At 38.4% G+C, this 72,089-nt stretch overlaps 1 protein-coding gene and 1 pseudogene across 1 annotated transcript; one reads left to right on the top strand and one right to left on the bottom strand.

Annotated features, from left to right (window-relative positions):
* Positions 1-11,722: 11,722 nt before the first annotated feature.
* Positions 11,723-58,832, bottom strand: EMB (embigin). Its single transcript, XM_045787399.2, has 10 exons — positions 58,541-58,832; positions 46,656-46,745; positions 45,175-45,270; positions 32,012-32,195; positions 31,693-31,781; positions 23,443-23,570; positions 20,994-21,273; positions 20,198-20,231; positions 16,940-16,994; positions 11,723-16,361 (listed from the first exon to the last, which is right to left on the bottom strand). Exons 1-10 carry the CDS (start codon positions 58,656-58,658, stop codon positions 16,344-16,346), a joined length of 1,092 nt encoding a protein of 363 aa, XP_045643355.1. The 5' UTR covers positions 58,659-58,832; the 3' UTR covers positions 11,723-16,343.
* A 10,330-nt stretch (positions 58,833-69,162) lies between these two features.
* Positions 69,163-70,336, top strand: LOC123785421 (rhomboid domain-containing protein 3 pseudogene; annotated as a pseudogene).
* The last annotated feature ends 1,753 nt before the right edge of the window (positions 70,337-72,089 follow it).

The raw sequence follows: 72,089 nt of genomic DNA, 5'->3' as shown, positions 1-72,089 counted from the left end.
ATCACAAATGTAGACTTAGGGAACTCAGCAACTCCATAAAGCACAATAATACCCATACCATAGGAGTCCCAGAAGAAGAAGAATGGGAAAGGGGGGAGAAGGTTTATTTGAATAAATTACAGCTAAAAACTTCCCTAATCTGGGGAAAGAAACAGGTATTCAAGTCCAAGAGGCACAGAGAACTCCCCTCAAAATCAACAAAAACAGGTCAACACCAAGATATATCACATTGAAACTTGCAAAATACAAAGAGAATTCTAAAAGCAACTAGGGAGAAAACATCCTTAACCTACAAGGGTAGACTCACAAGGTCAGCAGCAGATCTGTCCACAGAAACTTGTCAGTCAAGAAGCAAGTGTCATGATATAGTCAACATGGTAAATGGGAAAAATATGCAGCCAAGAATATTATATCCAGCAAGGCTATCAATCAGAATAGAAGGAGAGATAAGGAGTTTCTAAGACACTTTTGTGACCACTAAACCAGCTTTGTAAGAACTATTGAAGGGAACCCTTTGAGCGGGAAGGAGAATCCAAAAGCAACAAAGACTAGAAAGGAACAGAGACAACCTACAGGAACAGTGACTTTACAGGTTGTACAATGGCACTAAATTCATATCTATCAGTAATTACTCTGTAAATAAGACTACATGCTCCAAGCAAAAGACACAAGGTATCAGAATGGGTGTTAAAAAAAAAAAAAAAAAAAAGGCCTATTGATATGCTGCTTACAAGAGACTCATTTTAGACCCAAAGACACCTCCAGATTGAACATAAGGGGATGGATAACCAACTGTCATGCTAATGAACATCAAAAGAAAGCTGGATTGACATACTTATATCAGACAAACTAGATTTTAAACCAAAGACTTAATAAGAGATGAAGAAGGGCACTATATTATAAGAAAGGGGTGTGTCCAATGATCAAAGCAGAAGATCAAAAAGGAAATAATGGCTTTGTATGACATACTGGACCAGATGAACTTCATAGATATATTCAGAACATTTCGTCTAAAGCAGCAGAATACACCTTCTTTTTGAGTGCACATGGAACATTCTCCAGAATAGATCACATACTGGGTCAAAAATCAGGCCTCTACGAATACAAAAAGATTGAGATCATACCATACATATTTTCAGACCACAACAGTATAAAACTTGAAGTCAATCACAAGAAAAAATTTGAAAAGACCACAAATACATTGAGGTTAAAGAACATCCTACTAAAGAATGAATGGGCTAACCAGAAAATTAGAGAAGAAATAAAAAAATACATGGAAAAAGATGAAAATACGACAATCAAAAGCTTTAGGATGCAGCAGAGACAGTCATAAGAGGACAGAATAGCAATACAGGCCTTCCTCAAGAAGCAAGAAAGTCTCAAATACACAACCTAAGCTTACACCTAAAGAAATTATAATCTGTAAATAGAAATGTTTTTATTTCTTCCTTTCTACCTATAAGCATTTATATTATTTTTCTTACCTTTTGCTCTGGCCGTAGTGTTTTTTATCATCATTTTTATTTTTTTTTAAGTTTTATTTCATATTTCCCCTTTCACCAATATATAAATCATGTCTTTTTTATTCTGTATTTTTGATGCTTTCACATTTTGGTCCTGGTGACGCTGGAGAGATTGCCCCTCCTAAATCTAGCTAATGCCTAGAGATAACAAACAGCTCACTGAGACTATGTCTTTTGTATGCAAATCAACCAATCCAGAGCCCATGCTTCCAACTCTTGGCCACTATTTGCCTCCTCTGCTTCCTTCCACACAGGGAAGCACCAATAACGTTTTCTGTGTTTTTTTTTTTTTCATGGAGTAGTTTATATTCTTCAGAAGTCTGAGTATATGACATTTGAATTTGTTTTTGTTTTTTAGTCTAAATCATGTATCTAAAGTGTCTTCACTGGATTCTTCTTGTATATGTAGATAACCCATCATTCTGGCTGATGCACTTGACCATACAGTCTGATTGCTAGAATTAGTATTAGAATAGCAGATAGCAGAAACTGAAGCCTGTTTATCAACCAAATGTGAATGAATAATTAACTATAAAAGTAGAAACTACAATGACTCCACAAGGTGTTTCTAAGAAAGCAATGAAAGCCAACCCGTGTGCTTCCCTATGTGGTCCCCATTATAAAGCATGACTCTTCTTCTTGGGATCTGTGAGCATAACAGATTATCTTTTCAATGACAGTTGTCTTCTGATCTGTAGGCCTTACCATAGCTAAATAATAAAACCTATATTTTGAATAAAGAGGTGTTTAATAGAAAGTTTTTATTCCTGGTAGAAAGACCCTTTGGTTTATATCTGATAACTAATTTCTTGTTTTATTGCATTGTTATAAAAAGTTATCAGTGTCTTCTCTTTTATCATGGTGTAAAAGATCAGTATATAATTGTAAGGTCTTCCTAGTTGATTCTGTTATTCAGATTTTCTATATACTCACCTATTTGTCCTTTGAATCTTAAAGAAGTGTATAAAAGTCTCTTATTTTTAAAAGTTTTCTTCTCAGTGTTTTCTTTCATTATCTGTGGTGTCTGCTATATAAAGTTAGTTATTTGGTGAATAGATAGTCATAAGTTATCTCAATTTTCATTCTTTTTGATGTTTTCCTACTTTTATTTCTCAGGCATCTTGTAATTTCATCTTCACTTATATGATTTTCTCTTTTTTCTTCTATTTCTTTCCTAAGAGAGATCCACTACCTTTTTTTTCCTTTTTTATGATTTTGGTAGTTTCTTTCCTCTTTTAAATTTCTAATTTAAGGTTATTGGGGTATTCTTTTATCATCAAATGTTTGAGAATTTTATTTATTTCAGAATATTAGATTCCTTCTGCTGTGTGCATTTGTGTCTGCGCGCGCGCGCGTGCGCGCGTGCGTGTGTTGGGAGCTTGCATTAGCTAAAATAGTTTTATTCTCATTTATGGTTTTCTTCTTACAATGGATTTCTGGAAATCAAAACATCTTTTGCCTTGCGTTTCAGGAACAAGTCTACTAGTATATGGTTGTTTAGAATATTCTTAATTAAAACGTGACTCCTTTCCCCTCAGTATCAGAAAATGCAGTTTTAATATCAGGGGCACTTGGAAGATAGTTTTTGAGTTTTGAGTTCTAGAATTTTTTTTCTTTTTTCTTTCAAAATTTCTCCCTACTAGCTCCTTGTTCTCATCACTGCACAATTTCCAGAGAACATTTCTCTCTTCCTTTTTACCCTATTCTCTCCAGAAGTAATAACTTTCCAAACTGCATACTTTTAATTCCTTTACCCATAACCAGTGCTCTGGTAGATAAGGTCTCTTTTTCAGTATTTTAGCACTTAGATAGACTTTCTTCTTTTTTCTTGGTGATTTAGTGCAATCTTAAGCCCTCTTTGTTTTTCTTCCTGTCTTCCAGACAGCTTTTCAAGATGTCTACCCTCTACTTTCTGCAAAGGTTTGGTTCAAATTCAAGAAATAGCTCCACAAGAACATGATGTTTGTCTATTTAACAAGTAATTTGAAGTTATAGTGTCCTCTGTTTTCTACTTATAGTGAAAGCTTGAGGTTTGTGTGGTTTTCTTTGTTGCTCTTGTTGATATGTATAGTTTTGAAGGACATGCTGGAAGATTTAAATTTAGGTGGCCACCATTACTTTGGCTATCCAGAATCAATGTATGTCATGTAGAGAATGGTTGTTGTTCATTGATTTCATCTATAAACTCTCAATTATGTATAGAAGAAAATAAAACTTTTCAAGATTTAATTCAAAATTTTTAACAGTATAGATCCAATTTACTTTTGCAGATTCATCAACCCACTTAACCCCTAGCTTCCCATATCTATCCTCCATTTCAATAATTGGTGACACACTTTTCAGCATTTTAGAATTTAGCAAATTCATTGGTTTTGCCTTGTTATTTCCCATCTTTATGCTTTTGCATGTACTCTCCTTAACTTGAAAAATTCTCTCCATTAATTATCCTCTAGTTGAAAACATTATTTGTCCATTGGGTTTCTACCTTTCTCTTCAGCTGTAATTAAATGCCTACTCTATGATTATAAGGAAAGAAGTCAAATCAGGAGTCCTTTCTCACGCTTGGGACTGGAACCACTTAGTAGGATGACTAGAAGCAAACATAGAAGCAAGAGAATACTTTTCTATTTCAAAGATAATTATTATGGGAGGAAAAAATTCAACTAAATCAATCATTTATGATTCATTAAAATTGAACTCCCACTTAGCGTTTTAATAACATATGGTGAACTTTTCCTTGATAAACATTATGATTATCAAGTTTCAGTTTCTGTAATATTTCATATTCTTCCAAAGAGACATTTTAAAGATATAAGAAGTTTTAAATTAGTAAAGACCTGATTTTCTTTATTTCACAGCTTGAATATTTTCTATTCTTGATTAACTATTACATGAGACATGAATCAGGACTTTGCATGCCCATTTTGAATTTTTTTTAAAAAGCCAAGCATTTTAAAAAAGAAGACACTTTGATATTTTCCAGTTCATAACCGTAAAGATTAACCTTCACCTTCATTTGGACCAATTGTGATCTCGGAGTTACATCCAAAAATTTACCGCAGAATAAGAAGTCAATAAAACTCTGGGGAAGACTTATTGACTAACAATCTACAATGACTCTATTGAAAACTTCTGAAACAATGACTGCATTTTAGTTCATATCCATTCTTAGATTGTGGGGATTGTTCTGGTCCAGTTAAACTAAATTTACATGGCCTGTATAAATCCAACTTGATAGTGAAATTTTGTTGCTGACTTGGCACATATGTTTATTGAGGAACTTCTTGAAATAATTCTGTTAAACTCCAAAGCATACTAAAATGAAGCATAAAAATATTGAAACATTATTTTCCCTATTCTGTATATTAGCAGACACTGCACTGTCCACCATACTGCCCCTTAGAAAATCGACTTTCGGTGTCCCCCTCTTTATGCGCCCTTGCTTTTTGAAGTAGTGCTTTCCCAAATGAATGATTTCACTGAAAGACTGGAGGAAATATTTGTGGAATTTTCCTACTACTACTCAAATCAGACCACAGCACAGAGAGCTAGCCTTGACAGCAAGATAACAAACACGTCATTTAGGAAATCAAATTTAATGCTCTTTAGCTGATGAAAAAATAATGACTTGTTTCCTGGCTTTTCCTTTTTATATTTTTCTCTTTCTACCTTGTTCTCAAGCATACACAACACAACCTGCATTTCCGTAGCCAAGTTGGAAGATATGTTTGTTCAGAAACAAAGCATGGTTTTTCTCTCCTTGGTGAAAATAATCATACATTATTAAAAATATTTGGTAGGAATGGTTAATATTAAAAATTACAGAAAAACAGTAAAAACTATAAGTACTTTACCAGATTATCTTTCTTGCTGTCTTTCAGGCAGGACCCTCCATAAAAATGGCTATTACTTCTTTTTCTTTCTCTCCTTCGTTTTGTTCTTTCGACTTTAGTTTAGCTTCTCATTGGAAGGGGATTTATACTAAGTAGAAATTATATTTCAAAATCTGGTTCATCTGGACTGTCAAGAAAATGATGGCAAAATGCTTTGTCCTGAGATTATGCTCTGCAGTGAATAACATTAATTTCAGTTATTTTTCTAAACATAGGTTTCACCCAACATACATTAATTTGTTTTGTCATAATTTTTGCACAAATTTATATATTTAATATAAAGATAGCATTTCCTATCAGTGAGATTTGATGTGCCCCTCATTGTAATAGGGTTACAGAAAAAGGCCTCTATATTGTCAACTGACTCATATTTTTTGAGACAAATATTAAATGAATAATCAAGGAAAGATAAACTTGGGGAAGTAACACCAACAACTGGTGCTTGGCTTGTTCCAAAGTAAACCCTACCACTACAAATCTAATAAGCCATTACTAAGGTGACTTAATAAAGTTTAGATTACTACTGTAGACTTTAAGCTGGTCTCCTTGTTTCAATTCTTACATCTTCCATTCTCCACACAGCAAAGTAATTTTTTAATAATGTAAATCAGATTCTGTCATGCTTCTGCTCAACACCATCGAATAGTTTCTTATGTCAGAACCAACTCATTTTCCACCAATACCTATTTACCATTCTTCTTTGAGAATTTAACCCCCAATATATTTGCAAATGTCTTGAATGAAAACTACATTTTCTATTTTCTTGCAGAGTGAGGTGTGGCCATAAGATACACTTTCCAGGATATAACCTTATAAACAGAAGCATTTGCTTTGCTCCTATGTACTTTCTGATGATTGAAATGTAGAGCTGATGTCTGGAGCTCATTCAGCCATCTCAGCCCCTGAGGCTAAAGCCATATTCTGAGAATGATTGAACAGTAAGAATAGAAGGAGCTATGTCCATGAAAATTTTTTGAAGCTGAACAGGATGCCTATATCTTAATGTCTTTATGTGAAAAAGAAGTAATCATCTATCTTTCTTAAGCTGTTCTAAATATAAATTTTTCATCACTTGCAGCTGTACCTAATTCTAACTTTTCACATGACTGAGAATAAAATTAAAATCCTTTCCATGGCCTACATGTTCCTTGGCTAATTTTATCCTTCATTTCCTACCCTGCATCCTCATTCAGCTATACTGGACATCTGGCTGCTCCTTTGACACATCAAGCACATTATTATCTTATGGTCTGTGTACTTTCTGTCCCCCAGCCTGTCATGATTTCCCCAGATATATATGTAACTTTAGTCTGGTCTCTGCTTGGACCTCCTCCAGAAAAGCCTTCTAACTACTGTACTTAAATAAAAGCACAAGTTAATCTTTGCATTTTTTCTTCATAGCATTCTTTATTCCCAGTTAATACATATTTTATTTGCCTTTTTGTTTCCGTCTTCTCCACCAGAAGGTAGGTTCCATGAGGTAAGCACATCACTTTGTTCGCCACTCCATCTCCCAGATGAAGAACCATTATAGGCACACTTGTACAATATATATCTATATCTTGAATGTATAAATGCATGAATAACTGATTATACATCTATGTGCTCATCTGTTATTCTTACACTATCATGAAGTATATATCCTATCTATTATACCGAGATAGTTAGGCTCATAAGCTGATATGACACTGGTCATTTTTTTTAATGGTGAGTTTGTTAAAGGTCTCCTGAAGAGCCTGCGAAGTTGCACATAAATTACGTTGTTGGTTTCATTTGACACACAGGGAATAGGAAGAAGTTTGGTGAGATTAGACCTTAAGATTAGTTGGTTTTGTTTTTGGGGTTTTTTTGTGTTTTTTTTTTTTTTTAAGATTTTATTTATTTATTTGATAGAGACAGCCAGCGAGAGAGGGAACACAAGCAGGGGGAGTGGGAGAGAAAGAAGTAGGCTCCTAGTGGAGGAGCCTGATGTGGGGCTCGATCTCAGAATACTGGGATCACACCCTGAGCTTAAGGCAGACACTTAACGACTGTGCCACCCAGGCGCCCCGTTTGTTTTGTTTTGTTTTGTTTTGTTTTGTTTTGGGGTTGTTTTTGTTTTTGTTTTTGTTTTTGTTTATTTGATGGGAAGAAACCAAAAAAGGAAATGGTTTCAGCTCAGGTCATGATCTCAGGGTCATGATATCGAGTCTCCTGTTAGGCTTCACGCTCTGCAGGGAGTCTACTTGAGATTCCACTCTCCCTCCCGCCCCCCACCCCCCACTCATGCACACACTCTCTCTCAAACAAATAAATCTTTTAAAAAATAAAAGGTCCTATCCTCTCAGCCCAACTGTGACCTAATTCTGAGAAAGTAAACTAGCTTCAAATTATAATCTCCCTAAATACCTCAGCTTCCTTCCTAAATGTAACTTCTTGGATTTCTGAGGCTAAAGCAAAGGGGAAGTGCTGGCTGGTACCCAGTTTTATCCCTCATTTAGCATCAGTTTTGCCAGATAAAACTTAGTAAACTCCACCACATTCTATTATGTGTGGTGTGAAGGGAAAATTGACAAAAATGAACATGTAAGTTCTTATTTATGATATCAGTGGTTCAAAGCTCATGAATGTAAAACATTTTGCCACAGCTCCCAGGATTTTGCAAAAAATCAACTGTCCTAGTTCATTCCTTTGGCAGCATTCTTTCTCAGGTCAGCCCAATGCAAGGCATGAATTTCAGCTTCTGTCTTTTAATAGCTCTCTTTTGGGCTGAGAAGCTTCCAGTCTAAGCTCAATCCTATGGATACTGATTGTTTTTCTGAAACATATTATTACAGTAATTGGAGCCCATTTAGTCTGTGTGCACAATGGTAGGGACAAAGATACAAAGGAATTAGTACTTTGGCAAATTCCTATGATTAGAACAGAAAAGTAAGAATGACAGATAAATTTCACATAGTTTAAAGTCAGACCAAGAACCGAAAATGAGATCATGTTAGTTGCCATTTCACAAGGGAACATCACCATTTCTCTCTACAACTGACTTTATTGGACAAGTTTTTGAATCATGAACTCAAAGTGTACTTTCACCATGAATTGTTAAGCTCTAAATAATACCATAGAAAATAGCAAGACACTACTTAATAGGTGTGAGATGAGAAGACTAATTTTCATGACCAAGGATTCGTTTTCTTGTGTTTTCCCCCATATAAATAGATCTATATCATTTCTATCATCTCTTCATGAACTTTCATGTTTAAAAAATGCAAAACTTTGGTTTCTGTTTAGATGAGACATATTTGTTATAATGCTTTACACTCATTTATTTTGTATTTAACTACAGGTTTTGTTTGCGCTGACTCAGGAAACTTCAGGGCTTCACTAGGAGCAAAATTAAAATGTAATTTATGAGTTTCAGAATGTCAGGAGAAGTTTTGAAGACATTGTTTCTGAAAGCATAGAATTTTACTGCTTCCTGAGCAAGCTAACATAGAAGAGCAAACAGGCTGGCTCCTGGTGTCATGAGAGGCAGGTGCCTGCCTCACTACTAAGCATGCGCAACCTAATGCTAGCTCTAGACACAAACTGTCTCCTGCCACTGCAAATCACTGTGACCCCTGATTGATCACCCTTATCTCCTGCTCTACACAGTAGCAACAAGAATGGCTCCACAACCCTATTCGAAGAAACAAATATGAGTAAATATAGTTATGATAGGGAGATGACATGAATATGAATATTTATTCTGGCATTTGGCATGTGCAAATATATTTTATAAATGTGAAAGGTTTTGATTCTACCTTGATTATGGGTTTTTTAAAATATATATTTTTAAAGATTTTATTTGTTTATTTGTTGGGGGGGGTGGCACAAGCAGGAGTGGCAGAGGAAGAGGGAGAAGCAGACTCCCTGCCGAGCAAGGAGCCCGATGATGGACTCAATCCCAGGACTCTGGGATCATGACCTGAGCCAAAAGCAGATGCTTAACCAACTGAGCCACCCAGGTGTCCCAATTATGGATTTATTTCCAAAATAAAGCAACCTTTTTTTTGGTCAGCACTCACATAGGTATGGTTAGCTACTATGAAAGATTTAATATCCATCTCTTACATAGATACAAATAGTTCAGAATAAAGATTCTTATGCTCAGATGATCTTTCTTAAGTTTGTACATAAACACCATCAACCAATCAATGATGGGAAGAAAATTATAAACATGTATTGTCATTTAAATAAAATAAGAAACAGGTTTCTTTTTTCCTGGCCAGGACTATCTGATAAGACATCATAATCTGAGCTCATGGGCTTATAACCATTCCTATTCTTTACTTTTTCACTGGTTTTTAGCTGAACTTTTAGGTTGATTTTCTAACCTAATTATAGGTTAACCTATAATTAAAAAGTAAAAGTTTCTACCATATTCCTTTCTGATTCTAATCATTTAATGCCTGGACTACTCAGTCAATTCAAACATTTTTAAAACATTTTATTTTGAAAAAAATATGGATTCATAGGAAATTGCAAAGATGGTACAGAGAACTCCCATTTACCCTTAATCCCATTTTCCCCAGTGGTTACATTTTAGGTAATTGTAGTACACTATCAAAAAAAGAAATTGGCATTGGTATGATGTGTATATATAGTTCAATGTCTCTTTCACATATGTAGATTCATGGAACCACCAAAATAACAAAATTAATCTATAAAACTTACGTATCATCACAAAGTTTTCCCAAATGCTAATTACATTCGCACCCTCTTCCAGCATTGCTAACCCTTAAGAAACACTAATTTGTTCTCCATCTCTATGATTTTATTTTGAGAATGTCATATAAATGGAATCATACCTTCTAAGATGGGCTTTTTTCACTCAGCATAATGTCCTTGAAATTTGTCTAAGTGTTTGCATGTATCAATAGTTTGTTCCTTTTTATTGCTGAATAATATTCCATGGTTTGAATGTAGTGTTGTTTAAATGGTCACCTATTGTAAGACATTTTGGTTGCTTGGAGTTTGAGGCTATTATGATTAAAGCTGCTATGTACAGTCACGTACAGTTTCCTGTGTAGACATAAGTTTTCATTTCTCAAAGATAAATGCCTAGGAATGTGATTGCTGGGTCAGATGGGAAGCATATATTATTTTGAGAAACTGCTGCACTACTTTTCAGAATGTCTGTACATCTCCACAAGCAATGTATGTGAGATCTCATTTCTATGCGTCCTTGCTAGCATTTGGTATTGTCCGTATTCTTTATTTTAGCTATTCTCATATATGTATAGTAATAGCTCATTGTGGTCTTAATTTGCGTTTCCTTAATGACTAGTGATGTTGAACATCTTTGTATGTGCTTATTTGTCCTCTGAGTATCCTCTTTGCTGAAACATCTTTGTGTCTTTTGCTCATTTTCTAATTGGATTATTTTTGTTTATTCTATTGAATTTTGAGAGTTCTTTATATATTCTAAATATGAAACCTTTGACAGATATGTAATTTGCAAATATTTTCTCCCAGTGTGTAGTTTGTTTTTTTATCCTCTTAAGAGGATCTTTCGCAGAGTAAAACTTTTAAATTTTGATGAAGTATAAATTTTTCTTTTATGGATTGTTTTGATGCCTATGCATTCTTTTACCAAGCCCTAGGTCCCAAAGATTTTATTTTACTTTTCTGCTAAAGGATTTATAGGTTGTTTTTTTTTTAAATCCTATCACTTTTTTTAAAAAATTGTAACAAAAATTACCATAAATACATAAAGAATACTTACCATCTTAATCATTTTTAAGTGTACAGTTCAGTAGCATTAAGTATATTCACATTGATGTAAAACAGATCTCCAACTTTTCATCTTGCAGGATTGAAACTATACCCACTAAAGACCTCCCCTCCACCCATCCATTCCCACCCCTCACCCCCAGCCAGAGATAACTACAGGCACACATTTTTGTTGGGCTCTCTTGAGAAGGATGAATCGTTTTACAAAACTTGAATTTTTCTGTGAGTATAATCAAAGGAAAACATTTTTTTCTTTTATCTAGTGCCTTTAAATTCACTTTAAGCCATTATTAAAAGTTTAAAATGCAAAATATATTTTCTAATACTCACTTAAATCTTTAATTTCAAGGACATTTTATTGAATTTAATTGCGTATTAGATACAGTCTTTGAATTATATGCAACAAAAGTTTTTTTGAAACATTCCAATACAGATATTTTCTGTGCTATTTACATAATACAGAAAGGCATTAAGTAGAATTTAGACACATATGCTAAAAAAAAGAAAATATTAAAATTATTAGGAAATATGTCATAATAAATCCATGGTTCTTGGTTTGTTTGTTTTTTTTAAGATTTTATTTATTTATTCGACAGAGATAGAGACAGCCAGCGAGAGAGGGAACACAAGCAGGGGGAGTGGGAGAGGAAGAAGCAGGCTCATAGCAGAGGAGCCTGATGTGGGGCTCGATCCCATAACGCCGGGATCACGCCCTGAGCCAAAGGCAGATGCTTAACCGCTGTGCCACCCAGGCGCCCCCCATGGTTCTTGTTTTTTAAAAAAGTAAAGTTTATGGTCAAATTTTTATCTTAAGACATACAAAAGCAGTTAATATAATCATATTTTGTGACATTTTTGTAGTATTAAATAACATAATTACATGTGATAAGTCTAATATTTTCATTTATCAAATAAAACTTAGAAAAATAAGAATTTGTGCTATTCTTGAAGTTAATTACAAAATTAAATAGCAAAATCAATTTTATAAACAAATTTCTTAAACATAATAGATAACACACCAAAATAATATATAGATCTTAACCAATTCCCTAAACAAGTTGCCCTAGCATTTTCTCATTTGGAAAATGAGAGAGTAAGAAATATAGATGTTATAAAAGTTAATCGTGTGACTATAAGTAATTTTGACAATGTTATTCATGAGTGATTCTCTCTGATTTTTAAGTAAATTTTATTGTAAAAGCGTAATCAGGCATTCCTGATTCATTGAGAATCACATGGGTATTACTCTGACACATTAATCATGAACATAAGCAAGTGCAAAGAACTGTCCAGTTCATTTCACAGGTTATCAAAAACATGACTTTCTTTCCAACTTCTCTTATGACTGGGAATCATACTTTTGAGTGATAATAAATTTTAATCATATTACTTTTGGAAAGTAATAAATCTCTAAGCTTACTGAATTGTCTCATTCTAGACATTTCTCTCTAGTGAGCCTCACCTGGCATTTTCTAAAGATAGTTCTTTCCCTGACAGTGAATTTCTGTTTATCATTCAAACTTGCTACAGATGTTATTGCTGGGCCCAGGCTAGAACATCCACAGAGTACTTAGCTCCTCCCTGCCGACTGAAAATGTGACCATAAGGTCCGTTTTCTGTCTGTTGTCCTGGTGAAACGATACATACATAGCACCTTCTTTCGTTCTCAGTGTTTGGATGATAAAGTTAATAGTCACACTAGCTATTGAGAAGTAAAATGGTGGTGGTGGGGGTACCGGAAGAAAGAAAGCCTCTCCAAATGAACAAAGGTATCATGATTCTCCACACCACTGCGGGGACACAGTACGCCCTAGCACAGGTCATACAAGACGTAAGGATAAGATTGTGGATCTTATCTAACTGACCATCTAAAAGAGTAAAAGTTTTTTTAAAAGATGCTTGATAGAGATAATAGCCTCATTTTCTAAGACGCAAGTAAGTAGAGGCTTAAGCTGTTCAACATGGTTGTTAAACCTAGACTCCTGAGAAGGACTCCTTGGATTTCAATCCCAGCTCCAAATACCTCATCTCTCTAAGCTTCAGTTTTCTCTTCTCTAATACAGCAGATAATAATAGTTGCTGTAACATAGATGATGCGATGTGGGAATTCAATGAGGTAACATGTCAAAGCATTTAGTACAGTGCCTGTCACTGCTAAGCACTTGACAAATGTCAGTTATTATTATTTAATATTATATATTCTCAATGAAGAACTCAATTCGGCATGTAACTGACCTTCTAGATTCAGTGCAAATACATTCCTAAATATCACAGAATTGAAGATAGGCAGTTCCAGTTTTCTTTTTCTCTAGATAGGATATATTCACAGTTAATGTGAATTAAAGTAGCTATCATGTAAATATGTATAATTTAAGATTCCAAAATAATTGAGTCACTCATCTATTTTTCATTCATCCAATAAATATTAATTCAGAGCATGCTACAAGTAGGTCACTGTGCCTTTAATTAATACCAGAACACATACTTGAACTTACTCCCACGTGAAGATGAATGATGGCAATAGGGAGTAAGTCCCTAATTCACTGCATAGCCTTTTTCAATTAGAAAAATTCATTTTCTGTAAGGTAGTATAGTAGATATTCAGTAAACCAAAAATCAAAAAAAAAAAAATGGATTAAGAGATGATGAGACAGAGGTAAGAAAATCAAGACCGTTGCTGTTGCAGTTGTGAGTGCGGTGGGGAGGCAATGGGTGCAATGAGCAATGAGAAGGTCAAAGAAACAAAGATTCATAACTAATGAGTCTTAGTTAATAGAGAAGAAGAAAACATGAGTTCTGGGTTTTGACCTGAGTAACCAGAGGCTGAGGAAAAAGAGAAAGATAAAATGGGAGAAGATTTACATTAAAATATAAACTGAATATGAAAGTATCTGGGAGTTTTAAAACATTAAATCTACTTATTCTGCAAAACCCTGTTAGCTGGAAAGATTAAAAGAATTTCCCAGGGTGTCTAATACATAAACATGGAGCAGTTTTCCTACTTCAGCTTTTCTGCTTACTTAGTATTTTCAATCAATTTACAATTGGCTATTATGAGTTAATCCATTTATCTTCCACATGAGGTTAGTTAATGAAAGCACTCCATTTTTAATCTAAGAGTCTGAAGTAATTTTCCAGAAGTTCCTCCAGAGAGAATCTAAAAAGCCAAAACTCAACTTTAATTTTCTGAGTACTTTTTCTGCTTAAGGTTACTGAAAAGAATTGCCTTTGCTAGGAAAAACAGCAAGCATTGACACTTAAAAATTCAATTTACTATACAAATATTTCAGATTATTTTACCATGGGGCAGCAATTTCTCTTGCTTGAAAAAATATCTTAGCCTAAACAGTGCGGCAAAATGGAAGGGTACATACCGCGTATGAGCTACAGATTATTTTTGGTTTTATACATACCCAATCATAAATACACCATTTTGAATTGGATTTAGTCAAATAACAGGTCTAATTTTTCACTGAATTCAAATTGTTTATATTAATTAAATGAACTGACTGGTTGTCTGCCATCGTATAGATACCATCCAAGAGAATGTTATCAAATAATGATTTAAACCAATACAATGCATGGCTTATGGCTCTGAGACTAAGAATAAAATGAAATCTGCCATTACTTAAGGGATATATTCTAGTTCAATAAAATGTGCAGGTATAGTTAACACGCTTTTCACAAAAGAGTGCTGCAACAAAATCATGGGCAGCTTCCAAGTCACCACTTTATGTGTATTATTCCTATTAGTAATATTTTTTAACATTAGTTAAGATGTCATATAGATTACAACTTTCATTACCACAATTTTATTATTTTCTCAGCCAGTACATAGTGTACATTTCTATAGGGTATTTTTTACCCAAATCATTGAACTCCTCTTCTCCAAATGTTGAACTCCTAGTCACCAAAAATTGTGGGCTCCTTGCCACCATCCCAAACTCTTCCCCTTTGGCTTCTGATTATTCTGAACTCTGCTATACTGGACCCACCAGCACTAAGGACACCCAGCAGGCTTCACATCATTGTCTTCAACCCAATCTAGTATACTGTAGTATGATTTTAATAGTCTACTCAGAGCCACTGACAATGTTTTGTGCCTATTCGTATTTCATTTGTGTTGGTTACAGTGATTTTATAAAATGTTTCAGTTATACATGCAATAGAAATTATCCTAGTTTTGAAGAAAATTCTAAGGCATCTGCAACAACACAGAAGTACTTTAGTACTTCTGGATTTCAAACAAAGGAATCATGACTATAAAGCACTAATAATGCATTTTTAGATATTTAGCCACCCATGGGTATCAGGACACCAGATATCAAGTCAAAGATACCAGGAAACCATGAACCACAGAAGCATCCCTGTAGCAGGGCTATCTTATGACTACATGGACCTGTACCCACAGCATCAACACCAGGTGCAACTTACGAAATCTGAAACCCACAGCATTTAAAAAATGCTCTACATAAAGACTAAAAGTCATTTTTGCCTGGTGTGTGAAAGCAGTGGAGATGAGGAGAACAAAGGGTGGGAAACACGCTTTTGTGGCGATGGGAGATTTGGGGCAAGTATGTGGTTATAGTTCCTTTCCTTAAACCAGTATTTGTGGAGGAAAAGTATGTTCTTCTTGTGGAGATTGTAAATCATTAGCAAAGGCAGAAAGTATTCATTTCCTACTGAAGATGTTTTTATCCAATATGACAGAGGGTGAACATTACATGAAAATTATTACAAATATCTCTAAACATAGTAAGCATGATTGGAGGAAAAAAAAACTTTTTAAGGCAAATGGCAAAAGTTTTCTCTTTAATGAATTCTTTGGTTATAAACAGGTCTTGAACGACATTAGTTCTATGTAGTATTAACTGGTTTTGCTGGTATCTCTTCTGTGCATCCCCTGATGACCAAGATGAAATTAATTATCCTGGGTTATAGCTCATAGAACATATTTAATATAATTTACCTTGCTTTAATGTAAAATAATTACAGAAGGAAAATATATCTTTAGATCTGAGATAGCATATATTATTACAAAGCTACTGCTGAGCATATTGCATAAACTTGTCATCCTTTTAAAAATAAAAACTCAGATGTTCTTAACAGGAAACATAAACAAAGCTGAAGTACAAACTGTACATCTTCCCATGACTCTTGACATGACGTTTCTCATTCACTGGCTCACAGATTCCTGAGTTAAATAAAGCATAATGAAACATAATTAGTATGTCCTGATTGTTCTATAACTTTTATCACTTTAGCAGAGCTAAAGGAAGGAGTGATCTAAATCACTGCCCAAACTAACAGTATCTATTTTCTAAATGCTTTGGAAAAAAATGTTGATCAACTATGAAAATTTTGATTCTAATCAGTAAAGAAAATAAGCTACTATGGATTTGTTCATCATGCCAAATAAATGGGAGTATAGGAGAATAAAAAAAGGAGAATCCAGAAAACCTAAGAGAGGGGGAAAAAAAAACTACATGAAAAGTAGGAAAAGGAACTAGCCCATGGTGACAAATATATACACATATATATCGGTAGTGCAAGATTTATTTTTAGATTGGTTGCTACATGTTCTCTGATAGAAAAAAGATGTCATTTATTTTTGTATAACTATATATTTTCTCCTATAATATTCTCAACAACTATATTCAAACACATGTGAATGATTAGGTCTCATGTGAAACTAAAAAACGTAGCTGGAATAATAGTCTATGTATAGTGGATTTTACCTTTTATTTGGAATATCATTTGGAAGTAACTTACATTTTTTCTGTTCCTGGGGGCATTATTTTCTATGCCGTTGCTATCGTCTGATTTCCTGTACAGAAAACAAAAAGGAAAATCACTAGATATTTATATTACATTAAATCAAGTCAGTACATTTTCTCTATTGTGGCCATCAGGTTAAAATGTAAAAGGTCAATAAAGACAATTCATTTCTCCTAAAAATGTTTTACTCATAATGTTGATTTTGTTTTTCTACCATTGCTTAGAGAACTGTTGCCACAGAGGACAGTGACCAGTCCTGTTTATTTTACACAGAGGGAGAAGTGCTTCTCCCCCAGCATGAGTGAGGACTTGGGTATATGACCATAACTTGTGAGCAGTTTTGAGGCCTGCAAGATAATAGCCAATCAGAAATTCAGCCAACATGTGAGATACTGGTGCTGTAATCTGACATGTTTATTACAATGAATTAGAGGTTAAACATGTGTCTCAGGGCAAGGCTACAAATGCGGCCTTCAGATTCTTAAGACAAGAATGACTAAACTAGGTAATAAGAGTGCACAATGAATACCCTTCCAGGTGTTATGGGGAGGCCTGAGCTCATTAAGCTATCACCACCAGATAATAAATTCAACCACCTAATCCAAATTGGCAGGGGGGGGGGTGCTGGCAGATGAGATTATATGGATTAAATATATGAGTGGTCAGATAAACAAATGAGCTCCTCATTGAAATAGTTGAAGTGACAGGCTTGTTTTGATGTTACACATTTAGTACTATTTTTAAGATTTATTTTCATCAAGAAACTCTATGACTCTTCCTGGCATCTAAACATATAAGCGTTATATGTAAAACGTAATGATTATATATATATAATATTTTATACACACACACACACACACACACTGTCAAGAAAAATTTATCTCCTAACTAAAAATTCTAGAGCCCCACGTTGGGCGTAGAGATTACTTTTAAAAAAAAAAAGTGCATTGCTAACTAAAAATTCTAAAAGAACATTGGTAAAAGGTTGCTGCAAATGAGTTCAAGTGCCCTTGATACTTGTATTAAATCTAAAAATATTGAAATAAGAAATAAACAAAAAATAAACACTACCAGCACTCTCTGTGAACAGTACAGGGTAGAGAATATTATGTACACTATCCCAATTATCAATAAAAGAAAGCAAATCATTTATACTATAGATTGAATCAGTCTGACGTTGCTCCTAAAATATTCTAGAAAAAAATATTTTAAAAATATTTTTAAATGAGGGTAAGCTACATAAATGAAAACTAAGTATTGGTACATCTACTCCACACTGTTCTGGTGCCGCCGTTTCAGAGTGTGTCTTTAACAAACCGGAATCCTCGGAGACAGGAGCAGCCTCCAAATGTGACTGCAGGGGAATAAAGGGCCAGAAACACTGGGGAAGCTGAGCTGGGACAACAGCATTTGGGTAAGGCTACAACTGTCTTGTTTTTTATATGACTCCATGTATAAGAATGGGAATCAGTACCTGGGAGCCAGAAAGATAAACATTCACAAAGCACTATAAACAAGATGTCCAAGTTCACCAGAAAGAGGTGCAGTCTCCTTCCAACTGTAAGAGTTTATGCCAAGACAACACTGTTTGGCTTTGTTTTTCCTATCGGAGGTTATGGAACTCCTGATATAATTATTTCATGCCCTTACTTCAGAAGCTCCTATCGTGTTGATTTATTTTACCTGCCATATATGAACTGAGTAAAAATAACTATTTGAATAATGTCTACGAATATCTGAATGACAGCTGTCCACCCCACTCCTGTTCTTTCACAATGGCGAGAGACCACACCTCAGAACTGGTGGTGGCTGATGAAGATAAAGTTAAATGCCATTCTGCGTTGGTTGTATTTGCTCAAACCTTCCATTTCCTACGTTTCTTTCAGCTGCTTTGATCTGATCTTGTTTTCCTGGTCCAGCCCTTGGCTGTGTGACTCAGACTTTCATCCCAATCTTGGGCACCTCCATCACTGGACTCCAAGCTCAGTCCTCTGGCTTAGAGAAACTAGTAACTCCCGTCTTCACCAAACTAAATTATATCCCTGATAATTTTCTTCTCAGCCCTCCTCATGTTCCACTCTGAACAAAGGGGCTGTAAAAGAACCTAGGGCACAATATGTGTTCTTTCAAAAATAGTGACTAATAAAATTCTAGGCCAGCGATTTTCCATATGAGAGAGAATCAGTGATAGACATTTTAAAGAAATACAGGTGCCCAGATACCAATCCCAGAGGTTCTGATCCAGGAGATCCAGTAAAGTCTGAGCAACTGTATTTTTAAGGAACATTCTAAGTGACCAAAACATAGCCAGGGTTAAGAAATACTGCTTTTCTTTACACAAATAATACTTCCTTATGGTTATTGAATACCTCTGTGCATCAAAGCCTATGCTAAGCATTTTTACAAACAGAATATCATTTAATCCAAAAGCCTTATAAGGCAAATACTATCATTAAAGCCATTTTATTGCTGACGAAATTGAAGCACAGAGCGGTAAAAAATGAATGGGGGGGGGACCAAATGTAGACAGGCGAACTCCACATGCCTCTCCGTGACATGCATGTGTACAGAAAATAACACACACATAATACACTCTTGTGTTTTTGCCTAACTGGAAACTATTTTTTAATGTAAATTCAATTAGCCAACATACAGTACATCGTTAGTTTCAGATGTAGACTTCAGTAACTCATCAGTGGCATATAACACCAAGTGCTCATCACATCACGTGCCCTCCTTAATCCCCATCCCCCCACCCACCTCCCCTCCAGCAGCTCTCAGTTTGCTTCCTGTAGTTAAGAGTCTCTCATGGTTTGTCTCCCTCTTTGATTTCTTCCCATTCAGTTTTCCCTCCCTTCCCTTATGATCCTCTGCACTATTCCTTATATTCCACATCTGAGTGAAACCGTATGATAATTATGTTTCTCTGATTGACTTATTTCATTCAGCATACTCTACCCTCCAGTTCCACCCATGGCGGTGTAAATGGTAAGATGTCATCCTTTCTGATGGCTGAGTAATAGTCCATTGAATATATATACCACATCTGCTTTATCTATTCCTCTAAAAAATGGATATCTTGGCTCCTTCCATAGTTTGGCTATTACTGCTACAAACATTGGGGTGCACTTCAGATCACTACCTCTGTATCTTTGGGGTAAATACCTAGTCTAACTGCAAACTTTTTGTTCAATTTCATATTTATCTGTATTTTACTCAAGTGAAAATTAATCTGTAAAAAATAATACTTACAACTGTACAGCTTGTTCAAATTCTTTCCCATCATCTGTGTAACAAAAGAGGGATTTATTAAGATTGGTTTATTATTCTTACAGAGCATGTATATTGAATTCAACTTTCCCCATGTTAAGAACGCATGGTGTGGTTTTCCCTCTTTGGAACGAGAGAGAGACATACTACGTGAGATGCTTGCACATCCATCACATTCTCCTCTTTCCCTGTTCTCCAGACCTTACCTGCAATTTTGATCAAGTATAGTCTAGTGCCTGGGATTTTCAAAATCAGACTGATTGGTTTGTAATTCTTTAAGTTACTAAAAATTTAGTAAAAATCAGAGAAGAATACAGAATGTAAGATAAATTTTCTTAGGGTACCACTGGTTTCTCAACCTGCAATCGATCAAGCACATGCTACAAAAATAGAGAACTGACCAAACAATGTCTCTTTTATAAGAACTCCAGAGCGTTGGACAAAATATGTTTAAGTGAGTTATCTAAGTGAAAGACTGTCTTTGAGATCTTTTATGTTAAGCTATCATGGAATCTTCTAATATTCTAGTACCAAAGCACATATCACCTATTATTTGGTGTTTAGGTACAAGTAACACAGAAGCAAAAGGAGAAAAAGTATATTTTCATACTAAAAATTTTTAGGAAGCAAAGACCATCAATATAAGTTCACAGCACTGTCACCGTTAATATTAAATAAATACCCCTCCAAATAACAAAAGTTTAATATTTCCCCCAAACTCTAAAGCCACTATATCAAGTCATAACATAAGAACATTATCTAAAAAAAGAAACCTTACCTGTGTGCATCTTTTTCTTTTGGGTGTACATTTCACAAAACAGAATAACAGACACTAAAAGAACAACTTCAACAACTATTCCAAGAAATGGCTTGAGCGGCACCAAATAACTCAGCACAACAAGTTCCACGCGTTCTTGGCTCTCGCCCAACTCGAACACTGCATGGCACCAGTAAGATCCCTTATCGGCTTCTGAAAGTTGCATTATCCTGAGCCTTGTTTCATTAGCGTTTGTTCCATTGATCGCATACTTATCATTCATACGAACATCAACAGGAACCTAATATAAGGAAACATTAAAACCCATTCCTATCATATTGCTTAAAAGACACATGTCCTAAATGATCAAGTTTTGAGCAAAAGCTATAAGGCATATTAAAGTTTATGAGAAGTTTACATAACAGAGTCTAAGAGCTTCATCTCCCAAAGGTAGCAAAGGGAAGGGATATTTTAAGTGCTAAGCACTCAGTGTTTGATACTATAGTGTAGGTCATCATGGGTAAATATTAGAATTAAAGATACAGAAAAATTTCAGCCATCTGGATTTCTCGATCTAATCCCCGACTAGCTGTTCAAAGTACTTCCTCCTTCACAAGATCAGGCACAGAACAAATCAACTCCTGAATTAATGAATTAATGAAGCTATTAGATGTGATCATTCCTACAAAGGAAGATCACTGGCTGCTGAAACTGTGAGTTCCTCAGACCGGAAATGAGGATGAAATCTCCAGGCCTTCGAAAATGATGTAGAGGGAATGGTAGAAATCCCCTGTGAGCCCGGTATACGTGGCTGTCTGCACACCTGTCTTCTCATATCTGAATTTCTTTCTTTCTCAGGCAAGCTGGCTTCTGAGATTCACTGGATGTTCCCCAGCCTCTCAACAGCCACACTAAGCTATTTTGGAGCTGATTTATTTAATCCGTTTAAATTAAAACATATTCTCGGGCCATCTGATGCCTTCACTGTGCTATCACTCAACTACACTGCTCAATAACACTAATCCGCATACAAATATTCTGGGAGGTTATCTGATGAAGAACTGTCTGTGAGTTTGTTATTTGCACCACCCCCCCATTATAGCAACCTGGCTCCCTGTGCACAAGTACTGTCTGTGATGCTTGTTCAAACGTACCCTAACTCGAAGCTGATAAATCAAAGTAATGCATGTTTAATGGGCACTCCAGGTGATTCCAATGCAGATGGTCGGTCTACATTTTGAAAAAACACTTGACTTAAAGTTGTGACCTGTACCCACTTCCCTACACTTCCCTCACATCGTAACATGACCCATGCTTAGGGCCAAATTGAGAGAAAATTACTATAGCAAATGGAGAGAAGCACAGACTACATTCTAAGAGTTTAATACAATTAGATTTAGGTTATTTTTTGCCTCGTATCACATATAAATAAGTTAGGCTATTTCAAGTACTACAACTGATATTTATCTTTATAAATTTATATACATGTTTTTTAAATATATATCTACACAAAATGATTGCCTTTCCTAATCATCAATAAGAAGATAAGCAGAAATATTAATGGTTTAAGTCTACTCCTCAGTGATTTGGAGCTTTCTTTGAAAAGTCTAACCAATGTTATCACAGAATCAGTTCCCTTCAACAGTCTATGGTGGTATCAGTTCTGTCTAAGAAGGAACGTAGTATTTCATTGTAAGATCTACACTGTCTCATACTGTCCGTCCCTCCTAGAATTACAGCTTGCCTTTGCAGGACTTTAATTTCAATGCTAATTAGTACCAGAGCAATAGACAGGTGTCCCATGAAGGACAATGTCCTAAATTTCCCTGCTATTAGAGGCTATTTGGGAGGAAGAAAGAGAGTGAGAAGTGATTTTCTGAATTCTCATGTTTTCCTTATTATCAGCTCTTTGAATAGCCATTAATTCTGTAATAGGAATGTAGTCCTTGGCTTCCCTTAGGATTCTGGAAGGCCAAAAGAGGCCAATGACACTTACTGAAAAAACCCAAGACCTAAGTTGAAGTTACCAAATCTTCATTCTTTTCTCAAATGGCACCACCGTATTGCATTCTTTCACAAATGTTTCCAGAGACAGAAGCTGGAAAAGAAAACTACCTTTTTTTCTAGATACTTTCATGGAATAAGAAAAAAGAATCTTTTTGTTAGGGCTATTTCTAAACTCATCAACTAAAAATTAATTATAACTTCCTTTAAAAAAATTTAAATAAGTTGCTAAATCTAAAAAACAAAGTACCAGTTAAAACATTAAAAGTGTCTTCAGATGTATAATGTAATACGCTAAAAACATGAAATGACAACGCCACGGTTCTTTCTTTATGAAGACATATTACATAGTAAGATAACAGAAGTACACATAGTCCTAGGAATTCCGAGTCTGTTAATAATCTTATTATTTATGAAATAAAAGTTTTCATTTTGTTTTCTTCAAATCACAGAAATATGATCTTACCTGTACACTTTCATTACTACTGTACCAGGTCCAATTTAAAGGAGAACAGTGTTGACATTTACATATCAAGACAGTTGAATCCCCCACATATGTGATCAATGGCTTGTTTATTCCTTGAACTTCAGGGACTAACAAAAATTCAGAGAAATATATGTTACTGAAAGAGTTTGAATAGGGAAATGTATTCAAGTTGAAGACAAATTCTCCTTTCATTTTCTCATCAATATGATTTTCTTTACATAATTGTAGTTTCACATAACATGGAACTATTTTTTAAATCGGAATGTAGTTGACACACAGTGTTACATTAGTTTCCAGTGGACAACACAGTGATCAGACAAGTCTACATGTTATGCCATGCTCACATGTGTACCTACCATGAAATCCTATTATAATATCATAGACTATATCCCTTATGCTGTACCTTTCATTCCCCTGACTTATCCACTCCATAACTGGAATCCTATACCTCCCACTCCCCTTTACCCATTTTGTCCATTTCCCCCACCACACCCCACCGCTCTGGCAACCACCAGTTTGTTGTCTCCATTTATGACTCTTCTTCTACTTTTTTTGTTTGTTTACTTGTTTTGGATGATATATTTCCTAAGAAAGTCTGAGGGAGGTGCCATTAGTAACAGAATAAAAATGGCCACTGAATTTAGAAAAATTAAGTTTTAAGGATATGAATAACTTGGTAAAGAAAATTAAAACATAAGAACATAAGCAAAGCAATAAAGACAGCCAACAGCTCCATGGTGGAATCAGTTTCTTCTCATTGACCTCAAAGGATATACTTGTGTGTGCACTTATACTGGAAGTGTAGACTGAAAAACAAAGATTACTTTTTTTCTTTTACTCATTTGAGCAGTTTTTTAGTTTTATGTTTTTTCCTTTTTTGTTTGGCAACAGAAAGTATAAAATTATGTCCAAATTTTTAAGGCTATATTGACAAATTTTATAAATATTGCTTGATATTCACTTGTTATCCTATGTTTATATTTTGTTTTGGGGAGAGCGAGGGCAGAAACAGAAAGATCAGGTTTAAGTACTAAAGTTAGGTTTCTAGATTAAATACATTTTTAAGTGCTCTTGGCTTTGTACTACCCAAAGATAATTGGGCATTTGCTGGATGTATGAATCAGAAAGATGAGTAAGGGGGAAATAATTGGTAATGACTAGAAAAGAAATTCTGACTTTTACCAGAGAAGTGGTAAAAATAGGGTTGGAGAATAGGATTTCTTTATGGGTTCTGTCCTCAGGTGATTAAGGTTACAATGATGGGTGTGGGAAGTCTTTCTTCCTTATTGTTTAAAATGTGCCTAAAGGGGGTGTCTTAGTCTGTTAAGCATCTGCCTTCAGCTCAGGTCAGGGTCTCAGGGGCCCCTGCTCAGCAGGGAGTCTCCTTCTCCCTCTCCCTCTGCCCCTCCTCACCCCCCACCTGTGCTCTCTCTCTCTCTAATAAATAAAATCTTTTAAAAATAAATAAAATGTGCCTAAATACAATCGCACATATCACCCTCTCCTTCATCAAGGCTGCTGCTGTTGAATGAGGCAGTGGTAATAAAAAAAGAGATGCAATTAAGAGGAAGGTATGTCACCCATGACAGCATAAATGCTTCGAGTAATTCATACAAAAGATAATAGAGCAATCTGTAAATCAATTGTTCTCACACTTTTCATAACCAAGGAAACGTGTTTTGATGAAACAGAATGGGCTACAATTTTACATTAACCAAAGCTGTGAACTGCTGATCAGAATTTATAATCACCCACTAATACTTTATGAAGACCTAGTTAGGTACCACTAGGGCACTCCTGAGAGAAGGGAGAGGGAGCACATGTGACTACCTTGATTTAAGACATCCCAGCCAGGAGATATCCTGAGCACTCTTTTTGACTGAGGCCACTAGTGTCCCACACTCCCCATCAGTCACCATCAGGCTGAGGGATATTTAGTTAATATGTGGTTAATATGTGTCCATTTCAAAGGTCACATCATTAAGTGTTTGAAAGAAGTCAGCACAATGTGACAATGATGTGACAAAGAACTGATTTGGGTCCAGGAAAGACATACACTCAAATTACAGTTTCAGTGTTACTAACGTTGAGGACTTAGGTAGGTCATGACCCATCCTGCCATGTTGTAGTAAAGGACCGAGATCATAATAAATAAAGTGTTTGGTGCAAAGTAAACACCACAAAATTTTGATCATGTACCGGTACCCGCTCTTCTTAACTGACCTCTCTTACAACTGGTAATGCCCATGGCCTTATTACATAGAGGTCATGAGCCAGCTTACTGGGATAGGTCATCATCGTGTGCAAGAATGGTTTCCAGGTCAGCCAGTCATGTGGAACAGAGAAGAAATAAGACTTAGAATAAAAAAAGAGAACTGGAAATTCATCTGAATACATCTCAGAACTGCAGAACACATAAAAAACACCCCAAAACATGGGTAAGGCTCCAAACTGAATCCTTTATAGACCACCCTGTCCATGTGAGAAAGGAGATTAAAAGAGTAAAATGATGAAAAATTCAAGGGGATGAATGCCCAGGAGACAAGGCCCAAAAGAAAGAAGAAAAAGGAGCTTTGAGATCCTTCTATTAAAAGATCTATTAAACAACTTAGTGAAGCTGTAAAACAAATTCCACTGCTTGAAACACACATTCAAGTACTTGGCGAAAGCAGCTGAATAAGATTTTTGTGTGAGGATTACAATTTCAGTATAAATTAAAATTTAAGTTAGGGTGCCACATGACTGCTCCTTACCATAACAAGAAATTAAACTGGTTAAAAAGTTAAAAAGAAAATCTTGTTTCCACACCTGTGTAGTATATGGAGCAGAAAAAACACATGGAATAATAGTAACTTAACATATTATATAAAATCTGAGAATAAAAAGAAAAGGGCTCATTCACCACATACTGATTTTAACAAGAAAAAGCAGAATAAAGCAACTGATACTTTGACATACCTATGAGTGAAATTTTTAAATAAGAGAAAAACTGCTATCCACATGCATTTTTTTTAAATAAAAGTAAAGACTGTGTCTCTCATGTAAATCTTCTCCCTATTAAGTCAAGCTACTTTTGTTCAATTTCCGCAGTCTGTGGCTATCCTCTCTGGGCTCATCCGGGGACCCAGATAGCAGTCTACTGCAGGAAAATAACCAATACAAGAAAACTGGAAGCAACTCTAGGATCCAAGAGAACAGGCTGACCATCTGTCCCGATATTAATGTAACTATATTTTAAGTTCTTGAGAAACAAGACAATAAATTTCAGCATCAAAATGTTACAGGCCTAAATTATGCTGAACCACAGAATATTTCATTTTGGTTTTTTTTTTTTTAAGATTTTGTTTTTCATTTATTTATAATGTTTGACAGAGAGAGAGACAGCTCAAGCAGGGGGAGTGGCAGGCCGAGGGAGAGAGAGAAGCGGGCTCCCCGTCAAGCAAGGACCCTGGGATCATGACCTGAGCTGAAGGCAAATGCTTAACCGACTGAGCCACCCAGGCGCCCCCATTCTGGTTTGTTTGTTTGTTTGTTTGTTTGTTTGTTTGTTTTTGCGGTAGATGGTTTCCTCACTAGACACTGGAGCTGGTGGCAATTAAAGGCTGAGCAGTGGCCTGTGCACTGAAGTACCTGGTGACCTCACTAGAAAGTCCCTCCTCTCATTCAGCCCTCCAGTTTTCCAGTCCTAGAGAGGAGGATTATCCTGGATTAGTCATGGTCCAGGGCACTGACTGGGCCCTCTTTTCGAGGGATAGAAATCTGGAGGTATAAATAACTCAGCCTCATGCTCAGCATATTTTTCCTGGCTCAGGAGGGTGTTATCTTCCTGTCTAGAGGAGTAAAGACCTAACTGACCTTGGGCTGGGAAGGAATTCATGGCTCTGCTTTGGCTTAAGGTTAGTACGACCTCATTGAGGAAAAAGAAGCCTTCCATGAGGCAAAGCCTTCCAAGAATTTCAGCAATGTTCGTGGCCAAGGCTGGCCAATAATAAAATGTTACTTTGCCTTAGTGTCCCCTTTTTTTGTGTATATTTCCTTACTTGAGATTTTGTTGGGAAAAGGATTGATTAGACCAAGTGAGAAGGAAGTTATTCGAGGGCCTCCTGACAAAACATTATCAATCTATCAGTTCAAGACCACGTCCTAGTCATACTTCATTCCAGTATGCCCAACACCTGGTGTGGCTTTATTGTTAAACGTTAAATGAAGTATAGAGAACATAGAAGCTCCTGGAAAGGTCAACCCTACTTTTGGGGAGGCCTCAACTAGAGACCTGCAGATTAAGCAGAGATTCAAGCTTGGCTAAAATAAGGATTCTTTTCTGAAGCCACCAAGTTCCTTCCAAACCTCAGATGAAGCAGAGCCACCCTTCTTGAGCTCCACGTGAAAAGGTGCAACAGGTCCATATCTGGCACCATTGTCCAACAGTGCAGGTCTGCTATAGTTACTTCTAGAACCAGGTGAGGCTTGCCTCGAAACAAACACTGCTTTGAAGGCAGAATTTGAAACCGGTTGTGTTGGCCACTAGTCAAGGGCAGTTTCTGCTTTCCCAGCGTGTTGATCTCCAATCCCAGATACCTACCCTAGTTCTCTGTCTCTGCATGACTCTTTCTGGAAATTAATTAGGTCATGCTTTATCAGGAAAATGTGTATTGAAATACGATCAAAATACTAGAATCTACCCATAGGCTAAGAATCAAAAGTAGAAGAAAGGCAACATTTGGGGGGAAAACATAGCAGAAGCTACACAGTTTTTCAGTAAGCCTCTAAGAGGCACCAGACTAAAAAGCATGAGGGGTAGCTGAAAGGGGCTTTTCAAGAAAATGTTGGATATTTCATGGGGTTTGGGTGAGGAACATAGGGCTATGCTATTAAACTATTCCAATGAAATATTAAGATCAGGGGATAGACTACAGACTGTGCTGACTTAGTGATTGATGCCACAGGGAAACAAACCCAAACTTCTATTTTCTTGACTAGCCCTAGATTAATGGTCAAGAGGACATTAGCCACTGCTCTGCTCTGCTTTCCATGGCTGATAACAGCAGTGTGGAGCTAAATTATAAAATGCACCATGGTCGGGAAACACTCGTTTGCTGGAACTTCTCCAGAGGTCCCAGTTGGTTCTGGGCTGCTACTTATGTTTGGAAATATTTATGCAAAGAAGCACAGTGATACAGTATTCTAATGTGTTCTTTTGACCTTTTGAAACTTTGGATAAGGCAGGAGTAGTGAGAGTCTTGGGATTGAGAGAATCCAAGTTTGAAGATGGTGAAATTGCTGATTCACATAGTGTCTAAGATGGGGTCCAGGATCTACCTGGTGACAGTAAAAGCTGTATGGAATTGTAAAGTTAGAGATTTATATCATGAACTAGAAACAAACCAGCCTGGGCCACTTTGGCTCAAGGACATTTAGGTACAATCAAATTAGGGAAAAGATTCTTCCACACAAAGACAACTAACTAGACTTCAACCCCGGGGCTTGAAGCTGAAGTTCCAACTGATTCTACTATAGTACTATTCCGTATTTTGACTCCTTGGATACTTACTAGTGAAGACGGATGGCTAGGCCAAGAGAGGTTTCACAGCACTTGGTACCATCAAAATCTTACCATGACTTCTAAAAAGTTCTATGTGCCATCACTTATCCTTCACCAACTAAATTTCTGCATCTTTCTACTAAGAGATTTTAACATTGATGAATGTTATAGACGTTTTCAGCAACTACATCAGAATAGTTGACCTGCTACTGAGAAGCATTGTAGCCCACCACTCTTCTATCTTGAATGAAAAGTAATCACCGGCATGTTGCAAGCTTCCAGCAAGACTTTTGCTCTCTCTCCTGTACCGCCATCAACAGCCAAACACAAAAAGTCAGCAGTTTTTGCATTGTACTAATCAGTGATGTTGAGGCCCTTTTAAATCTTGTAGTAATAAATCAACCAGCTCCCATAAAGGCAGAAGCCGGGGCTTTGCTGATGAATTGTTCCAAGGACTCAGGCTCATGCAGTAGTTGACTCATAGTCAATGGCAGAATGGGGGTTTTTTTTTGGCTGAATTTAAAATAAAGGATAAAAAAGGCTTTTCAACCACACTCAACTGTAGGATTGCTAAGAAAAATTAGCCTTCTTCTTAGGAAAACCCATAAGCAAGTCATGTGGAGACATAATATAATAGGATATTTATAAAAATAGATGCCATCCTATAAGCCTTATAGATCTAATTAAATAATTAATATGAATTGTTCTGCAGATGCCTTTAAATTGTAATCAAATGAAATTATTTCTCCAAGCAATATTCAATTTAGATGAATTACAGGAAATTATTATTTCACCAAAGAAGATCTGGAAAGGCCCAACTTATTAATTTTATAAATGTCTTTGAGACATAGTACATACTTAAAAGTTATATTAATGTTAAGTGGGCATTACAAACTAATAAACTGAACTAAACTAATTTAAGAAAACTTTGAAAAGAAAAAAAACAGTAAATATTCAGTGGCTTTTTGCATTCCTCAAGCACTTGATTTCAAACCTAAGCCAGTGTTTGTGCTCCCGACACCAGCCAGAATCAGCCTAGTCATTTCAAAATAGATATGGAATCCAGAGGCTTTCTCCAAGACCATAGGGCATTAAATGTATTGGTATATTGAAAAGTAAAATGCTTCTGTCAATCTTCACATTAGAGGCAAGACCGATTATGGCCAAAAAATAATTTAAGTAATTTATTATATGAGAGCTAATAGGAAAAAGCATAATATATTCAATATTTAAACTTGGAACAGGTGTAACTAGTACATATTTCTAGAAAACAGTCCTATTTAGATGGGGAAGAAAGCAATTTTTAAAATTGAATCTCCTGGAATCACCTAAAGCCTCAAGGTTTGATGAGTATTCCCTCAAAATCTACAGGTCTTCTTTACATATTTAAAGGAGACACAATAAAATGTTTAGTAGAGGATAATGTGTCTGTGCATGTGTTTAATATCCTTTTAGCTATTAGGAAGGAAAGAAGGGAGGAGGGGGATGGGAAGGGAGGGAAGGAAAGAAAAAGACAAGGGAAGGAAGGGAATAAGGGCAGGAAATATACAGTGCATCTATCCTTCACTAAATTAAATTAAGCAAACAGAGGAAAGGAGGTTAAGAGAGAATGTACACACATGATCAAAGTAAAGGATGGGAATAGTTTCTGCCTTCGCAAAGACCAAATTGCATAAATACAAGGATTTATTATATTTACCAAGTAGGAACACTTACAAAACCACATGAAGGAAATGAGTCTGTGAGAACAGAGGGAAAATAGGGAGGGATATAGGAGCAAACCACCTTAAATCATGATACTGTTGCAGCAGGCCATTCTGCTCTTGATGGGGCCTTGGAGGCAATATCCATATTTTGTCAGGGCAGCTAGCCAGACTTCACAATTTTCAGGAAAAATAGAGAACAATTTCTCGTGTACCTTGGGAAATCAATGTGAAGCAAAGCCCAGAATAGTTAATAGGGCAACAGACCACATTTCCCAGATACCAGCATGGACACCATGGTTCACTAATCTATCACAGAATAGGGGTTTTTCATGAAGATAAGTATCCAGCTCAGTGACTAGTCTTTATTATGAGATTGAGACCTTTACAGTTTTGGTTTAATGACAGAGTAAAATATTCTGACTTTAGTTTTTCTTGTTCCACAGGGAAAGAGCTATGGCTTGTATTCTGGGGTTTGTCCTTAATTGAGAAGAGCAAAAACAGGCAACACTTTGTGCATCTCCGTATTATTTTTAAATTTTATGGATTCACTAAAACCCCCAAGTCCCGGACCCACTGTACAGAACACCAAAGCATCGTCTCACAGTCCAGGGGTACAGTAAATCAGACACCTAAAGGGACAGTATATAAAAGCTCTGAGTTTAGCGGGCTAAACAAATAAATAAGCAAATAAATTCAAGGGACTGTAACAAATAACCTGGCAGCCCCAACTTTCATCCTGAAATCTCACTTTAAGCTAGGGGAGGGACAAGAGTGGGACTCGATTGGGAAATGCAAATGCTACCACTAGGAAGACTGGGAAGCTCCATTTTTAAGGTCACCACTTAAGATTCAGTAGAAAGTATATGATTTTTCTTCCAGCTCATTATGTTTAGTATTGTAATGGTAATTCAAAAATTCGGGGATTGAGAATTCTAAAAATACAATGCTGAAGTTATTACTCTATAAATTATTAGTACTAACCTCTGAAATTAAATGTGCCCCTTTGTTCCTTTTCCTCTTCAAACAAACAAGAATAGCTTCCCATTTGTTTGTTACTATCGATGATAAACCTAAAGAGAATTTATTAATATAGGCTTAGTTCTCAAAACACTTCTTGATAAAAATGAAAAAGACTTAGCATTTAATCAAAATTCTAAAATAGAAAAATTCTGTAAATATGCAAATTAGAATATTAGCATAACCTTCAAGAGACTGTAAAGGAAAGAATGCCCAGTCATCACAAATGTTTAGAAGTTGATGAATTTCATCGAGCCATGCAGGTTAAATTTTATGTACTCACCTGTACTGGGTATGCAGGATATTTCCTGTGGCAGTGACGCGGTAACCCTTAAGTTGTTCATCACCTTTTTTCCAAGTCGGATTTATTGAATTCACATTCCCAGATGTTGTGAATTGGCATGTGAGTTCTATATCAGATGGTCGTTCTAAAGTGATATTTTTTTCCACGGGCTCACTGGAATGTTCTATTAGCCACAAAAGAACACAAGACAAAACAAAAAAAATGTTGTAAAAGTTACATTTAGGGGAGACCCAATATATAGAAAGCAGTTTTAAGTCATCGATAATAATGCTCTATCAACAATTTCTTAATGCAACATTCCTTTGAAGAATTATTCCTCTGTCGACATAGATCTGGTTCCCTTTATTATTCTCTTTCATAGTCACAGCGGAAGAAAGGGTTTGTTACGTTACCAGAAGAGCAAAAGCCTAAGGCTATAATCTTCATCTCCTTAAAATTTCCAGCTGACAAGGACATAGGGGAAAGAGCACTGTATAAAGGAGGGCCATATGCTCTGACTGTATAGAAAGACTCCAACTCTGAAAACAAACAAAACCTAAGGGACAGAATGGAGTAACTGCTTTGACTCCTTTAAGGAATCGTATTATTTGTAGTCATTACAAGAACGTTTTGTGTAAAATGTGGCTTTGTGTGATATACTAATTCTGTCATTCCTAGTCTTCATCCTTAAAAACTTGCAGGGATTGGATAAAGATACAGATGAATGGCACAATTCAAACACTCATACTGTACTTCTGAATTTTCACTGAATTTGAAATTCCAGTACTAAGCCATGAGGTCATGTATCCATATATAAATACATAGCTATCTATATCCCACTTACGGCAGACACCTAAGAGCCAGGTTTTTTTTCTTTTTTCTTTTTTTTTTTTTTTGAGCAGTAGTAACTAAAGGGACAATATTAAACAGGTACACTGCTCTTCCTACACTAAATGTGCCACTGGTAACCAGAAAATAGCGGAGGAAAACTTCTTTTCACACAGTTCCAGCTAGTAAGTGAAGAAGCTCTAGGAATCTGACACGATGGTGCTCTAACTGCCGGTGAACGCCGGATCTCGGCAGCTTACATCAGCCGCTGCAACACTCCCGGACACACTACTTAGGCAATCGTTTTGTCCAAAAAAAAAAAAAAAAAGTAAAGGGGAAGAGGGTCCTGAAACTAAGTCTCTAGATCCAACTACCAGTTTACAGGAAATATAGGGGCGGGAAAAGCATGTTAAATGGCACCCTATGAAAGTGATCGACCGAATCTAGAGTGTGAGAAAACTCGACAAGATGAACGATCCGGAGTTTTCAACAGATAAGTTAGAAAAGGGAAAGAAACAAACCTAAAAATGAAAAGATACTTTAGAAACATGCCTTTAAAAAAAAAAGTAAAACTAAACTATAATATTTAGGGATGTACATCAGTGTGATAAAACGATTTTAAAAAGCAAGGACGTGACTCTATAAAAACCGGAACAGTGGTGGTTACTCTTGAAGGGAAATGAAAGGGTTGTGTTTGAGAGAGGGCACTGCATTATATAAACACACTTCTCAATCGCCGGCTCGATGGCGTGGTATCAGTAAAAGCAGAATGCAGAGCCAAAATGTAGAAAGAAAAAAACCAGAACCTAAGTAGCATAATGTCACTTTTAATTACATTTAAAATTTTATAGAAATGCTTCCTTAAGCAATGACCAAGTGCAACGTTTGCAAACAGTGAGGTCGTGCTAGTGTGAAGTGCTTTGTGAGCACATGCCCGAAATAACTGCTCGCGTAATTACAGAAGTACTGAGTTGAATTTTATGCGCAAAAAGAAAGGTAAAAAAAAAAAACACAAAAAAACACAAAAAAACACCTAGACAGATCTTAAGATTCAATTATAACAGAGAAAAAAAATGGAGTGGGTCACACTGAAGGAATTTGTATATTTTGGTGCATTTGCTGAGCACCTACTGCATACCAGAAATTATACTAGGCACTAGTAACAGGAGAAAATGTTTTAAGATTTATCATATTTGGTCCTGAGCTTCTGTTTCCTACAAATTTTCCTCCTTCAGCTTTAGCTCTGGGGTACCCTGAAAACCTAGTCCCGTCTCTTTGTCAAAGAAATTTACTTCATTAGTCAATTTCATGAAGGCGTTCTCAATACAGTCTCTGTCTTCACCCCAATATAGCATATCCTGGTATCTTACCACATTACAGAAAGTGCTTTATCATAAGTTAAAAATGGCCTTAACCGCCTAACCTGACTACCTCTTTTCCTTCCTTGTGGGAGACAGACCATCTACCAAAGTGTACGGAAAATTCTTTCACATCCTGCAAAACTCTGCTCAGTGTGGCTTCAAGGACACAGACTTTGCAGATTTCTTGAGTCTTTTCCCCGGGTCTGAGCGGAGTGTCACTCATTACTGCTGGCCTCTGCCCAGCCTGGGTTTATGCTGGCAAAGCCAGCCAGCTCAGAACTGAGGAGACCCAGGCCTCGCCGTAGGCCATAGAGATTCTAGAGGCTCTCTTGCATTATTTCTTGGGCACCTTGTGGGGTTGAGTACAGACCATCTTTCTTGCTGGAGGACTGGCAAGAAGACACAGCAGCATAACCCCTCCTAGCGGGAGGCATCACAGAGGTATTTACATTCCAGAAGAGGACTCCAGGGCACCACGCTCTTTTCAGTGATGCTGCTCACTGGAGCCTCCTAAAACATCAGGAAGTTAAAATATGAATAATCCCCTCCATTTCATAAGGGAGCAGCCCCGTGTCAGGTTCTTCGCCTGAGGTGACTCACAGCGCAACACCAAGTATCTTCGTGTTGGACACGTCAGTTGCTTCATTTGTAAAATGGCACAATACATATTTCATGAAACTACAGAAAGGATTAAATGAGCTATCGTAAGGAAACTTTTAGTGATATATTAATTACTGAAAAATTTCCCACTTAACTTCCGCTCAATATTGATCTTAATGGAGAATATAACAAAAGCTATCATGTATTGACTGAAGTTCCATGTTGTTCATATCACTTAATCTTTACAGCAGTTCTATGAGATAGTATCATTTTTATCACTCCTAAGCTGAGGCTTAACTCAGGGTTAACTATCTAAGGTTAACTATCTTTCCCTAGATCATCCATCATGATAATGACAGATGCGAATACGCATTTGGGTGTGGCTGAGTCCAGATTCTCATAACCAATTACGTGTACCAACTTTCAAAGGTATGAAATTCTCCTGACAATGGAATTAACTTCCTCATCGCTTTCAAACTACTGAACTGAGGTTTTATTTTTTTTAAGATTTTATTTATTTATTTGAGAGAGAGAGAGAGCACAAGAGTGCACCCCCACAAGCAGGGGGAGGGGCAGAGAGAGAGGGACAAGCAGACTCCAGACTGAGCATGGACCCTGATGCAGGGCTCGATCTCATGACACTGAAATCATGACCTGAGCTGAAATCAAGAGTCGGATGCCTAACCGACTGAGCCACCCAGGCATCCCTGAACTGAGATTTTAAATGAAAGAAGATATTAATAGAAGATGAAATAAATTTATAATGCAGCAATACAGCAATGTGATGATAGACAAATGCTATGATCAACATATTTTAAACATTCACACTTTCAACTACATGATTCTATTAAAACTGCACTGTAGCCTCTCTGTAAGTCAGCCCAGGCTCCAAGCCCCAACTGTTATGTCCGTGTTTCTCGTGTTACTTTGCAGATGCTTCTGCAGCTTGCTTTCCTATCAGAAAATCAAAAATACATAAAAAGTTTCACCTCTAAAATATTTTGTAATTAGCCAACAAACTAATATGTCCATTGAACTCAATGGGCAATGTTTCAACTTCCCCAAAACCACAACCGAAATGCATTTCTGCTATTTTAGAGTATTGCAAAAACATCCATGATATCGACATTTCTAAGACTATACCTATTTGCTCAGTTTCTGAACTCTATTTTTAAAAGACTGTTCTTAAAGTCATATGGTCATTTCCATCTGTCTCTTATTTTCATAATACTCTCTTATTTTCATAATTAAAATTTTAGAAGTCTATGGACATGTAAGCCACCTGAAATGTTCAAAGAAATGAGAACAGTTAGACCTTAATGGGTCCATTTAGGAATCATATATCTTGAAATAAAAGTCTACTTTGGTCCTTTATAAAAAAAAGAAAAAAGTGGAGAAAGCAAATTCAAATTTCTTGCATTGGACAGTGTTTCCAAACATGCTGGAAAAGCAGAAACTTTTTTTATAAGAGTTAAATGCACCACAACATAAAAAACTGGTAAAATGGGACAATTCTGGCTGTGGCAGAGATAGGAAATACGGAGCTCTCCCTTATTTTATCATAGAAGTCAATGAGGTCCCAAATTACATCATAAAATATAGATGGAGCACCTAAAATCCTTACAGAAATAATTCGATGGCCGCTCTAAGATGAGACCAGCACCCCTATATAAAAGGGAAACACTCAATCCTATTTTTAACATGTTGTTGCTCCATTGATACAAGGCTCCTTACCATATGGAGTTTAACTGAGTTTATAAAATAACTCCTCTGAATAAGAATAAAATACAGTATCTTAAACTTCATATTCAAAATTTGTACAAAGAAAACTGCTGCTTGAGTCTTATAATTTTCACCTCTTCCCAAATTAAATTCCATTCATGATCATTTTTTTTTCACCGAATCTACCAAGTTATTTACATGCCATCTGATCAGCATAATACTGACGTGATAGAGTCTAAAATGCCTGTGGTTCCTGAATTCCATAGCTTAGAACCAAATCACCAAAGTGCACAAGAAACGCAAAAGGTTGTAAGCCCAACCTGAATATAAAAGTGTGTACGGTCTGTATGTACATGTGTGTCTGTATATATACACACACACATACACACACAAGCTGCAAGTCCTCCCTTGGGAATCCCTCAAGACTTAGGAACTATGCGGCTGGCGTCCTATAAGCACAGCTTGTTCTCAAACTTTTGGGAATTTCATGCAGGCAGCATCAAAAGAAAGGGAAATACTAGAAAACATGGATGGCTTCTATGCAAATGAAGACGGGTTTACCAAACATAATTCAAAGGTTCAGCAATATTATGGAGAATGTTCTCACATTAGCCAAAAAAAAGATGCTGGCTGAAATTCATTAAACAAAGTTCCTGCTGGTCACAGTTTTCCTCCAATTCCACTGATACCAGGTATAATGGTTATTTCTCGACTTTCTAAGCTGATTTAAAATTATTTCAAAGAAAAATTTAAAAGGGACATGGTTCCATTTGAATTTTAGAGAGGCACACTTCTTCTTGTTTTCAACAATGTGGTATTTAATTTGAGGGTATAGCATGGAGTAATAATCCATAATTTAATACATTTTTCTACAACATAAGGAATAGGACAGTATTGCAACAACTGTTCATATCAATTAGAGAGAAAATGCAACTAATAGTTAAACTGTTTTAGTAATCAAAGTTACTATTATTTCCAAATAATTAACACAAAGTTAATCCAACACTGTGGTAGTGGACTATTATATTTTTGGATAACCAGAATCTGAACACCTTTCCCCTCTGTGTAAGTTTTAATGAGAAGCAAAGCCCCCTCAATCACCATGTAAGGCAAAAATATTCCTTCTAACTCTCTGAGGCTAAGGACAATGCCACTTGACTAATCATACCCTCCCACCCAGGATTTAAAGTTAGAGGGAATGACTTAAGGACCTAGGCAAAAATTGAGAAATTAATCACAACAGGAATGGCAAATGTCTAGCAATGATAAGGCATCATTTCTTCATTTACGCATTCATTCAAAACTTATTTACTGAACACCTGCTACATGCCTTTCACTCATCCACCCATTCATGATGGTACTAAAAATCTACTACGTGCCACTGATATCAAGAGTACAGTACTAGCAACAATATCTTAATCAGACTACGTCAGGGTTTCTTGTTGTCTTTCCTCCTTAGGTCTTTGGCATATTCTAGAATTTGGTTTCTATCCTACTCATAAAACTAGGGAAATGGAAAACATAGGGGAAAAGCTTCCCCACTGTCCAGGCAGTGATTTCATGGATATGAGCCCAAAAGCATAGGCAACAAAACCAAAAATTAACATGTGCAATTAATCAAACTAAAACAGTTTCTGCATAACAAACAATCAACACAGTAAAAAGACAACTTACAGAATGGAAGAAAATATTTGCCAACCATAATCTGATAAGGGGCTAATATCCAAAATATATAAGGAACACAACCAACTCAAAAGCCAGAAAACAAATAACTCTATTTAAAAATGGGCAAAGGACCTGAATAAACATTTCTCTAAACAAGAGATACAACTGATCCACAGATAGACAAGAAAAGAGAACTCCTATACACTGTTGGTGGGACTGTATATTGGTACAGCCATTATGGAAAACCATATAGCGCTTCCTCAAAAAACTAAAAATAGAACTACCATATGATCCAGCAATCCCATTTCTGGGTATATACCTAAAGGAAATGAAATCAGGATCCCAAAGAGACAGTTGCACTGTCATGAACACTGCAGCATTGTTCATGAAAGCCACGATGTGGAAACAACCCAAGTGGTCACAGAAAGGATGCGTAAAGAAGATGGACTATTACTCAGGTATGAAAAAGAAGGAAACTCTGCCTTTTACAACAACATGGATGAACCTGGAAGACATTATGCTAAGTGAAATAAGCCAGGCAAGGAAAGACAAATACTGCATTTTTTCATTTATATGTGGAATCTGAAAAAAGAAAGAAAAAAAGTTGAACTTACTGAAACAGACATAGTAAAGGGATGGTTACCAGGGACTGGGGGGCTGGGGGAAATAGGGAGATGCTGGTCAGAAAGTACAAAGTTGCAATTATGTAGGATAAGACTAGAGAGCTAATGTATAGGCATGAAGACTCTACTTAGTAATACTGTATTGAACACTGGATATATGCTAAGATAGTAGATTTCAGGTAAACTCATCATACAAAAATACAATAACTTTGTGAGATGATATGTTAATTAGTTGACTGTGGCAACATTTCACTATATATGTATGTCAAACCATCATGTTGGACACCTTAAGTACATATAAATTTTATTTTTTAACACTTTTTAAAAAGGAAAAAATTAACTATAATAGAAATCCTAAGTCAAATGAGATCTAAATTACAGGTGATAATACAATATCATAAAATCATTAATTCTCCTCCAAATTATTCTACAAATTCAGTGAAAAATCAGTCAAAATCCAAGAAGTATTTCGTGTGGAACTTAATTCCAAAAAATCTACATGAAAGAGTGAAAATGTAGGACACTGAAAAACCTATTTTTTAAGAAAGAACAAAGACATAAAGATGTACCATAATGTTTCAAAAAAATAACGTGTTAATGATGCTGGAAAATACCAAGAAATTAATGGAATAAAATAGGTAAAATTTTCTGGACTGCAAGTTGGAAACTATTAGTGGTCAGGAATTGTCAAGTTAATAGTTATCACCAAATTTGTTTTTTAATGGACTGAAAAAGAAGAGAAACTATCAGTGTAACACACCTGTGAGGTGTGGGTGTTGCTTAACGAACATTTTGTTTAGTGTGTGTGTGTGTGTGTATGTGTGTGTGTGTGTGTGTGTGTGTTTGCCCATGTGTGTGCATGGGTGGTAAATCAGGTTACAAGGTAAATTTATTTCTTACTTTGCCCAACTCTCTAAAATGTTTGAAAAACATTGAAATAATAAAGGAACAGAATAGCACATAGGAATTTGGAATATGATTAGGGTGATATTTCAAAGCTGTAGGAAAAAGAACTATTCAGTACTGGGTGTTGAGACCCTGGCTATCTATATAAAAATAATAATTTAATAAAGTTAGTGCCCTATCACACACAGCACATAAAATTGTATTTCAAAAGGATTAAAAAGTGAAGGGTAAAAAACTCCTATGAAAATACTTCTGTAAAAATGATAGGAGAAAACAAAAATAGTGAAACTTCTTCGCAACAAAAAACACCATGTAAATGTTTAAAGACAACTGGGAGACAATATTTGCAATTTCAATAACAAGTACAAATCAGTATTTAAAATGTATAGCTGTCTCACATCAATTAAAAACTATATAAACCCAACCGGAAAATGGATACAGGATATTAAAAGACAAACACACACACACACACATACAAGTGTGTCCAACTCCAAAACGCAAATTAAAACACCAGGGAGATAGCTTTTAGCACTCATGCTGGCAAAGATGAAAGAGTTTAATAATATCAAGTGGTGCTGGTCAGGAACTAAGGAGGATTACAGTCCAATACAGGAGTGAGGGCAAAGGTAAACTGTTACTCTGGAGGGCAATTTGCAAGTATGTATTAAAATTAAAATGCACATAACTCCTAATTCAGCAACTCTACAGTGTGGCATTTATCCTAAAGGAACACACACAGTCATGCCCAGGGAGAGATACGTAGAAAGAAGCGTTCATTATTGAATGGTTTGCAATAGAAAAAAATTTAAACAAACTATGGTCCATTTAGAGGAAAATGTCTAAGAAAGCTGGTATGTTTATACTGTGCACACAAGCAAAAGAAATAAGGTACGTCCATGTAATATGGCTAGATCTCAAGAATTCACACTGATTGACAACAAAAATATTCAGAACAATACATATGGGTTTGTTTAAACCTCTAATATTAAAGAATACAAAACAATGTTACTTGGTACTCAGTAGTTTCTAGGCATACATACACTGAACAGAGGTTACCCCTGGAAAGAGTTCAGCAGAGACAGAAGTAGAGGGTGGTCAAAAGGGCTTTGACTTCCTCTGAGAAGTTGAGTCTTTATCCCCAGAAATTCTATTTGGCTATTCTTCAGAGATAGCACAAGTAGGCAGAGCAGCAGGTAAAGGGAGAGGGAAAGGCAGGCTCTCCACTAAGCAGAGCCCAACGCCGGGTTCAATCCTACGACCCTGGGACCACGACCTGAGCGGAAGGCAGCCACTTAACCAACAGAGCCACCCAGGCACCCCTCTTTTTTTGGGGGGGATAGCATAATAGTCTTTTCTCCTGTTTTCATATTTCTTCTTTCATAACTCCATCTACTATTTCTGTAATCTGAAGTTCTGGACAATCTAATCCTACTGTTCCTTAGCTCTCAGTCGTGAGGTCTGTGTCATTGTATTTTATATTTCTGTCTTGTGAGCAAGTCCTCAATGCAGATTCCATAGCCAGAGCTGGCAATGTGTCCTTCCATAACTGTTTTTTATTCGCTTTCCTGCGGAACCAGGGTCATGTTTGTGTTATTTCTCAGCGTGCAGGCTCCTGTATACCTCAGGTAAAGTAAATATGCAATCTAAATGCCACTGAGGGCAGGCCTTTGACTTTGAGGACTCAGGGGAGTCTTTGTTTTTGATTCAGAACAAAGCTAAAACCAGGAAGCGAACTTATCATGGCCTTGTGCTGACCCACTGTTGTTCCCCACCCCACCCCCCTACAAGGTCAAACCTTTTTCACTGTGTTTATTAGCTTCTGGGGGTTTTCAGTTCCAGTTTTCTGGAAAGATCAGGTTTCTGGGGACTTTCAGTTCCTGTTCCCCTCCTTGCCTAGATTCAAAGCCTTTTTCTTAGATCTGTGGCTCTTAGAATTCGGGATGCCCTGTCTACAAACACAAGGAACACTAACAGGACTTCAATTCACAGGTGTGAGGCCTGGTCACCAGTTTTGGTCAGCAAAAACTGCCTTTTTGTGTACATAGTTATATATTTAAAAGAGCGTTTGCAATATTTTAAATTTCCTACGTGTGGTAGGAGGATTTTCAGGTTCTCTAAATTATATTACTGGAAATAAAATGTTTCAATATTTTTAAACATCAACTCACTTTTACTTATAAATTAAAAATGCTAAATACATATCAGAGAGAGTAGTACTTCTCTGTATGTACCTTATTGAAGATGTAGATTTTGACTTAATTCTTAAAGACTAGGAAGATTTGTAAGCAGCAGACAAGGGAAGGAATGGGATTATAACTGATCAGTTTCCCTAGGAGGTCCCGTGCTGGCCACTTAGCACCAACGTCTAACTTTTTGGTGAGATTCAGTGCTCACAACCATGTATTTTTTTGTTTTGGGCTTTTTGTTTTTTTGGGTTTTTCTGTTTTTGTTTTGTTTTGTTTTGTTTTGTTTTGTTTTGTTTTGTTTGAGAGAGAGAGAGCATGGACATGCATGAGTGGGAGAGCAGAGGGAGGGGGAGAGAGCAATCTTAGGCAGGCTCCACACCCAGCACGGAGCCTGATGGGGGTCTCTATCTCACAACCCTGAGATCATGACCTGAGCTGAAATCAGTCCGGATACTCAACCAATGTGCCCCAATGACCACGTGATTATTAAATCATTCATCTTCTCATGTTGAGGGGATGGGGAACTGTCACACAGCTATTCTTTATGTATGGTTCTCAACTGGGTATAGTTTTTGCCTCCCCAGAGGACATGTGGGTGGTAATACGTGGAGAGGTTTTCCACTATCACAACTTGGTGAGAACTACTTAGATCTAGCGGGTAGAGGCAGGGATGCTACTAACCATCCTCCAGTGAGTGCCCCCAGACAGCCCTGCAGCCCCCACAACAAACAGTATTTCTGCTACTGAGAAACCATGGTGAAAAACAAAAGTGGCTTGCAGCTACTGCCATTTATATCACTATTGAGGACCCCTCTTCCATTACTCTCTGTGAATGGTAGTTTTCACTCTCTTCCCCTCTGTACATCGGCAGTCTTTTCATAAGGTGTGATGACTGGTAGTCTGCCTCTGAGAAACATCATACACATCCGAACCTCCTTGGAGTCCTTCTAGGCTCTTCTCTGCCACAAAGTGTCAAGTAGCCAAATGTAAGGGATTCACTATTCTTTTTCTTTTTCAACTAAAAAGCCCACTTCTTTTTCTCTCTTCCTCAACACCTAACCCTTTTTCTCAATGTCATGGACCAGGTACCTGGCGCTGGAGTCTGAGAGGTCTTAACTCTCGCCTGTCTGGCTCTAGGCAACATGACTACCTTTCCTGACCTTAATTAGTCCTCCCAAATTTCACTCAATACCTTAATCTGAATATCTCTTCCTTCAGTGACTGCTGTGTGTAACTCCCTGTCTCACCAGGACCTCACCAGGCCAGCTGCTCACATTTCAACATGGTAAATAAAATTTGTCATTGGGAGGGCCTACCCCAACATTACCAGGATGGTCAAGAAAACTGCCCACTGGCGTTTTGATTTTAACCTCTTTGGTTAAACTATAACACACTGATTGAGATACCAAACACTATAATATGCAGAGCGAAAGAAAGAAAAATAAAAGTAACAATAAAGAGACGCTCTAATTGCTATAACGCAAGCAATGAATTTCAAATACTGATAAAAGGAAATGTAGTTCAGTGATGTAAAAAAAAGCCCATTATCAAAAGAGTTTTAAAACCCAGTGATATCAGAAAGAAAAAAAAAAACCCTTTTATTCTTAGTCAAGTCAATTATACTTTCACCAATATATTCATTGTCTCTGCAAATGCAATTTCTAAGACAAACGTACTTAAGAATAAGGCAATTAAAATAGTTTTGTTTTCATTGTTTCTGAAACTTTTTACATGGTTTCAAAAATAATCTGAGTTTCCTTAAAATAGATTATTGTTTTAATAATGCTGTTGAAGGAAAAGACTAATTGGGCATGAAGAAAGACAGCATGTATAAAGAGTAACAGCATGGCCCCTGGCGTTAGACCGCCTGGATTCAAAACCAAGCTCTGATTTATCAGCTGGGACCTTGGTCAGTTCACTTAATTTCTTTATGCCTCCTTTTCCTCATCTGCAAATTGCAAATAGTAGTAGTACCCACTGCACAGGGTTGTTATGAGGACTAAATTAAGTTACATTTAGAAATATAAACATTGTATGAAGTCCGTCCCATGTGTCTGTTAAGTAAATAACTAGCAACATTTTAAAAACATAAAATAAGTAAACAACCCGGCTTCCATGAACCAAAGGTCATGTTTCCCCTTCTCCCAGGCACAGGACCCTGTGTTCCCCCAGTCTCTAGTATGCTTGGTAAATAAGAACTGGGCCAATGTCATGCTGGTCCAAAATGTGCAACTATTGTATTATACTTGAATCTCTCTACAAGAAACATTTCATCTCCAATTTCTAAAAGGGCCTGAGAGAAAGAGAAAATAGTAAGGACAACGCAGAAATATATGCAATTCAAGTGAACAATAATATGACAACATGAAAACATTCCATTCATAAAGGAGATTAAAAATCCTAGTGATAGCAGAAAGAAGAAAGCCTATGGTTCCTCGTAAGCATAAATATATCTTCAGATTTAACTTCTATGTTTTGGAAGGCAGTTCCTAAGACCAAACTTTTTGATGGGAAGGCAATCAGAACAACAGACTACATGAAAATGCAACCGTGTAGGCCACAGCTTGGAAATCCAGTCTTTCAAAATGCATGTCAAATCTTTTCTTTCGTCAAATAAAAACAAATCCAGATTTATATAAGAAGAGATTTTATTCAAAAAACCTATTGCAATAAGGAAGATGCTCCAAACTTTGGATTTGTCTGCAAGCATCTCAAAATCAAACAGAAAATGCTTTCTTTTTATAGGGAGGGGTAAGCAGGCTAGCAGGAACTTTTGAGAGGAAATGGGACAAACTAATTGGGGGTCAAGCATTAGTGCTTGCTTTGGGGCAAACCAAAGTTCAGGGGCCTGGGAGGAAGAAAAAGCCTGACTAACGTTTGATCAAGCTAAGGCAGAAGGTAACTAACAGACAACTGTGAATACTTGGTCTCTTCATAACAGCAAGAATACTGGTTTTAATAGTAGCATTACAATAAAAGAGTAGTTAGGAGTTAAACCTCCAAACAGGTTAAGGTAAATAACAAGCCCCATATCAACTAAAATGTCCACATTTTTCCTCTCTTCCTGGACACCTAACCCTTTTTTCCCCAGGGTCCTTACTGGGTAAGTCAGGGGTGTGCTGCTGCCAACATTACCTGGATAGCCAAAGGATTTGCAAACTTATGTTATCAAATGGATCCCTTTTAAAGAAAAATTTCATCTGACAGAGGAAATCAATAACAAGAACATGAAAACATGGCTTCAAAAATTATTTGAAAGGCAACATATTTACCAGTCAGTGATACGTTAAATTTATGTCTCTCCAAGGAAAGGTTAGAATATTTTGTTGTCATTTCTTCTTGGATCGGTAGACTTGTAAGAGGTGAAGCTGTAAGAAGAAAGAATATGTGACTGCATATTATTATCAAGATGAAATGACTACAAGCTAGTCTGTAACAGCTAAAAAGCTATATGGTATACAATTAATGAAAAAATAAAATTAATTTTAAAAATAACATAGGAGTGTTGTAAGTGCTTTTTTTTTTTTAAGGTTTTATTCATTTATTTAAAGAGAGAGAGAGAGAGCACGAACAGAGGGGAGGAGCAGAGAGAGAGGGAGAAACAGACTCCCTGCTGAGCAAGGAGCCCTACTTGGGGGTTCGATCCCAGGACCCCAGGATCATGACTTGAGCTGAAGGCAGATGCTTAACCAACTGAGCCACCCAGGTACCCTATAATTACTTTTTACAATCAAGAATAAACTCCAGGGGCGCCTGGGTGGCGCAGTCGTTGGGCATCTGCCTTAGGCTCAGGGCGTAATCCCAGCATTATGGGATTGAGCCCCACATCAGGCTTCTCCACTGGGAGCCCGCTTCTTCCTCTCCCACTCCCCCTGCTTGTGTTCCCTCTCTCGCTGGCTGTCTCTATCTCTGTCAAATAAATAAATAAAATCTTAAAAAAAAAAAAAAGAAGAAACTCCAAATATTGGAATAGGGACTGAGAACAAACAGTTGTACAAAATCGTAAAAAATTGTTCTACCAAAAAAGGGCAGTGCAGTATCAGGTGGGAGATGGGGGAGCATACCTTTCATTCTTATGAGAAAGACAGAAACAGTTCTTAAGACTAAAGGACAGTTAACTGGACAAATCACTGGATAAAACATGTTACTGGCTCAGTAAATGCGTTTACAATATTTTAAATTCTAATTATACCTGTAACATTGTTCCTAAAATAGACAACTATTCTTACTCATTTAAAAAATCTGAGATTACTTTTGAACTACTGGAATCCAAAACTGTGAAAAAGAAAGCCGAGCTGAGTTGCAGCACAGAATGCTTTACTTATTTTTCCATAGCACTGTCTCGACTCATTTGATAGCATCTTTAATTTTCCTGCCTAAAGGTCTTCCAGTGGATACACAAATTCCCCCTTCGATGCAGGGAGATTTGAATGGACGCACCAGCAAGAACTGATGAAAACACAGGAGTATCTGCCAATCGAAATGAACCCTCCTTTCTTGTCAGGTGCCCCTCTTCTAGAGAGTCCTTTTTAGGCTTCCCACGTCTGGCCAGCCACCCCCTCCCAGCACACAGAGCACACTGCCCTCATTGCAGTAGATTCCCACATACTGTGTTCTAATTCTATGAGGTACTGGCGTGTTTCTCCCACCAGACCATGAGCAAGGATTAATAATTTATGAGGCAAATGCAATGGCTTACTTAAAAATAAAAACTTTTGGGGACATTGTATTATTTGAAAGGCAACACATTTACCAGTCAGTGATATGTTATGACTCTCCACGGAAAGGTTAGAATATTTTGTCATCATTTCTTCTCGGATGGGTAGACTTGTAAGAGGTGAACCTGTAAGAAAAAGAAAACGTGATTGCATATTATTATCAAGATGAAATGACTACAAGCTAGTTTGTAACAGCTAAAATCCTATATTGTATACTATTCATGAAAAACAACGTTTTCAGGAATCTCCGAGGAACTAGATCTCATACATTCACAGATATTCAGAAATATATTGGGCTATTAAATGTGACCAAATTTCCAACTTTTTCTATGTTCTTTTCTTTACCGAAAAATCCCTACTGATCTACAAGTAGCTTTTAAAAAAATATTGTCTTAGCCTACCATTTGTAGTTTCTTTATAAAACATAAAGGAAGACACTGAAGAATGAGGTAAGAGTGCCAAAAAGAAGACAGACATGAAGAGGCAGAAAGAAGATGAGTAAACAAAGAGAGACAGAGAGACCATAATAAAGGGCATAAAATTAGGACAGAGAAGAAAAAACGGATGCACAGTGAGAGTTTCTGCTGTTTATTTTTCAGCTTCAGTTACACACCAGGCAACCCTCTACCAACCTGACTTTTGGTTCTCCTCTGTTGCTTCTCATCTTTTCAAAACCTTTATTGAAAAAAAAAGTTTCCATTTCCTCCCTCCCACTATGCTCGAAACAACTACTACTACTTCTTCTTCTCCTTCTTCTTCTTCCTTCTTCTTCTCCTTCTTCTTCTTCCTTCTTCTTCTCCTTCTTCTTCTTCTCCTTCTCCTTCTTCTCCTTCTTCTGTACATTGGCTACTGTTCTTTGTGGGGCACCAGAACTTTCCTCCCATAAAAACTACCCCGACTCTATCAAATAAGTCAGAAAAGGGGAAAGGCTTATGATTATAGTCTTGGCTGCACTCTTAAAACTTTCTCATTCCATTTAAATTAAACCTGAGCCTTTTTTAATTTCATTTTCTTAATACTCTGCTCAGAAACTCACTCCTGGTGCAAGATTAGATTTCCAGTTCTTTTCTGACATGTACGAAAAATATTATCAAAGTTAATGATCACCTTTGTTGCCTCAGCTTATGCATAACTTTTACAATATTGCCTAATAAAAAGATCTATCTAGCAGAAGCCCGCTCTCCAGTAAGCCGTGTTCCAAAGGCTTGATCACTTCTAAAGCAGCTTTGGAAGGTGGAGTGCACTTTCTCATGAAGTAATCCTTTAACGAATTTAATATGTAAATCGTACCACCCTCTGAGAGTGATTACACAGGAAAATATGCCCTGAGTTTCTCATTGGGCTATCAAGAATACAAAACATTTCTTCCACTCACATCTAACATTCATTCATTCATATTCTTTCTGTCTCTCTGTCTCTCTCTCTCTTTCTCTGTCTCTCTCATACACACACACGTGCACGCACACGTGCACACACACATACACACACAGAATCAAAAAAGGCTCCTATCAACATTCTTTTTCTGATGAAAAAAATTTGTTTTTCCATTCTTGGGCATAGCTCACTTAGAAGTTGTATTTAAGAGGAAATATCTCTGGAAGATGAAAGCAGATGCTGTTGACTTACAGATAGGAAGCCAGGAGGGTGCGGATGGGAAGGAATGAGCTGTTCTGTATCATCCGTTCTGGGAAACTCGCAAAACATAAGCTTTAATGTCTTTGCTTCCTTGCTAGGGAGTTCTCTTTTCTTGGCCTAGCCTCCTGCAGAGCTGACTATAATTGTGAGGGTTCTCATCACACTCTTTATCCCTAAAACAAGCCCATAATCCTTTGAGATGGCCTAATATCATTTATTCATATTATTAGTAGCAGTATTCACACTATCAACAGCAATAAGAAAGTGACATAAGCTGAAAATGTGTTTTATTCCTTCTTCTTATTTCATTTAAATAGGTGAATACAGAGAGCAGCTGATACATGCTTGATGCTGGTACAGAGTATGAAGCTAGGTAAACTTGATCCCTATAGGGCCACATGGATCATAATAATATTGATTTAGGCCCACAATTTGTAATTGAGGGTCATTAAAATTTCAGAGGGCCACCCATTCACAGTATTGACTATAACTAACCCGTGTATTTTCCAACTTGGCAAGTGAGCTGCGGAGGACGAAGCCTGATTTACATCTTTGAGAGACTCTGGAGGTGGAACAGAGGCGGAGATAATGCCACAGAGATGAGCTCAGAGGCTGGGGTTATTTTGCCATTTCTCAGTATCAGGACTGGCTGGGAGAGCCTACCTGTATTAGCACAAGAGAAGACAGGTCCGGACTTGGCTTGGACAAAATCTAAGCTTACAGAAGCTGACAGAATAGAAGGGAAAAGAAAAGCCAAGCTTCAAGAGTAGGGAAGTTTGGGTAGCTCCAGAATATACTAACTGTTATGACCATTTCCCGCGGCCAGTCCATATATTAAAACTACAGACATCCATAAATCGGCCACCACCTGTCCCCTAACTTCATATCCCCTCTAAAGCATTTATCGTGATCAGGCTCCAGATTCCCCTGAACAAGCCCCAAGTGCAAAAGAACATGTATCACTCTTGCAATTTTTTTTGCCTCGGGAAAAGCCCCTTCCAGAGGCAATGTACACCCATCTGGAGAGGAAAAAGCAGGGCCCTCTACAGAAGGTGTTAGAAGAGTAAAAGTGAGAAGTTCTTTGCTTAGCCAAGATTTTTTTTTTTTTAATCAAAGAAGTAGGAATGTAAACCTTATTGCTTTCTGTAGGAGGGCAAGTGGCAGGAGGCAGAGATTGGTGTTTAAAGGAAACTGGCAGGAGAGTCAGGCACATGTGGTTTGAATACTTCCCCAAAAGGATTAGGCTGAGTCACCAAAAGAAACACAAAATGGAGAGGCTGGAATTTGGGATCCTTAATCCAAGCTCTGCCTCTGACTTGTTACTCGGGGTTTCATTTCATGGAGAAAAGAGGGAGGATCAGAAGAGTCTAGTATTGAGTGATGGTGCCAAGATCACAGCACACATTCCTCAAGTTATCGTGCTCACCCCTCTCTTAATCATTGCGGGAAACTTTCCACCCGGCCTTCTTTTACAGTTAGTGAAAAAATGCCACATAAAAGAGTAACATCTAATAGCTTTTCTAAAGATTAAAGATTTTTCTCCCTCTGCAGGGGCAATGGGGCATGAGGGTGCTGCGTCAAAGAGCTGAATAACAACCTAATCTTCACCTATTATTAGTTCGTGTGAAATAGCAAAATGGCCTCTACTGAAATATCTTTCACATATTTTTCACATATTACATATTACATTGATAGATGGGTTTATAATTCATGCTGTTAAGATTTTTAAAAGAAATAAACATGCTATAATTTCTACTTAAAATATTAATGTAGCATTTTTACATATTTAATTCTGGAGCTGCATTTTAATTGAAGTAAATTGGGAAGAAAAAAAGAGGGTAAGTAACAGTAGAACACTGCATTGGGTCTTCAGATTTGCTTTTCCCTAAATCAAAAATAAGTTCAACCGCACCTCTTTTTAAGAATAAGCATTTTCTGGGGCGCCTGGGTGGCACAGCGGTTAAGCATCTGCCTTCGGCTCAGGGCGTGATCCCGGCGTTATGGGATCGAGCCCCACATCAGGCTCCTCCGCTAGGAGCCTGCTTCTTCCTCTCCCACTCCCCCTGCTGTGTTCCCTCTCTCGCTGGCTGTCTCTCTCTCTGTCGAATAAATAAATAAAATCTTTAAAAAAAAAAAGAATAAGCATTTTCTCTCAACCCCCCCCCCCCAAACATCTTCATTATATTTCATGATCTTGGAAGGGTCTGGACTTCATTTAGAGAAAGGAGTAAGTAAAAGCTATTATTAGGATAAATATCATTCTCTCTCTTTTTCTCTCTCCTCCATATAATGCACTGACTGCTACCAATATGTATAATTAACAATATTTTTAATAAATCTTAATTTTAGCATTCTGATACACAGTATTATCAATGTGGAGCCCAATGACAAAAATACTATAGGAATGGATAATATATACTATTTATAAAACAGAGGTTTGGAATTCAGGATATATTTCCTCATGGAAGCAATGCTATATATAACCACGAGATCCCATGCCAAATTGTAAAAGCCATTTAAGCCACGATATGGCTAAACAATAGCATTAAGGTATCTAATTACCAATATTTCTAATCAAAAGTGCTTTTAGAGTTCTACTTCTGGAATCTAGGAATACAGTATTCCTATCCCATCTGCAATGGCAGTAGTAGAAAGAAGAGAAGGGGAGAATAAAGCTATATTGATTCCCAGACACTATAATACACAGAGAGTTTGTCAAGAAAAGAGAAAAGAAGGTTTGGCAAGAAAATAAATTCCTGATGGGGACATTAATAAGTCAGACTTTCTAAGTCAGGGACAGATTAAAAAAACAAACAGGAAGCTCATATTTTTTCTACATAAAATGAAAACCACTGGGCAAAAAGGCCATTTTTAGGGGCGTCTGGGTGGCTCAGTCGGTTAGGTGCCCAACTCTTGATTTCAGCTCAGGTCATGATCTCAGGGTGGTGAGACTGAGCCCTGCGTGGGGCTCTGTGCCAGGCATGGAGTCTGCTTAAGTTTCTCCTTCTTGGGGCGCCTGGGTGGCACAGCGGTTAAGCATCTGTCTTCGGCTCAGGGCGTGATCCCGGCGTTATGGGATCGAGCCCCACATCAGGCTCCTCCGCTATGAGCCTGCTTCTTCCTCTCCCACTCCCCCTGCTTGTGTTCCCTCTCTTGCTGGCTGTCTCTCTCTCTGTCGAATAAATAAATAAAATCTTAAAAAAAAAAAAAGATTCTCCCTCTTTCCCTGCCCCTCCCCCACTCCACTTGCGCACACGCACACACACTCTCTCTTAAAAAAAAAAAAAGGCCATTTTTAGACCAACAACAACAACAAAAAAACCTGAAGAACAATTAAAAAGCCTAATAACAAGAACAGCGTGCACTTTTACAAAGCCTTGAAAAACTGGTTTTAAACCTTGGTCATATTGAAATATAAACAAATTGATCTTTTCTTTGAAATAGGATTATTCCAATAAAATACATTTTGAAGGGCGGTGTAAAAACTCTTGTTTCAAACTACCTCTAAACAGTCATTAAGATATGTTAACAGTGAATCTTAGGCCAAATAAAACTCCTAAAAAATAAAACCCCGAAGGTCTGACTAGAATTTCTGCTCTTTCTAAAGACTGTGGGTATTTCAGATGTCTCACCCACTAGGTTATTCTTTGATAAGACTTAGATTCTGTTCAGTGGTTCTCCACTGGGGCTGACGTTTGCCCTCCCCAGGACATTTAGGAATGTCTGGAGACGTTTGGATGTCTCAACTTGGAGGAGGCTACTACTTGCATCTAATCGGTTACAGTAGTTTCCTAGGGCTGTCATAACCAATTACCACAAATGTGGCAGCTTAAAACAACAGAAGTTTATTCTCTCATAGCTCTGGAGGCCAGAAGCCCGAAATCAAGGTGCAGGGCCTTGCCGCCTCTGAAGGCTCTAGGGAAGAATCCCTCCTTGCCTCCTCCTAGCTTTTGGTGGTTGCCAGCACTCCTTGGCATTCCTTGGCTTGTAGGAAGCCACATCACTCCCATCTCAGGCTCCATCTTTACACAGCCATCTTCCCTTTGAGTGTCTGTCTCTGTATCCAAATTTCCCTCTCGTTTCTTTCATGAAGACCACAGTCTTTGGGTTAAGGGTCTATCCTAATCTAGGATGACCTCATTTTAACTTGCAAAGAACTTGCTTTCCAATAAGGTCACTTTCGTGGGTACAAACAGTCAGGACTCGAACACAACTTTTTTGGAGACACAGCTCACTCACTACATAGGAGAGGCCAGAGATGCTGCTAAGTGTTCTGCAGTGACAAGCCCCCAAAACAGAGAATCATCCAGCCCCAAATGTCAATAATGTCAGGTTCAAGAAACCCTGATTTCAAAGCAGGTACATCCACAACTCTGATTAACTTCAACGGGATGATTTTTAATAATCTTCAGATGGCCCTGTGGCCCTGAGGTCCTGTTCTATATACGGTAGGTGTAGATATTTTAAAGCAAGAACATTTCTGGCCACCCTTTTTGTCGGCCACACCCTCCCGCCAGGGGCCTATTTTGAGGACCTTTCAGGGAGAGGCACTAAGTGCTGGATGGAGTTTTGAAATGCAAACCAGGAAATCTGTTACAGCTATTAGCCAGCTCCAGACGCTCTGCTACATCAAGAAAGCACTTTGGGCTTCAAGATCAATCAGATGAGATATCTGCAGTCCCTTTCAGGATCTCAGAACTATGTCATTATAAGGCTATAAAAAAAGATTCTATCTTGGGGGTAGAGATACATTAGTAATGATATAATCACGACTTGAAAAATTGTAGAAAAATGTTATGTTCAATTAAAAGAATAACACCATTTTCAAAGATAACATCTATTATTTCTACACTGACAATATATTATTTGAGATCTTTTATTTTTGCGTGAACAGTGACTATATTTATTGGGAGTAGTTTTTTGGTTTTTTGGGATTTTGTTCTTTTTATAAGGGGAACCTAGGGCTCCAGCACACATCATTTCTTTCTTTCTTTCTTTTTTTAAGATTTTATTTATTTATTTGAGAGAGAGAGAGTGAGAGAGAGCATGAGCAGGGTGAAGGGCAGAGGGAGAAGCAGACTCCCCGCTGAGCAGGGAGCCCAATGCAGGACTTGATCCCCGGACTCCCGGGATCATGAACTGAGCCAAAGGCAGACACTTAACCAACTGAACCACCCATGCGCCCCCTAGGGAGCTTTATTTTTAATAAAACGTTGTGAGGTTTTTTCTTTTCTTTTCTTTTTAGGATTTTAAGTAATCTCTACTAGACCAAACATGGGGCTCAAACTCACAAACTCGAGATCAAGAGTCGCACACTCCACTGACTGAGCCACCCAGGTTTTTTTTCTTCTATGTCACCGTGTGTGTCCTAAGTTGTTTATCTCTATGGGTCACATTATATTGTGAAATATGGTAGGCCAATGATGCGAAAGTAATTTCAAAAGAGTACAATCCAGGACAAACAGCCTCCACACTTATAATCTGTTTGAGGACAAATACTCCTTTCGAAAATGGTACTTAATTGTATAAACTGATGACAGTTTCTCAACTCTCATTATGGCTTAATGTCTATGTTAAATAAAGCTGTCTCAGAAAGAGTTGAAATTCTTCTTGCTTCTTTTCAAAAGATCTGAAACAAAAGAATTTTGAGTACAGAATAAAGAATTCTTCCCCGAACCACCTAAGAATAAGCTGCTGACCTGGTGACTCATTCCCCTCTAAAACATGATTGTACATTGCCTACCCACCCCTCCACTTCACCCCAACACTGCCATTAAAGTTGGGAAATTGACATTTATGCATTACCATTTCATCCCACACCTCATCGAAGTTTCAACAAAAGTCCTAAAGATGTACTTTTCGGCCAAAGGCTGCAGTTCAGAATTACACGCTGCCCTCATGTCCCCTCTATTCTCCTTCGCTCTGTCTCAGCTTTACACATACTTGACCCTTAGGACCAGGACAGTTCCAGTATGGTTATGCTGCAATATAATTAGATTTGGAGTAGACCTTTGGCAAATATATCACAACGGTGATGTGTTCTCATGACATCCAATCAGACGGTCCATAATTTTTATTCCTCTCTTTGCTGATGGTTTTTACTTTGATCATTCGTTTAAAGCCATGTCTGCCAGGTTTCTCCACAATAAGGTCGTTCTTTTTCTCTTTTCATCAATACTACTTTATGAATTTTGTGGGAACTCACTTCAAACGTATGTAGTATTTTGTGCCTCATCAAACTTTCAATTGATTCATTTAATTAATTTATATCAGTATGTACTCATGAATACCGGTATTATTCAATGGGCATTATTCAGTGGATACTAATGGATACAAGTCCATTAGTATTATTATTTATGTATAATATATTATGTTATATTATTATCAGTTTGTCCCAGATTTGTCCAGTGGAAGCCGTCTCACTCTTGTATCTTTTTGACATGGCCCATCATTCTTTGAGCACTTCATTGCTCTCTGGCACAAGAGGTTCAGGGCTTGTCTTACACTTTCTCCTCCCTATTCATAAAATCAGCCATTTCTCCAGGAAGTCCTAGTTACCATCAGTAAAGAATGGTATGTAGATTAAGATCAAGATCTGACTCATCACTATTGGGAAATCACTGCTCCGCCTCAGTGGGCAGAGCTAATACGTGCATGTATATTCATACACACACACGTATATATAAATATATGACTTGTATGCATTATACATATATTTACACACATACGCATTTATATCTGTTTATATAGATATAGACATGAAAAATAGATCATGACAGATCTGAAATCATGAATTTATGCTAATGCTATCAATTGCAATCCAACAGCACAAGATTCTTTCTAGTTTTCCCCTTCTTTATTTCCTTCTTCTAGAGAACAACCCGAATCTTATAACCCTTACTAGCTTTACTTATTTGCCCAGTCTCCCTGTATGCATCTAATCTCCCATTGCCACTGCCACTCTTGACCCCAAAGAAATGTCTTCCACACTCACTCAGGCTCCGACATCCTTCACTGCTTGCCCTTCTGCATGCCTAACTGACACCCCCGATCAGGATGAGACACCACAGTGTCGGGCTGCCCGTATGTAGAAGCTGTCACTCTGCTCAGCTCTGAGGCTGAGATCTAGGTGCCCCCTCTGTAGGAGGACCCACCTCACTGTGCTCAGCTCTAGTACTCCACATGGGGCCACTCCCCTACCCGGACGCCCTCCGGACCGGGCTCAGCCTCTAATTCCCTGATCTGGGACCCTCTGGCTTCCTCCAACATGGGAGGTTGCCTCCCTGCATTCCCCAACCTAATGATTATAGGACCGATTCCCAGAAGGAAGAGAAGGAGACGGGAATAAGAGATAGGGACAAAAGAACAGGAAGAGGCAGAGCCAATTGAACTAATTCTTAACAAACGTTTATATAATTTTAAATGTGACGATAATTTAGGGTCACAATTTCGATGCATCAGATACAACTCCATTAAAGATAAGGCTATAGTTAATCTGTTCCTTTAAACAATTTAAATGACTTGAAACTGCTTAAACGCTGCTGAAGTTTTCTACTTAGGCACAAACTAACACAATGTCAAAGCGTGTAGGTGCTTGAATAATATTTTTCTCACAAATATTTATTGCTAGGTAGGTGCTGTGTGTGTATGTGGGATGGGGAGTGTCTCTAGAAGGGAAGGTGGTTGATCAAGAGGGTATATAAGCAATGTTCTCCAGAAGCTAAAAGTGATCATTTCAAATGACTCCCCTGCAAACACATTTTTAAAAAAATAAACATGACCCCTTCCCTCAATTTATTCTACTTAAGAGTAATAAAAATGATGTTTAAATATTCCAATTTATCTAATATTTGCTTTTATAAAGTTACTTTACCTTTCTTATTTAATTGAAATTGCTTAAAAGAATTAAGGCGAAGACTGTGCGTGAATTTATTCTAGAACTCCAAGTGTGTTAGTATGCCCTTCCCTTCCAATCAAGCATTTAGATCCATACACCACGCTCGGTCAGTGGTTCCAAACTTGCATAGACGTAGCCAGCTTATCTCGGACAGACAACTGAGTATTGTGTTTAAGAAAACAGGCAATGGGTTGGGAGGCATCTGGCTGTCTTAGAAGAGCAAACTACCCTTCCTCTCAGGGTCATGAGTTCAAACCCCATATTGGGCTCAGAGCTTACCTAAAAAAATAAAGAAAACAGGCGTTGGAGTCAGACTGAACAATGCTAAGTTTCCTGCTCTACTACTTAAATAATTATATATTGGGCAATTATTTAATCTCCCTAAATTCCAAAGTCCTCATCTGAAAGTCAGGGACAGTAAAAGCTAACCCATAGGGTTATATACTGCACAGTGCAATGCCTGGCACACAGTGGTTATATAGTACATATGATAAATTATAACCATTTTTATTATTAAAATTTGACCCAAAGTCTTAGGCTTAGAGAACACCTATTTCCAAGTAGTTCAAAGGACCTAGATAAAAAAACACCCAGTAAACTTCATAACAGCCTCTTTAGCAAAGAGGAAACAATCTCACAGAGATCCACAAAGAGTCTATAAAATGAGGTAGGGTTGCTTCACAATTTTTAGTTCTGCCTTAAAATGAGGTGCTAACTTCATACCTTTCAAACAGCACATCATTCTACAATTTTAACTTAAGTGGAGCTAAGAGGCCAGACTGACATTGTGTACATACACAGACACTTGCCATACTACATACATCATCCCATTTATTTACAACTTTGTTAATTTATTCCACTTTCATTTGTTTCCTACCTTTTTCCTCTTTAGAAGTCTGCTCTGTATGTCAATTTAAACCTGACTCCCTGCTACCAACAGTATAAATAACCCAGCAGTGCAATCGCTACACCATTATAATTTTAAAGCATGGTGTTCAACCTGCTTAGGATCACGTGATTAAAATCACAAGGGAGCTTTCAATACCTGAATTCCAGGCTAAATCCCAGGCCAACTGAATCAAAAATTCTGAGGACAGGATCCAGCTAGCAGTTGTTAAAGCTCCCAGATAATTCCAACATAGAGCCAAGTGGGAGAACCCCAGTTGTCGAATTCACCCAGAATGCAATGGTCCTCAGAGCTGCCACAGTGTAAAGTGAAAGAGGAGTGAATCTAGGAATAGCCCCAAGCCCCAAGTGAATCTAGGAAAAGCCCCAATTTATTCTTTGTAAATAATATAAATGAAAAAGAGGCATGTGGCCAGGAAACGGGGCAAGGAAATTTAGGAACTGAAGCAGCCCAAAATGTTTTGTCTAAGTTGTTAACACCTGGGCCTTTTAAAGGACAGTTGTAAAAACTGAATGATCTTATCCTTTGATTATCTTACTATCTTTATGATACAAAAACTCTACATGTTCTAAGTTCATAAAAGTGAATTCCTATGAAAGTCTGAAAATCTTGTGTAGAGTATCTTAATTTTAGTCGCTGATAGGCACTATTTGCTAACCTGATTGGCAGTCTACTGTCCTAATTAGCTGCTAAACGTTGAAAATGTTAACACAAAAACCTGCATTAGAAAGTAGATCGGATGAAATACTTTGAACATTAAAAGTAATTATAAACAGGTGAAGCTAAAATGGCAAATTTGGTGTTGGTTTTGGTAATGTTTTGCACATAGATCCCTCTTTCAAAGTTTCTTAAACAATCAAAACAAAACCACAAAAAATTCGCTTTCAAATACCATGGTGTAAAAGAAGATACACACACACACATTATCCAACGAGTTGTGGCCTTTGCTTCGTTAGTTGGTTGTGGTTTGCTGTTATTTCAACTCAATTCTAAAAAAAACATCCTCAAAGCCAACCCACCTGCCAGGCAGGGAGGTGATATTTAAATCTACTATCGATTCAAGAGAAGGGAGTTGGCCTTGGGGAATGTGGCTTTCAGAAACCCTGCCGCTTTTTCAGAAACCAAGTCGCTACCTTGTTCCCGCCCGCACCCTCACACCCTGCCGCCCTCGTCCTTGGAACACCCAGACACTGCCCTACTACCAACGCCCCCGACTCGCGGGGCGCTCTTCGCTCCAGATTCCATCCCTGGAGCGGAGGAGCCCCATCCACTCCACTCTCCTCGCCCAGCTTAGACAACCCAAGCCTGGCCAATGGGAGGAGGCGGCCGCCGCTCGCCACCCACCATCGCCAGCATCTCCGCGCCTCTCCCCACCAACCCTTCCCCGGCGCGTCGGCCAAACCCTCAGCCCACGGGCACCCAGCCTGGCGCGTTCCTTCCTGCGCACCGTCCCCCGCAACCCGGCCCTGCAGCCTTCGCACCTGTGGTATTGCCGTCCGCCCAACTCCGGCGCACCGCGGCGAGGAGGCACAGGAGGAGCAGCCGCGGCAGCAGCGGCGGCGGCTCCCGGAGCCCCGGCAGGTCAGGCAGGGCACGCATGGCGCCGGCGGGTCAGCAGCGGTCCTCGCGCACCGCCGTCGGTGACCGAAGTTTCTGCGCACACTCGCCGGTGGCCCGGCGCTGGCTGCCTGGCCCGGGGGCGGGACACGCGACAAAAAGCAGAGTGGGAGGGGCCCGGCCGCCTGCCCTCCTCCCCTGAGACGCTTTCTCTGCGCCCGAAGCCGACCCAGGACTGCGCCCCGTCTTCCATCAATTATGCAGCACGCTGGCCGCCGCGGGCGGGCCCGGATGTGCAGTAGCCACCTCCGCGCCGCATCGTCTCCTGCCTCCGCCCTCCCGGCGCGAGCAAGTCTGGGCGCCAGCTTGCTTAAGACGCGGCAGGTGATGCCTAGCTCGTCTCCTGCAGGAAAGCTTGAAACTCCGTGTGTGTGTGGGGGGGGGGGGGGTGTAGATATCTATCTATCTATATCTGCCTTTGCAGTTCGTCTGAGGCAGGGTTCCCTTATTGACTTCGATGGGACAGATGAGAGGAAGGAGAACACTTTTCCGCTCCCCCGGGACATCCCTGGGTTATTAAGGAGATTTATGCTTGCGCAGGTGGAAGGCGCTATCCAGCTGCCCTGCATCCTGGACGACTCTTTCTCTGCTCTCCGTACCAAACGCACACACCTTCCCCTCTAGTCTCTGAAGGCTTAACCGGTTCTCTCTAGATTAAGGTTTCAGAGCCCCAAGGCCCCACGGTGTCTGTTTTTCTTTTCCTATTGTTTGCTTAGCCTAACGGCTTTTAAGGAGCCACCTAGAGGTCAAGAAATAAAAACTACCGAAAGTAGGTAACTGTGTAAACGGCACAAGCCTGCGGACCTCTGTCAAACTTAAACACTGTTTAAGATAATACTGTCTCCTACCCCGCAAGGCTGTAGCTCGCAATTTTCAGTGCTCCCGACCAAATAAAACTAAAAGCTATCAGAGAGGGGAGGAGAAATCTCCGTTCTAACATAAAAGAGCAGTAAGATCTGATGATTCTCCAGGGTGTTATAACACCCTGTGTTATAACATTAAAATATTTTTTAAAAGCATTTCTCATAAGTCTTGTTCCCTCTTCCTTTGTTCTTAGAATGCCAAGTTTGATATTCATAAATTCATTACATACCAGTGTCAAAAAAAAAAAAAATTGAGGGGCGCCTGAGTGGCTCAATTGGTTAAGCAGCTGCCTTCTGCTGGGGTCATGATCCCGTGGTCCTGGGATGGAGCCCTGCATCAGGCCCTCTGCTTAGTAGGGGAGCCTGCTTTTCCCTCTCCCTCTGCCCCCTCCCAGCTTGCTCTCTCTCTCTCTTTCAAATAAATAAATAAAATCTTTAAAAAAAATTGAAAGAAAATGTCAGACACAGTGATGCCTGGTGGTTCAGTTGGTTAAGCATCTGCCTTCAGCTCAGGTCATGATCCCAGGGTCCTGGGATGGAGTCCAGCATGGGCTCCCTGCTTGGTGGGGAGCCTGCTTCTCCCTCTGCCTGCCACTCCCCCTGTTCGTGTTCTCTCTCCCTCCCTCTGTCTCTGACAAATAAATAAATAAATCTTTTAAAAGATCCCAGACACAAATTTTGAAAGCTGAAGTGCTAAACAAGAGCTATGCTCACTTCACAGAGGAATGGTTAATTTTTAATTGGTAGGTATTACTAAAATATGCCTGTTTCCGGTTCAATATTATAAAGGGACAATTTCAGAGGAATGTAGATTATTTAAATTGGTGTTAAGAGAATATGAGTAATACAATTCATTAAGCATAGTAATATCTAATTAATGTTAAATATCTGCCAAGTGTCAGGCACTGGGTTCAGAAGAGGCTGCAGATACTGCAAGAAGTATGCACATGCATGCGTGCGCACGCACACACACACACACACACGCTAATCTAGAGAACTGTTTATCTATGAACTACAAATCTCAGGAAAGCCTCTTCTCAGTGAAAAAAATATGGTTATGATGATTAACCCTTTCTGAACAAAGCCTTTTTAGAGACCCTGTAGGATTAACATTTTACATCAGGACTCTCTTAGGACCTTAACCAGACTTGCTAAACCCATATTGTCTGACCAATGGTTGCTAAATCACACCCAACTCGCTGCCCTGCACCCTGTCTCAGGATTAACTACAATCATTTGTTTATACCTTCAGAGTTTTAACAGTGAGCACTTCCCCAAACAAGCTAAACATTGACTAACCTTCCCCAGTTGGTCCTATAAGCTCAAATTCACTTTACTTCAAATGAGCTGACCTCATTTAAAGAAAAATCATCTTGTCCATCCAATCAATGTGTTCATGAATTAGGGAAAAGTGACTTGCCCAAGCTGAGACTAATTCCCAGGTCCTGAGCCAAAGGCAGACACTCAACGACTGAGCCACCCAGGCGCCCCTTAATCTTTTATCTTTAAAACCAGCTTATATGATACCCTCCTTGTATGGGTTTTTCTGTCCTTTCCAGTCCGAATTGACCTTTCCTTGCATGGTGAGTTAAATATGGCCACAAATACGTTGACACTGTCCTCGTCATGAGGGGGAAAGAGGTTCCTCTCTTCAAGCTGGGTGGTCTCTGTGACCTCTCTGACCTAACAAATGTCGCAACAGTAGCATTGTGTGAGTTTCCTAAAGCAAACCACAAGAGCACCCACTTCCTTCCTCCTTGTTCTTACAAGAGAGCTGCCAGGAAAGAAGTGTAACTACCTTGAGATCAACATGCCGTGAGAAACCCAAACCACATAGAGAGACAGGAACAGTGAGATGACATGCAGAGGGGCCAAAGAGCGGCAAGGTGCTAGATTTGTGAGTCTCTTCTTGAAGCCTCAGGCAAGGCCAGGCCCTAGCTGAGTACCACCCAGTGATCCCAGTTGATACTCCTTAGAGGGGAGTTGCCCAGCTGAGCCCTGCCTGAACTCCTGGCCCACACGTCTGGGAGATAACACTGTTGTTTTAAGCCACTAAATTTTAGGGTAGCTTGTGTCACTGCTCCTCTGAACTCATACTGTCCCCAGGATTAATTTGACAATTAATAATTTATAGCCTTGTGATGTGATCTTCATTGTTGGCTTCAAGTTACATTTAAATATTTTATTAGTATTCAGCTTGTTATGTGATTATATCTTCTTTCCCAACTCCATTACAACTCTTTGCAGTACCTCAAATAGTTCTATAAGTCTTTGTATTTCCTGCAGTATCTTAAAAAAAAAATAGTACTTCTTGTGTGCTCTGTTTTTTACTTTTTAGAGAATCAATTAGGAAATAATTTTTTTTCTTTTTTCCCTAAAACTTGTGTTTGTAGAATAATACCGTAAAAACTTTGTTTTTTTCTTTTAGGATATAAGCTGTTGTTGAGAGAAAAGTGTGTGACAGGGTACTAGACAGCTGTGGAAATAAGAATGGGAATGTGCATGTGGGTTACCTCTTATGGAAGGCAGTATTTAATTTAAAAAAATTATTATTGAAGAAAACATTATATCAAACAGTAATATATGAGAGGGCCTGTTTCCATATATCAATGCCAACAAATCAAAATGTCTGTCTTTGTCAATCTGACAGTTGACAAACAGTATGCATTTACAGTTTAATTTGTATTTGTTTTATTGTAAGTTGGGGTGAGCATTTTTTATATGTGAAAATGTCATGTCCAATTGTTGTTGCCAACAACAAGATCCAGCCTGACTAGTTTTAGCAGAAAAATAAGCACTTAAATGTTATTAGGTACTACTTGGGATTGTTGATAAAACAGACTCAGGAATAAACTTTCAGGGACACCAGGATTCATGCAGTAAACTCACCAAATATAGATACCGCTGATGCCTCCCCCATCAAACAGGATGGTTCTCAATGCCCTGCATCCCCAGCTGCCCCCATCCCTCAGGCTACCTGCGGGTCAGCCACTGGCCCTTGCAATCCCTGCTGCCACCTTCACCAGCCAGATGGGAGCCCTGCTCTGCTCCTCTGCTCCTCTCCGAATCAGTCTCCCTCCCCTGGGAGTGTCCAAGGCTAGAGCGCATGCCTGACTGCTAGCTTCAAGAGAGCTCTGACCTCGATGGGAAAAGGCAGGATTTGTAATGTGAAAATCTCCCCAAATATAGAAGGTTGTCAAAATACGACAGGAAGCCCTGAATATCCACTCCAGTCCTCCGCACTAGGACAGGCAACCTTTCTTCATACTTAGTCTTTGAAACGAAAGCAGATGCTCCCCAACTTAATACAGCATGTACTCGCTTCAAATGCAGACACCCCATTCAACCCGGAAAGAGGCCTGTCTCATTGGAAGGGGAAGTTGGATCCCTGACTTGTACAGATGCAGATTCTAAGGCTCTGGGACAGGAGCTAGTAGTATGTTCATTTAACATATGTTTTTGTAAAACTTGCTAAAGTAAACATTTTAACTGGAATTATTTAATATGACCATTTATTTCTACTCCAGCTGCTCTTGCGTCTCACTTTCCCACATGTCAGATGGCATACTGTGAACGTTTTTGGGATCCTGCGAAAAGGAAGTTGAGTTAAGGATACATTTCATAGGGATTTATTATAATACAGTTTTGCGTTTGCAGTCCCTTTGGTATAGGGCCAAGTGATCGCTTGCCACCCAGGCAGAAATGGCTTAAAATGTATACAGACCTTCTGCTGCGTGACAACTAGCACTGTGACTGAATCGAGTCTCTGGGCATCTCGACATAAAGGTGAAGAATCAGAGACCAGATCCTGATACCCTACGGTCACTTGGCCCCAGAAGTAAGTTGAGAAGGAGGGAAAAGGATGCCATTGCCAGATCAAAGGTGTAGTGGATGAATTGTATCCCCCCCCCCACCCAATGCATATATTGAAGCTCTAACCCTCAGTAGCTCCCATTGTAACTGTATTTGAAGATAAGTCTTTAAAGAGGTAATTAAGGTTAAATGAGGTCATGTGGGTAGGCCCAGAATCTAATATGACTAGTCTTGGACCTAATCCAATATTGTACCCTTATAAGAAGAAGAGAGGCACCTGGGGGTTTCAGTTGGTTAAGTATCCAACTCTTGATCTCAGCTCAGGTCTTGATTTCAGGGTCGTGAGTTCAAGCCCCGTGTTGGGCTCTTCGCTGGGCATGGAGCCTACATTAAAAAAAAAAAAAAAAAAAAGGAAGAAACACCAAAGGAAGCATACACACACACACAGACACACACACACACACACAGAGAAAAGGCCATGTGAGGACGTAAAGAGAGGGCAGCCATCTGCAGGCCCAGGAGAGAGGTGTCCGAAGAATCCAAATCTGCTAATCTGCTTCAATCATTTGTCACTGTCTATTTAGTTTTTGGTAGTAACTTTTCCCAGTACGCCTTTTGCCTTGTGACATTATCACCAAATATTATTTGTTATGTCGTCAAATTAACCAGTCTTTTTAAAAATTAGCTTTTGTTTTTGTCATACCTAGAAAAGCCTTCATTGTTTAAAAAAAAAAAGTCGTCCTGTTTTCTTCTAGTATTTTCTGCTCTTTTTTATGTTTGAAATTTATGTTAATATAAATGTTAATCTCTAAAAATGTAAAATTATTATGTAAATTTATGGTAATAATTATGACTTATCTTCCTGTCATTTTCAGCCATCTTTTATTTTAGAATTTTATGTCATGTTTGATTTTTGGCAATAAACTAACCAGTCATTTAAATAAATTGTTCATTTATTATTTGTTTAATATTCCCGACTGTTTCTCATATTTCAAGCTATGTCAAAGAAGTGACAATGTTTAGTTAAGATTATGGGGAGGAGTGGCTAACCAAACCCATGAGTAAGAAGGAAAATTAAATAATCTGAATATATGCCCGGCGGAAGTATAGATGTCATACTGGACTGAATCTCAAGAGATCCAGCTCATGTTCACATTTTAGAGATGAGTCAATTTATAGAAGGCAAATTTGAGATGTCAAAGCCCTGATTCCTAAAATTTTACCTCAACATTTCCAATGCTGGGGGGGAGATGGTGAGGGAGAACATTTTTCACTATAAATGATTTAAAAGTTTCAATTTTTATCTGAATATTTGACTTTTTGCACAGTTTGATCTCAGAATAGAACCAATATATTACTTCCCATGAAGTTAATTGTTTTGTTAATTTTTTAAAAAATGAGAATTAAAGGTCAGATAAAACTAATTCATCTCCACAACTAGATATTTGGCCATTTGTAGTGATGTCATTGTTTCTCTTCCATTAAACTGGCGGAGAGAAGGCATACTCTGTCTTAGGATCCCCATCATGTTAGGTGTTCTATGAATGCCTTTTTTTTTTTTTTAAAGACTTTATTTATTTATTTGACAGAGATAGAGACAGCCAGCGAGAGAGGGAACACAAGCAGGGGGAGTGGGAGAGGAAGAAGCAGGCTCATAGTGGAGGAGCCTCATGTGGGGCTCGATCCCATAACGCCGGGATCACGCCCTGAGCCGAAGGCAGACGCTTAACCGCTGTACCACCCAGGCGCCCCATATGAATGCCTTTGGAAGATGGGCGAAATCAGTCAGTAGTAACTCTGGGTTTGGGTTCTGATACAGAGCAGCCTTGTATGCATTCTGGGAGATTAATGGTTGCTGAGGAGAGTGTTTAGTTAATAAATGTAGGTTTCGTTTGTTAAGGAACTTTTGACCAAAAGAGAAAGGCAGAAGGTTTAGTTCTTCTCCGTGTAGAAAATAAGCAAAAATGGAGATAGTATATGAAAAAGAGAAGCCTCTGTGTGGGGATGAGATGGCCTTGCTGATTCTTACTGGTTGAAAGAATATTTGAAGGCAGTGGTTTTGAGTCACAGCACTACCATTTAATCTTTTTGTGAATCTAGAAATAACCACCACTCCAAAATTCGGTTTCCTTTCCTATACAACAGGGAAATAGTACATGTTTGCCAAGGTTGTAAAGATAAAAATAAATGTTTTGGCAGGATTGCAAACCATAAAACAAAATACGTGGATGGCTGTTGTAGTGATTTGGTTGTTATTACTACTATTGTTATGGATTGCACGATAGCCATGTTTTTTTCCTTGAGGTACTTTCGTGCAAAATGCATCCAATTTGGAGCTCTGCCTTGTGCCTTGGAGCTCAGAATAAATGCTACCAAGTCACTCTAATGGATTAAGGAACAGATTGTATTGGCAAAACTTATAATGGACGTGATCACCAGAAAGAAAGGTGCAAGTGGTCCGAAACCTCCCCTCATATACCACAATACTGTGAAGAGTCACACTAGCACCAGAGTACTCTACTGGACACACAACATAGGCTTAGCACTCAGGGAAGGACCCTATCCCACCGCTCATAGACAGCAGCCTTTTCTATGGATTTTGTGGCCAGCACATACAGAAGTGGTAGAGAAAAATCAGCTTCCAATATACTGTGACCTTGGCGCCCATGCAAAGCTACATGTAGGCACAGTTACTTTTTGAGGGAAAGGAAGGAGGGGCGAAAAGTAGTGCTAGAATAAAGAGAAGTGTGTGAAGCTTGATTTAGAAACAGATGCCTGGACCCCCACCTGAATTGTATGTTGTTGGGCAAAGGCCCTGCTCTCACCCTCAGAGAAAACTGAAGAGATGAAAACGAAGGGTCTTTAGTCTTGGATCTGTAGAGTTGAGGGTGTGAGTACTCAGGACTGGACCCCTCATTTGTGGGGCTCAGAGCAAAACTAAAATGCAGATCCATTGTTCAAAAATTACTCATTTTAAGATGACTCCATAGAGAACTAAACCATGTGTCTGGCCCTGATTAGGACCCAGTGTGGCTGTGCAAGTTGGTTCTGCCTCTGTCTAGCTGGCGGCTTGGGCACTTCTCCGAAAACAGGAAGATCAGGGTCCACACTGCACTGAATGCTGGATGCTAAGAACCCCCTTTTTTATTTTTCTTTGCTTTTTAATTTTTTTTTAAATTTAACTATAGCTGCCCCACAGTGTTACAGTAGTTTCAGGTGTACAACATCCTGATTTCATAACTCTATACGTTATGCTGTGCTCACAACAAGAGTAGCTACTGTCTGTCACCATAAGGCTATTATAATACATTGACTACATTCCTTATGCTGTAACTTTTAGTCCCATGACTTTTTCAATCCATAGCTGAAAGCCTGTATCTTTTTACTAATTGGCTGTTACCCTTACTCTCCAGATGGGAGATGGAAAGAATATTTTCAGGGGTAAGTGACCTGCCCAAGGGTCCCCCAAAACATTTAAGATTATTGTCAAATGAATCTCAAAGTCAGAAAAGCCTGATATATTTGTACAGAATGATTAAAATAAACTTTTAATCCCTACAGTCATGAACAAGAATAAATAACAAAAGATCACCAAATACCCAAGAAAAAGATTTAATATGGAAAGAGAAACCAAAACAGAAGAAACATAACTTATTAGTAAAAATTATACAAAGATAAGAAATTTCAATAGAGGGGCGCCTGGGTAGCGTAGTCGTTAAGCGTCTGCCTTCGGCTCAGGGCGTGATCCTGGCATTCTGGGATCGAGTCCCACATCGGGCTCCTGCGCTGGGAGCCTGCTTCTTCCTCTCCCTCTCCCTTGCTGTGTTCCCTCTCTCGCTGGCTGTCTCTCTGTCAAATAAATAAATAAAATCTTTTTAAAAAAAATTTCAATAGAAAATTAACATAAAAATCCTCAGATTAAGAAATGATATCACATCTATGAGAAAAGAACAAGCTATTATGAGAAAGAACATTCAAGGGGGAAAAGATCAGATTTGATAACATGATAAGGGAAATGAAAAACGTTTGGGAAAATAAAGTTGAGGAAAACCTCACAGAAAGTAAAGCAGAAGGACAAAGAGATGGCTGTAAGAAGAGAAAAAAGATAATATTATTTAAGTAGTCCAGGAGGCCCAATATCCAAATAATAGAAAGACAGAACAAAGAAAATGGAGGAAATCAACAATGAAATAATTCAAAAATTAACTGAAATTAACTGAAACTGAAGGAAATACAAGCTGAAGGTTTCCACCAGTTGGATGAAAATAGATGCATATTGAGGCACACCACTGTGAAATTTCAGAACACTGTAGATAAGGAGAAAGTCCTATACGTTCCATAGAAGGGGATATGGAACTGGTCAAAAAATAGAATGGCTTTGACATTCTTAATAGAAGAGAAACACCCCCAAAATTTTTCAGGGAAATGTTTCCAACCTAGAGTTGTAGGCCCTGTTGAAATGTCAAGTAAATATGAGGACCGAGTAAAAACATGCTGAAGTATGAAATATCTTTAAAAATTTATCTCCCATCCATACTTTTTCGCAGCAAGCTACTGAAGAAAGTCCTCCTCAAGATCAAGAGGGTAAATCAAATTAAAGGGGGAAATGTGGGAACAGGAAAGGAGATGCTAGGATGAAAAAAAATTACAAAAAGTATCTCAGACTCATCAAAACATACTGAATAGTAGTGATGAAAGTGTGATTTATTTTCTTACTTCAATTAGAAATCCTATAGTATTCTGCTGTTAAATATGATTGTTGGTTTCTCGTTCTATAGGAAACCTTTTCCTTGGGGTTTGGGTGATCTTTAGCTGTTTATTCTTGTTCCAGATTGTGGGGATTAAAAGTTTATTTTAATCACTCTGAGCACATACATAGGACTTTCCTGACTTTCAATTTCACTTGAGTTTTTTTAATAAGATTTATTTTTTGGTTATACCCAACGTGGGGCTCCAACCTACAGCCCCAAGATTAAGAGTCACATACTCCACTGACTGAGCCAGCCAGTCACCCCTACTTGAAGATTATCTCAAAGGTTTTTGGGGACCTTTGCGCTAGTCATATACACCTGATCATATACCTTTTGGTAGATACACATAATTATACATAGGAAGTTAATTTTATTCCTAGATTACTAAAACTTTTTGTGCTTAACAGATTCTTTTGAATCAACCTCTCATTATCAGTTACTTTTAAAAGTAGAATTTAAATAGAAATTGCATCAAATTTATAGATTAATTTGGGGAGGGTTGACATCTTTGTAATGTTGAGTCCTCTCTATTTTGTTATCTCCATTTTATTGAGTCTTTAGAAATTTTAACTTTCGTTCATGTAAATTTTATATGATTTTAATTAAATATACTCATAAGGGGGCACCTGGCTGGCTCAGTCAGTTAAATGACCAACTTTTGATTTCAGCTCAGGTCATGACCCTGGGATGGCGCCGCACATGGGAGCCATGCTCAGTGGCAAGTCTGTTTGAGAATTCTCTCCCTCTCCCTCTGCCCCTTCCCCACTCACGCTATATCTCTCCTCTCTCTCAAATGAATAAATAAGTCTTTAAAATAAATAAATATATTCACAAGCATGTAATTCATAGCATTGTTTTGTTTTTATCTTTGTTAAAGGTATTTTTTTAATGTTTTTATTTTGTAATTTCTATAAATTAAAAAAAGAGTGAGACCCCCCTCCCCCCCCCCGCTCGCTAACACTCAGAAGAATCTTCCCCATCCTTGTGTTCTCCTTCTGTCTTCCAGCTTCTCAATAAGCACACAGCCCCAAGACCACCCTTGACACCTGCAGCCGCTCTATGCATGCCAGAGCACCCCCCCACACCCCCACACCCCTACTCTCCCCGGTGCTGTCTCTTGCCTCCTCCATCCCACCACTGCCGCTGAGCAGCGTGTATCTGGTAGGGACTGGCCCCAGCCTTACCCTGGTCCCAGAGCTGCTGCTGGACCCTTGGCAGGCTCACTGGCTGACAACCCACGCCCTGGGCTACATGGCCTGACCTGGCCTGCTCCTGAGCCTGCCGCTCCTACCCACACTGGGCTGCTGGGCACACTGCAGTTCCTGCATGCCTCTACCCTGCTCCCGCTTGGCTGCTCGGCTAATAGGTGTGCTGCTGACGGCCTCAAGGTGTCCAGTGCAGCCGGTGGCTACGCCTCCATGCCCGTCTACCTGGTCATGCTGGCAGAGCGAGGTTACCACCCTAAACCTCCCCCGGGGATGCTATCACTGTGGCTGCTGCTACAGCTGCCCCTCTGCTCGACACCCCTGTGCAGCTCCGAGCCACCCTTCCTGCAGCTATTCTGCGGCCTCCTTGCTGGCCTGGCCTAGGCAGCTGGAGTCTTCCAGTGGCTGGAGCTTTCTGAGCTGAAGCTGTGAGCACTGCAAGAAGGTATCTTGTGCAGGGCCCTGGCAGGGTACTGACCACTCTGACTCCTTCCTACCCCAGGTGGCCTGGCTGAGCTGCCTGCTTATTCCCCATCTTGCTGGAGTGAGGCCTCTTGCCCCTCGACATCCTTCCATGGCCTCCGGTCCCACAGCGAAGGCTCAGGCTAGCACCTACCAGGCCTGGGGCCTGTGTTGCAGATCTGGGAGGGCTCCTCAGAGGGGAACCTGCCTAGGCTTAGCCCAGCTTCTCCCCAGGGACTCCACTGTGGGCAGCCCTAGATGACTAGATGCTGCAAGAGGGGATCCAGGTCTCACTCGTGAGGGTCCTGCACAGCGTCCTGAGAGCCCACTATGGCTGCCTAAGCCCACTGTCCCCTCTGCGGCTGCAGCAGCTGGAGCACATGGGCTTCCCCACAGAGCAGGCAGCAGTGGCATTGGTAGCTGTGGCTCACTGTTGTGTGTCACTGCTGCTGCGGGGGGGTTGGGGGGGTGAGTTGGTCACTGAGGTCCTAGTGACTCAGGGGAGGGGTTGCGCACCCACCCCCAAAGGCCCTGGTCCTCCACGGCACATGCAGACCCTCAGGTGACAAGAGGCTTGGGCTGGGAGTGGGTGGTCTATCCAAGCCCCAGCTCTGTCCGCTGAGCGTTGCGGTATGATACAGGAGAACCCCTCCCTACACCACACCCCATCTTGGCACTGTTTAGAATAAAAACCAGCTTGCTTTTCAAAAAAAAAAAAAAAGTATTATCATATATAGTATCTTCTAACTGGTCACCTTACTAAATTATTTGGCTCTTTTTAATAGTTTTTTTAAAAAGTGACATGATGTAGAAAATCACACAAATTGAAAAAAAAGCTACAGAAATATTTACAAATTATTTTAGGGATAGAAAAGGACTTTAGAAATACAGAAAAAGATTGACATTTTTGACTACATAAAATTTTATTTTATTTTTAAAGATTTTATTTATTTATTTGACACAGAGAGAGACAGAGAGGGAACACAAGCAGGGGGAGTGGGAGAGGGAGAAGCAGGCTCCCCACTGAGCAGGGAGCCCAATGCAGGGCTCGATCCCAGGACCCTGGGATCATGACCTGAGCTGAAGGCAGACGCTTAACGACTGAACCACCCAGGTGCCCCTACATAAAATTTTAAAGAAAATTTATACATGATGAAAGACACCACAAAATAAAAGCAAAATACATATTAGGAGAAAATACATACAGTGTATCATCTATAAAGCTAATATCCTTAATATTAAAAGAGCACCAATATGTTGGGAAAACTGGACAGCCACATGCAGAAGAATGAAACTGGAGCATTTCCTTACACCATACACAAAAATAGATTCAAAATGGGTGAAAGACCTAAATGTGAGACAGGAATCCATCAAAATCCTTGAGGAGAACACAGGCAGCAACCTCTTTGACCTCAGCCACAGCAACTTCTTCCTTGCCTTCAGGGAAACAAAGTCAAAAATGAACTATTGGGACTTCATCAAGATAAAAAGCTTTTGCACAGCAAAGGAAAATAGTCAACAAAACCAAAAGACGACTGACAGAATGGGAGAAGATATTTGCAAATGACATATCAGATAAAGGGCTAGTATCCAAAATCTCTAAGAAATTATCAAACTCAACACTCAAAGAACAAATGATCCAATCAAGAAATGGGCAGAAGACATGAACAGACATTTCTCCAAAGAAGACACCCAAATGGCCAACAGACACATGAAAAAATGCTCCACATCACTTGACATCAAGGAAATACAAATCAAAACCACAATGAGATACCATCTCACACCAGTCCGAATGGCTAAAATTTACCAATCAGGAAACGACAGATGCTGAGGAAGATGCAGAAAAAGGGGAACCCTCCTACATTGTTGGTGGGAATGCGAGCTGGTACAGCCACTCTAGAAAACAGTATGGAAGTTCCTCAAAAAGTTAAAAATAGAGATACCTTACAACACAGCCATTGCCCTACTCGGTATTTACCTCAAAGATAGAACGGTGGTGATCCAAAGGGACACCTGAACCTTTGTTTATACCAGCAATGTCCACAATAGCCAGACTATGGAAAGAGCCCAGATGTCCATTGACAGATGAATGGATAAAGAAGATGTAATGGAATATTATGTAGCCATCAAAAATGAAATCTTGTCATTTGCAACAGTGTGGATGAACTAGAGGGTATTATGCTAAGCAAAATAAGTCAATCAGAGAAAGACAATTATCATAAATGATCTCACTGATATGTGGAATTTAAGAAACAAAACAAAGGATCATAAGGGAAGAGAGGAAAAAATAAAACAAGACAAAATCAGAGAGGGAGACAA

The sequence above is a fragment of the Ursus americanus genome, chromosome 15 (assembly GCF_024610735.1).
Source record: "Ursus americanus isolate L20-20 chromosome 15, mUrsAme1.1.p, whole genome shotgun sequence".
NCBI lineage: Eukaryota > Metazoa > Chordata > Mammalia > Carnivora > Ursidae > Ursus > Ursus americanus.
The sequence above is the reverse complement of the archived record's forward strand: the minus strand, read 5'-3'. Positions and strand labels throughout refer to the sequence as shown.

Coding starts and splice junctions, on each gene's coding strand:
- EMB (XM_045787399.2), bottom strand. CDS start 58,658: ATGCGTGCCCTGCCTGACCTGCCGGGGCTCCGGGAGCCGCCGCCGCTG. Junction 45,271..46,655: donor TCATAACATATCACTGACTG/GTAAATGTGTTG, acceptor TTCTTCTTACAG/CTTCACCTCTTACAAGTCTA. Junction 31,782..32,011: donor ATCCTGCATACCCAGTACAG/GTGAGTACATAA, acceptor AATTCTCTTTAG/GTTTATCATCGATAGTAACA.